The sequence below is a fragment of the Lathyrus oleraceus genome, chromosome 7 (genome assembly GCF_024323335.1).
Source record: "Lathyrus oleraceus cultivar Zhongwan6 chromosome 7, CAAS_Psat_ZW6_1.0, whole genome shotgun sequence".
NCBI lineage: Eukaryota > Viridiplantae > Streptophyta > Magnoliopsida > Fabales > Fabaceae > Lathyrus > Lathyrus oleraceus.
In genome coordinates, this window is record NC_066585.1 from 121224925 (window position 1) to 121297013 (window position 72089).

At 36.9% G+C, this 72089-nt stretch overlaps 2 protein-coding genes, 1 long non-coding RNA gene and 1 pseudogene across 5 annotated transcripts; all 4 read left to right on the top strand.

The window, feature by feature from the left end:
• The first annotated feature begins 18098 nt into the window (after positions 1 to 18098).
• Positions 18099 to 20287, top strand: LOC127105867 (uncharacterized). 3 transcript variants are annotated; one of them, XR_007795155.1, is made up of 3 exons: positions 18190 to 18654; positions 19376 to 19429; positions 19922 to 20287. It is a non-coding gene; the product is annotated as an uncharacterized LOC127105867 (long non-coding RNA). The 3 variants fall into 3 exon arrangements; XR_007795154.1 differs by lacking the exon at positions 19376 to 19429 and having other exon boundaries at positions 18099 to 18654; XR_007795156.1 differs by lacking the exon at positions 18190 to 18654 and having other exon boundaries at positions 18661 to 19429.
• A 5462-nt stretch (positions 20288 to 25749) lies between these two features.
• Positions 25750 to 27281, top strand: LOC127102357 (ATP-dependent helicase hrq1-like; annotated as a pseudogene).
• A 738-nt stretch (positions 27282 to 28019) lies between these two features.
• On the top strand, positions 28020 to 28379 carry LOC127102358 (sm-like protein LSM1B). The gene has a single exon (XM_051039736.1). The coding sequence runs from the start codon at positions 28020 to 28022 to the stop codon at positions 28377 to 28379; it is 360 nt and encodes a 119-aa protein (XP_050895693.1).
• Positions 28380 to 33123: 4744 nt separating this feature from the next.
• Positions 33124 to 34764, top strand: LOC127102359 (beta-glucosidase 24-like). The gene has a single exon (XM_051039737.1). It carries the CDS (start codon positions 33124 to 33126, stop codon positions 34762 to 34764), a length of 1641 nt encoding a protein of 546 aa, XP_050895694.1.
• Positions 34765 to 72089: the final 37325 nt, after the last annotated feature.

Sequence of the window (72089 nt, forward strand, 5' to 3'; positions counted from 1 at the left end):
CGCGTATTGAGTGTTTTCTTCTCAATATCTTCCTTCTTCTTTTTATTTTCTTTATAAGCTTGCAACGACCCAAAAAGTTTCTCCATTATCATGGCCTCCAAAGCCTTTGTCTTTTCAGTGAATGTGACAATAAGCTCAAACTTTGGATCTATCAATCTAATAACTTTCTCTGTGATTCTTACATCATTATACTTCTATCCATTTATTTTTAGGTTATTATTAAATGTTAAAACTCTTGAGAAGTAATTGTAGATAAGTTCACCCTATTTCATACAAAAAGCTTCAAACTCTCCTCATAGTGTTTCAAGACGTACTTTCTTCACTTGATCGACTCCTTTGTAAGATATTTGAAGCTTCTCCCATGCTTCTTTGGCCATATTTACTCCCGAGACCTTCCTGAACGTGTCTTCATCTAATCCTTGATAGGTTAGATAGAGATCATTCTTGTCTTTTTTCCTTGAGTCTCTCAAACTATCTTTTAAAGTTTGAGATGGAGTGCATTCATTCTCCTGGTCGACAACACCTTTCTCGACTATCTCCCATACATCATGTGCGCCAAGGAGAGCCACAATTCTTAGACTCTAAATGTCGTAATTTCTCTTTGTAAGCATCAGGACTTGGAAAGGAACACTGTTATTCACCATCTTTAGGAGGATCTTCAAGCTCTGGTACCACTTTATTGGAAGAAAGTTTCGGGCAGGTGAAAAAAGTGTTTGTATTTGGGAGAGGATGGGAAACTTTTGGGAAAGGGAATACTACTTGTATTATTGAGTGTTTATATTTTTGGCTTGATACAAACTCAAGTACATTAGCTTTATTTATACTAGTGGTATTCCTAAATCAATGATTAGTATTTTTCCATAACAAACTTAATCTAATGAATATAAATCACCCTCTAAAATTCTAACTTATCTTTATCTTCTAGCGAGCTCAATGGGTCTCTCTAAAATAGGCTTCTAGAAGTTAGACCTACTACAACACAAATTTGAGCTTAAAATTTCTAAGGCCTAAAAACAAAAACAGAAAACCCAAAATCAATTTAATTATTCCATATAACTATATATAAATTACACTTTAGTTATTCTTATGTTAAAAATCGAGTTATTCATGCATACCCGATCCTTTGTTTTGATTCTAAAAATCTTGAGGTTGACGTACATGCCAATTCTCTATGAATTTTTTGTATGTTATGGTTTCCTTTTTTAAGTTTATCTTGTCGTTTTTTTCCACTTATCCACATAATTTTGTAAAGGTCTTTTCTGGCTAAGAGACACCTTTACTTTACCCTCTTAGCTTAGTTGATAACTAGGGAGAATGTAGATCGCCTAGGGAGCCTTTTATCTCGGTGGTGGTAAGGCATTTAGTTATATACTTGTACAATCATATATGACTTCAAGTTTCACATTCCCTCTATGGGGAGGATGATGATACCTTTTTAATTTCTTGTGGGACGTCTTTGTAAAGTAATTTGGTATTCTTGGAGATTGAAGAAAAACACTGTAAGTTCAAAGTGCTATCTAAGAAAGAGAGGGTGGTTTGAATTAGATTTTAACAATTTTTTGGTTATTTTAGAGATCTTATATTTTTATTTTCCTAGAAACATGTTGATGAACTTATGAAGTAAAGTGCAGAATTTAAACGCAAAGAAATAAACACATAAGAACTTCTCTAAAATAATTGAAAAAAACTTAAAATCTAACTCACCCCCTCTTATATGGAGCTCTGAACTTACAATTGGCATCAGAGCAGGTTAAGTTATCTTTCTCCTAGATCCGAAAAAAATATCTTTCCATAATCCGACTTTTTAAGAGATAGTGGCAGTAGAAACAAACCTCCTTGTTTCATTGGTGAACATTATGACTTCTGGAAAATTCGCATGCAAGCATATTTAGAAGCACAAGGAGAAGATATATGTGATGTTGTTGAAAATGGTTCATTCATTCCTACAACGGTCATTAATAATGTTGAGCAAGTCAAAGTAAAAGGTTCATGGAAAGATGATGATAGGAAGAAAATGCTATTTGAGGAAAAGGCAAATAACATGCTTCAATCAGTCCTAGTTATAAATGAATTATTTCATATATCTCATTGTAAAAAAAAAGAGATTTGAGACACTTTAGAAGTAACTCATGAAGGAACTGTAGAGGTAAAAAGATCTACATTAAATACTCTTATGCAAGAATATAAATTATTAGAATGCATCCCCATGAATCTATTCTTGATTTGCAAAAGACATTTAGGCATTTAACAAATAATTTGATGGCTTATGGTAAAACTTTTTAAAATGATGAATTAATTCTAAAAGTTCTTAGATTGTTTACAAAAGCTTGGCAACCAAAGGTAACAGCTATTTCGAAAAAGAAAAGTATTTAAAAAATTGTCTTCTGCAATATTGTTCGATAAACTTCAAGAACACGAGATAGAACTTGAAAAACTAGAAAGACATGAAGATGAAAGAAAAAATTCAAAAAGTCTTACCTTAAATGCTAGAGTTAAAAATCATGATATCAATCAAGCGGGCGAGTCCACTAATGACTAAGATTGTTGTTCCTTTTGGATTGGTTGAATTATGCAAAACAACTGGGAGTATCTTCAAACTGTTTCTGGTGTAGAAGGAACACACGTGGAACACAATGTTCTAACATTTGTGCTGCAACATCTGGTATCTGGAAATATACAAATGTTATTGCAGTTTTGGTTCAAATTTATTTAATCCAAGATACACTTTAGAAATATGATTTATAATTCATGAAAAGGGCTAATTTGGATGTTCTAGTGCAACATTTGGAACATGATGTTCAAGAATGTGTACAGTGCAACATCTAGCCCTTGTCAGTAGGCCATGATGGATGTTGTTAGGTGTGAAAATTCTTATTGAGATTCAATAAAATTTGTTTCATATTGTTTTGAAATGTTTGTGTGATTTGTTTGATAGTTGTTGAAGATCAAATCAGATTAAATGGAGATTTAAATTTGAATTTGAAATATAACAAATAATTTCTTTTGTTGGAGAATACACTTCAACTTCTAAACACTTGTTTCATGATATAATGAAACATTGTCCATTTGAGCAGAGGTGACATCCACATGAAGTCTCTTTTCTCCAACTTTTCTTCTTAAGGTGAACACAATATTCTGGACCGTTGCTTCAGCATTTGTCTTAGAATCCCTTATTTGAACAAGCTTTCTATCCATTTGATACTTAACAAGGGTAACTTGTTCATCCTTCCTCTGAGTTTGAAACTCAACATGCCACACATGTTATCTAGTACATCTTGGTTGATATATTCATTACCTTTTTTATGACATTATTGATCATTTGGTTGCTACACAACAATTGAGTGCAACTTCTTTCAGCATATGTACCTTAAGAACCATATGATTGGTTCTTCACTTGAAAAACAGGAAGGCAACTTACATATTCTATCATGATCAACTCAAACCCAGGCTGCACTTGATGAACAACATGTTCCACCATGTTGTTTGACAAGTCATCAACAAACACGAGAGCTATCTCAAGATTCTGATTATCTTTCACAAAGACTTCCTCCGGTAGTTGAGCCTCCTCTACAAATTTCAAAGCTTATTTTGGAAGCATCCTATCAAGGTCTAAATACTTTCGCTTCAACATAATATCCTCATAAAGGAGAGATACATTACAAAGATCATCATCCTTTGTAACACTTTCATTAACTGGTTCAAACCCCTCATGAACTTCATTGTTCATAGATATAGAACCCTCATAAGCCCTGACAGAGTCACTAACAACATTATCAATATTGTTAATCACATTACTCTTCATGAACCTCCTCGTGATGTTGGTAAAAGGAATGTCTTATACTTCCTCATTCAGGTACCTATTGAGAGAGGCACTATGCATATCCATCAGATAGAGATTGAACAATGGTCTTAGTATTTATATGATGGCTCCAAGAGTATTAGCATCACATACACTCCCATCTTCTCTAGCATGTAGCATATGGTTACCTAATTTGTTAGTACCAACTTACTTCATAGAAAGACCACTGATATCAAAATCTTCATCATTATGGGGAATAATATCATCTATAGATTATTGTCATTGGTAACCAATCCATACAACTTGATATCCATAGCACAAATTACAAGTAAGCTTTAATCCTTAATTATCATATCTTCACACAATGTCTCCATATAATCATGATTATTAACAACACAACCACCCCCCTTAGCCGAATTAACCTCAACATCTTCATGGATAAGATCACCATTCATCTTAAGCCTTTGAGACTCTGCTAGCATGTAAGACAAGATATCTAGCACATATTTATCAACATCTTGATTTTCCAAATGGGATTCCTGGTATTCTTCACCAATACACATGAGAAGATGATTTCTCAATGGCTCATACATGAGTGAGACATCAATCACAATTCCGCCAGCATTCAGATTCGACTTATCAACACGTGGAATTTCGTGTAGAACAATATCTGGAACATATTTCTTGACATACAACCTATAGTTGAACTTTAAGACATTAAGAGTAATACCAATTCCCGCTTCACCAAACACATTATCATGTTTTTGGTTGATAAAAACTCCAAACATATGAGAAGGAATGCCATAATCCTTATTCTTCTTGTGAACCACTCTTAGTTATTCAATGTTGGGAGGATCTCCAGCCCGACCATCAGTCATCCCTTCAATGATAGCTCCTTGCTTGAGTCCCATAAAATCCATATGAGAAAGATGTTGAACCAAATGGAAATACATCTTGGTTTGCTTCTCAAGATGGAAAACTTCATAACTACTTCCTTCTTCAGCATTGAGATCAGTACACATATGATAGCTCTTTCTGCAACAATCCCCAAGGTTTTTGTGCCAAGGCTTAGTTTCAATTTCTAACATGTCTTTCTTAATGTTTGAAACACAGTCTTAAACATTCCTCTCTTTAGTGGCATCCACCGTCTTCATATTTATAAACTTCTTTCTCTTATGACCATCACAAGGTGAAGCAAAGTTTCTTTCCTCTTCCAACTATCTAATGCATCTAATTTTGAAATATCAATCTTCACAAGAGAACTCCTTATAGGAGAAACAAGCAATAGTGATATTTGGATTACCAAGCCAAACTTGTTGTCATTTCCTTTGAAGCTTCTCATTCCACTGAGGATACAACTATTGATGGTGTGGTAGTCTATCATACATCTTACATAGGTACATGGGAGTGGAGTTGACATACTTAAGAAATTGGTAATCATTTTTGACTCAATGTTGAGACATGATACCTGACATTTTACATTTTGGTTTATGAATAAGAGCAATACACATTTTCTTTGAAGGTTATAACATTGTTTCCTAGATTAAATTCACCTTCTTCATCAATAGAGACATTGGAGGTTCTTCTTTGTCCCATTGGAACACTTGAGCATTCAGCTTGAATATGACCAAAGTCTTTGCAGTTAAGACATTAGATCCTTTTCCACCTTTAGGAACAATTGAACTTTTTCCTTTCACCATCCTTTCCTTTATGTTGAATGTTATTGACAATGGTAGGTACAATCTTCTTAGGTCTCTCGTCAAGTTTACTTATGACTTTTCTAAATATCTTAACAAGCTCGAGATTTTCTTCAGAATTACCTTCATAGTAATCTTCATAACTGTCAACAGTCTTTAGAGAAAGCTTAGCACCATGACAAATCTTTGGTTGATAAGCAGTTTCTCATTCATTGAAATTCTCCATCTTGAACATAATATATCCTCCCTTGAGCTTACCCAAACAGAATAGGGTGCCTGCTCGGATACCAAATGAAAATTGTATTCCATAAGAGACAGATGTTGGACCAAATGCTTGGGACAACAAGAAATACTAGTTTATAACAGACTAAAGCTTTTGGGGACAAATATCATACACAATATTTGGGACATTGTAAACTAGAAACAAAAACCAGGTTGCAAACAAAGATATGATAGATTAACTTATACAATATGTTGAAGCATAAAAGCAATAAATAACACAAGAGATTGGTAACCTAGTTCATTGAAACCACACCTCCGTCTAGGGGTGATCAATGTATTTTAATACACCACATTTTACTTTGTGCCAATACACCAAACCAGTCTATGCCTCGATTCTGAAAGATAAGTTAGTCGAACCATCTTAGTTGACATGGTTAGCATGTCGAAGCCTTTTATTGAAGCTCTTGACATTTAGCAATTTCTAACGTAATTATTACCATTCTTTGTTGACTTTCTTAGGCTAGAATTTTAGGGCTAACAGTAAGCCACTTAAGTAAAAGCTCTCTTTCAGGGTGCTTGACGATAACTAGTGAAAAATATTCTTATTAGTTCTTGAGCCCAGCCTAATGTAAAAGCTCAACTTGGTTCAATATCAGCCTGATGTAAAATCCAAATTCGGTTTGTGGTCATCCTATTTAAAATTCCAATTCGGTTTGGAGGATAAAAAATTTAAAACTCTGCATTAGTTCAAGATAAGTACGTATAAAATATTGGTTTAGCTTATGGACTAACCGCTTGAAGATTTGTTTGTATTTGGAAGGAAGACTATCCGCTTCAGTCCATTGTTTGTTGTTTTGTTGGAAGTTAACCTAAAACTTCATTTATCCTTGTATAAGGGGGTTCATGGGCTTAATGTTCACGAGATTATGAGTCTATCGGAATAACTAACTACAAGTATATAGTCTATCACGTAGTTTTAAAATATATTAATCCCACACAGACCTAACTATCAATCTATCGTTTCTAATTATTATTGTGTTTATCTAACGCGAATCAATTAAGAATGGGTGAGACAAAATTAAATAACTTTAATAAATTCAGGCAAATAATACCGGGATGTGGCTCTCATCAAAGACCAGTACTCTTGATTGCTTCTAAATAGAATCGTTATACGGGACAATATTTTCTACTTTGAAAAGAATGTGATTGAATAGGAACTATCACTTTCGCGTATTCAGAACCAGATTTGACTCTCTAATCTATATTGTCCATTCTCACTTGTGACCGACGCTTAATGCATTAAAGTAGTAAATCCTATTTTAAGAAATCAGACTCTTTGCTCTGTTGAAAAGTAATTTTGATTGGAGAATTTAACTTTAAAGGGTTCAAGGCTTTCGCTCTGATACCCGGATCCTAAACCTACAAACGCGTTCGCAAATAGTTTCAAAACCTCATTCTAGAAATATTAGACCTTCCTAGTTAATTAACAAAGTGCTTTCGCAGTATTCGTTAATAAAATACAAACCAATCTTATTCTGTAATGTCAGACGACTTTCGATCTTACCCAACATTTTCACGTCTCCACTTTTGTAGTGACCGATTAAATTAAGCTCAAAAAAATTGTATTAAAATTAAAACAGCCCACAATCAAAATCCTAAAGAAGCAATAGGTATAGTACCGTCAAGTGACGGTCCTCACATCCCAGCATTAATAAATTAGCTGGACATGCTTATGACAAACATGAAAGCATAAGTTTGAAGCTTAGAAGTAGACATTGCGGAAAAATGGTTTAAAGTAATACGGTGTGATAAATAAGACTTGTAAATAAAAGTAGTGTGAGGCAAGATAAATAAAGAGCGAGTAAATAAATAAAGCGGTAAATAAAATGCGTGAAATATGATAAAAACCTGCTCCAAACGGAGGCTTAAATCTGATACAAAGTAAATTTGCTGAAGCCTGGTAAAGGAATATAAATGGCGGCAAGATTAAAATACGGGAAAATAAAGTGATCTAAACTTCATACAAACTCAATACTCTCTGGTGTTATAACCCCTCGATGAGACGAGTTATAACTTTGATCGGTGATTTTCGTGCTCAAGATTGTGCTAAGCTTGAATGGTTTGGAAAATGAAGTTTAAAGCATACTTATAATGTTCCAAAAACCTAAAATGTTATGTGAAGTTTTCTCATTTTGTGGGAGGAAAAATAGGAGAACATGGGAAGAGTGGAAGACCAAGTGAATCCATTTTCTAACCGCCTGCATTTCACAAAGTATGGCGAACGCCATCTCAAGGTGACGAATGCCATCTTCCCAACGTGTGGAAGAATGGGTCAATCCACCCGTTGGTGAGTGGGACACATCATATCTAATATGGCATTCCCTATGGTGAATGCCATGTAGGTCGCCTTGTGTGCAATTTCTATTTTTTTTTCATTATTTTGCATCTGAATTGTTTCCTTTCTTTGCATAAGGTCCCAATATGGTTAAATACCTAAAATATCGACAAAGTACCCATGTAACACTCGAAATAAAGATGAAACGATAGCAAAAGATGTACAAAATGAGTCGAAATAACGGTGTAATTTGGTGTTATCACTTAACCTTCTAAAAGCTTAAAAGCATTATTAGATACTCTCAAAATCAATTCTTGTAGATAGGAGTAGATCACTTCATTTATATCTAACCTCTATAAATCCTTGTGTCATCTCCTTTACCTTATCTTTTACTTTCCGCAAATTTTCTTTACTCTGATTTCCCGCTGCAATATTCAAACATTTTCTTGAAAATGTTTTTGAATTTTGATTTAGAATTTTTTTTTCTTAATTTTTTTTCATTTTTTAATCCCTATAATTCACCTCCTCTTATCTGTGGAGTTACATGTTCAACATCTTCTGTTCTTATTCTTGATCCATTTTGTTCCATAACATTCTCTTTGTTGACCATAGTATTAGCACAGTCACGTAACAGTAGCAGTTCCTTGATCCCTACCTCAACTCCTTAATTATAGAAGCAGCTGTAACAATTTGAAATTATTGTATAGTTATTATATATTTAAAATAGCCATTATGTGTGTTGATTTCTTGCCTTAGTTTTAGCTGATTTGTTATGCTATTGTGGACAATAAATTAATTTCAATAACTTGTATATCCTATTTATTCCATTCATTATTCACGTAAATGATATAACAAAAATATACACATTTTGTATATTCTATATGGTATAAGAATAGCCATTGCTTCACAACCTTTTTTTTTCATTCAGATCCTTATCATGGCGGCACCAAACAACAACTCTAACATTAAAGAACTTATGGAATTAGACACAAATTTGTTAGGAAGTTTATTATTATTAAAATATTAGCTGTAATTTGTTTGTTTAGCAATTCCTAGTTTTTAGGAAAGACCTATTCTTTAGGAAGAATAGGGTTTGTTTCTTTTTTGATTATTACCACGTTTCAAGTTTGTTAGCAGTAGATTCTGTTTTGCTTGTAAGGCTATTTATAAGCCCTATTCTCTTAATGAATAATTATCCTTTCCAACTATTTGTTATTCTAAAACTAACAAAATTCTCACCTTCCAATTAAGTTAAACGGAACCAATTATACTTCCTGGTACCAACAGTGCAACACCCTCCTCATTGCTCGTGACCTTGAAGGTTTTGTTACAGGCACAAAGAAGTGTCCTCCTGCTACTAATTTTACAGGTGAAACTACATCACCAAATCCTGATCATTCCTTATGGATCAGACAGGATAAACAAATTTATCTTGTTCTTCTTGGCCTGTGTGATTCTGAAGAACGATCTGTCATGGCGGCTTCAGATACATCTTATGACGCCTGGACTGCTCTTGCTCGTGCCTTCTTAAATCGATTGGAGTCCAGAGTTATGTCACTTTGAGAACATATCAGTTCAACCACCAAGGGGAATTCCTATGTCTCAACCTATTTGCATTCAATCTGCAATATTGCTAATGAGTTGACCCTAATTGGTCATCCTATACACAATCTTGAAATGGTTATCCATGCCTTGAATGGTCTCGGACCGACCTTCATGGACTTTACTACTGCTATTCACACTCGTGACTCATCAATCGCCTTCAACATCGGCTCCCACCACTGCCAACCTTGCACAATGTTATTACAACGGCTACAATCGAGGACGCCATCACACTGGTTGTAACAATCATCACCATAACCATGATTCAGAAAGTCGCAATAACTATAATGGTCATGACCAAACTTTTCCCAACACTAAGAAGCCAACATCACACAATGTTGTCATATATCAATATTGTGAAAATTCTGGCCACACAACAAAATAATACTACAAGATTCATGGATACCCAAACAAACCTCACCATCCTACTGCACATGTTACACAAACAGTGGCCTCTCACTCATCTCCACCTTCACGACTCTTTGATTCTGGCGCATCTCATCATATTACCAATGACATGAAAAATTAATCCATCAAAGAAGACTATCATCGAACTGACAATCTCCAAGTTGCAAATGGTAATCAACTTCCCATCACTCATATTGGTTCCATAAATATTTTCACAAATAATTCTTCTTTAAAGTTGTCAGATATTCTCTATGATCCAAATGTTACTCAAGTTTTGATATTTGTCTCTCAACTGTGCCAAACTAAAAAAGTTTTTATTGAAAATTTCCCTTGGCATTTCAAGGTAAAAGACTTGCATACGAAGGAGATTCTTCTGCGAGTATTGAATGAAGATAATGTGTACATGTTTCAACCAAATGCATCAGCCTTACAAATTTCCTATGCAATCTCCAACCCCTCACTCAAACTATGGCATCACAGACTCGGTCATCCTTCACGCTGTAAAGTTAAACAATATTTCCTATTCTGGTTCTTTTTAATAAATGTCTAGATTGTCTTTTTAATAAGAGTCATAAACTACCATTTTCAAGGTCTTCTATTTCTAGTTCTAGTCCTTTGGAAATTTTGTACTCATATTTATGGGGACCGGCTCCAGGAAATTCAATCGATGGTTTTCGTTATTATGTAATTTTTGTGGACCATTTTTCCAAGTATGTTTGGCTATACCCTCTAAAACTCAAATATGATGTTCCAACAATATTTCCAATTTTCAAAAACTTGGTAGAAAGACAATTTAACTCTAGAATTAAAACCCTTTACTCTGGTGGAGAATTTATAAAAATCCAACCATTCTTACAAGTCAATGGTATATCTTACTTAACCACCCCACCCCATACCCTTGAACACAATGGTCTCTCTGAACGAAAGCATTGTCACCTTATTGAAACTTCTTGCTGCCTCCTAAACCACGCCTCCCTACCTTCCAATTTTTGGTCATATGCCTTTCAAACATCAGCCTATCAAATTAATCGGTTACCCACTCATGATCTTAACACGAGCACATCACACCATGTACTATTTAAAACATCCCCAAACTACAAAAAAAAACTAAAAATATTTGGGTGTCTATGCTTCCCTTGGCTTAAACCATTCACAAATAATAAGTTAGAACCAAGATCTGAACCATGCTTGTTCCCTGGATATAGCCTCACACAAAGTGCATACATTTGCTTCCATTTCAAAATAACAAAATCCATCATTCAAGACATGTTTAATTTCTGTAAGACATTTTCCCATACTCACCAAACAAAAATAAACCATCACATATATCTCACCTTGATCCAGACTCTAAACAACCTTCTACAAATATAGATTATGGTGTTAAACCTTTAACCTCTATAATACCAATCCCAAAATCTAACCCCGTTAACCTTACTCAAATCTCCCGCTCAGCCACCCCCACCTCATCCAGATCACCAAAAAACTCCTTAACCTAAAGTGACACCTCACCATCCAATCAACCCATCAATCCTCCTTCCCCTCCTCAAACCACAATACATTCCCCACCTCAATCACCACCTGTACATGTTTCATCTTCATCTCAATCACTTGCAGCAGGTTCTCTTTCTCAAGCTTCAACTTTGGTAATGCCAAATCACTCCATGATCACTCGTAGAAAAGCAGGAATATTCAAATCAAAGAAACTTTTTTTTTGTGTCTAAACATCCACTACCACCAGCTGAAGAACCAACGTGTGTATCCAAAGCAATACAGTGCCACGAGTCGAAACAAACAATGTCTGGAGAATTTATAGCTCTCATGACCAATGGTACATGGTCTTTAGTTCCTCCCAAACCTCATTTTAATGTCATTGGAAACAAATGAGTGTTTCACCTAAAAAGAAATTCGGATGGATCCATCGCTCGTTACAAAGCGCGACTTGTTGCAAAAGGTTTTCATCAACGACCAGGTATTGATTATAAAGACACCTTTAGTCCTGTTATTAAGTCGCAAACGATCAAATGGTATTGTGTATTGCACTTTCAAAAGACTGGAATTTAATCCAAATGGATGTTAACAATGCCTTTTTGCATGGTACCATATCTGAAGATGTCTACATGGGTCAACCATATGGCCTTGTTCATCCTACATTATCTGATCATGTATGCAAGCTCCACAAAGCATTATATGGTCTAAAACAAGCTCCTCGAGCCTGTACAATGAATTAAAATCCTTTGTGGTTGCTTCTAGATTTCTCAATGGCAAATCAGATTCATTTTTCTTCATCTACAATCACGATGATATCACTGCCTATTTTCAAGTATATGTTGATGAACTACTTCTTACGGAAAACAATATCAACTTCTTAAACAAATTCAAGGCTGATCTTGCTACAAAGTTTTCTCTAAAAGATCTTGGAAGCAAGTCATTTCCTTAGTGTCGAACTCATTCCTACAATCATCGGAATTTCCATGTCTCAACATCATTATATTCGAGACATACTGCAAAAAGGAAATATGATTGATGTTAAGCCCGTAGGAACCCTAATGTCTACTACTTGTTCCCTTGGCACCCATGATAATACACCTCCATGTGACGCTACTTCTTTTTGCGGCATTATTGGATATTTGCATTATTTATCCATCACTAGACCAGATGTGGCATTTGGTGTCAATAAGTTGTCATAGTTCATGCAAGTACCCTCGGCAACTCACATGCAAGCTCTCAAACGCATTCTCTGGTATCTCAAGCACACTATCATACATGGTCTCCATCTATCTTCGGTATCTCAAGCACACTATCTCACATGGTCTCCGAAATCTTGAACTCACTGCCTTTTGTGATGCAGATTGGGGCGGTGACACTGTTGATCAAAAGTCCACGGGTGCCTACATAGTTTATCTCGGACCCAATGCCATTTCTTGGTCCTGTAAGAAACAACCTATAGTTGCGAGATCCTCCACAAAGGCTTAATATCGCACAATTGAAACTACTACATCTTAACTTTTGTGGGTATAGCAGCTTCTATTTAAAATCCAGTGTTCCACTCACGAATGAAGCACTTAGATATCGAATATCACTTCGTTCATGACATCATTGCAAAATGTGAACTCAAAATGTCTCATGTACCTTCCAGTCATCAAGTAGCAGATTTAATAATGAAACCACTCTCTCGACCTCATCATGAGTTTCTTCTCTCCAAGATTGGCGTCGTTGACAACTTCTCCATCTTGCGGGGGCGTATTAGGACAGTCACGTAACTGTAGCAGTTCCTTGATCCTTGCCTCAACTCCTTAATTATAGCTGTTAACAATTTAAAATTATTGTCTAGTTATTATATATTTAAATTAACCATTATGTGTGTTGATTTGTTGCCTTAGTTTTAGCTGATATGTTATGCTATTGTTGGCAACAAATTGATTTCCATAACTTGTATCTCCTATTTATTCGATTCATTATTCATGTAAATGATATAATAAAAATATACACGTTCGGAATATTCTATACATAGCTTTATAAGAAATGTCCACCCCTTTCCCATTCTTACTTAATGGATATGTGGTGTTTTTTCATGCACTAGAGGTTGTGTTGTCTCCTCGTGAATGCTCTTTTCACCACATTTTATCCTTTTTGTGCTTCGGATCTCCTGATTATCTTCCTAAGTTTGGTTCAACCGTTTTTTTCTCTCAAGCCCTAGAGGAGTGTTCATCATTCTTACACATATGTTGTTAAATGGCCTATATTAAACTGGCTTCATACCAGGCAGGAGCATAGATGAAAATATAGTTGTGGCACCGGAAATGTTACATAGTATGAATCTTGTGAAAGGTAAGAAATGTTTTTTTGTCAAAGTAGACGTAGGCAAGGCCTATGATAATATGATTTGGAGTTTTATGAATTTCATCTTGCATGATGTTGATCTTCTTGATAAGTTAATCAGAATGATTATGGCTTCAATTACTTATGTTGATATGAATATCCAAATAGGTTTTAAATGGGGTGACTCTGAGGAGGGTAAACATATTCATTCTATGAAGTGTAAAACTATAACCAAGCCAAAGCATATGGGAGGTTTAGGTTTGAGGAACCTTGATGAGATGGATAACGCTTATTTTCTTAAACTAATCTTGAAGCTAAAGATTGGGGATAACTTTGTATAGTGCCATGTTATGAGAGGATGGGAGAGGAGTATGATAAAAGCAATAATAGCTTTTCTGATGTAGATTTAAAAACTCATGATTCTAGTTTATGGATCAAAGATTTTATCTGGATGGTTAAACACGAAAGTCTTATCACAAATATTTGGATGAATAGAATGCAACTTCGAGATCCATAATGCACAGATTATCCTGACACAGTAGATACAATTATACATGTGCTTTTTATGATATGAAGTGTATGCACTATTGCATGTGGTGCATACTTTGAATATATTTTTTTAAAATTTTATATGTTATATTTATATAAAATAGAAATAAATAAAATAAATAAAATAAAATAGGTAAAGAAAAATAATTATTAATATTATGATATAAAATTAAAATACATAAAAATTGACAAGAAAGTCAATGACACGTCCGATTGAAACGCCCCTCTGTTCCACATTCTGGTGTATTAGTTTACCTTCGAGGTCTGTCACGATTTCTCTGAGGTGTTTGGGGTCTTTGAGTGCTGACATGGTGCAATGGTGGCTGGTTTGAAGGACTGGTGGAAGGTCCAACGGTATTTGACAAATTTGTCATCATTTGTCATCATTTTGGAAACGAAGATATGGTTCCCATGGTGTAATAAAGTCAAACAATGGTTGGGTGTTATGGCGATGTGATGTCCGGGTGTTCATATGCGGGGGGCTATGATGGGATGAGGTTGAATCGTATGAATCATTTGGGCTATAGAAAAATGTAGTGGTTGCGTATGGTTATTGGTGAAGCTAACAAAAATATACTCGAACGCATCACACACCCGAACATACAACATAGTCTCTATCGAACTTTATCTATTCCCGAAGGAAAGGGAAAACATCGATAAAACTTGGGGAAAGAGAAACTGGGTAAGGAAGTCGGTTATGAAAGGGGAAGGTATTAGCACCCCTAACATCCATGGTACTCCATGAGACCGTTTTGATTGTTGTTTCTCGAATGAGTGTTATATCTAAGGATTACTCGTGAAAGAATAAGGGAAAAGGAAAATAATAGATAAAATGCTCGGAGAGGATTGTGGCCCACATGCGTACGTATCCTTATAGTGCAATAAGGAATTCAGAGCTTCGTAGTTCATTGAACTAATGATGGGAGATGAAAAGAGATGGTGATCAAAGTATGGTCTGAACCAAATGATAACATGATTTAAACTCCAACAAAGGGTGAAATCTGAACCTAAGAGTAAAACTGGTGTTGACTAAGATGTGGAGGAAACTAGGCATACCAACTGTATTGTCATGATCGAAAAGAATGAATTACGTGTTTGGTTTTACAACACAAACATCTTTTGATTCACAAGCTGACACAAGATGGAGCTCAAAGAGATAATGTATTTGGCTCAAAGATCACAGTATATCACATGAAGTGAATGAAGGTAGAATATGAATGTATCACGGGGATGAATAGAATGAATAGAGAAAAGTGATCAAAATCAAAGAATTGAAGGTTTTAGTAATAGTGATTGAAAATGTATAATTTGGAACCAAAGGTAAGCATATATTGGAATCCATAGGGGTAAGGGTATTTGAAACCCAAGAGTAAAGGTGGCACGACTAAGATGTGGAGGAAACTAGGCATATCCACTGTGTTGTCATGACCGAAAAGAATGAATTAAGTGTTTTGTTCCAAAGCAAACATCTCTTGGAACAAAGTGGAAAAGTGTCCTAAAAGGGTATATATGGAATTCCAAATAAAATTGTATTTGGTTTCAAAGAAAGCAATATATCACTATGTTGAATGGTTATGATTGAAAGTAGATAATGGATCATGAGAGATATGGATGGGGCCCTAAGACGGAAGAAGAAATAATTAGGATTGTGCTCGCCAAGATTTTGAGGCCTTGTGCCTACATATTCTCATCGTGCAATGAGAAAGTCAGAGCACTCTTAGTTCGTGGAACCACAAAAACAAATAATGAGATAATTGCTTATGCAACTAGTACTAACAAGACAAACACAATTTCAAGGGTATAATTGTGTTGATGAATAGTGTAACTTGTACCAAAAGAACATGGTGGCTTGGGGTACCATGAAGGCAAATGCTTTTAACCATAGAGTAAAGAGGTACAAAATAAGATGTGGAGGGGAACACACATACCCACTGTATTGTCGTAACCAAAGGCAAGGAATTAAGTGTTTGGCATCAAGGTAAACATCTACTGATTCACAAGATGGACAAATATCCTAAAATGGTAGGTATGAGACCCATAAGAAAGTGTTCTTGGGTACAATGAACAATATATCACTGTAGGAAACAAAGAAGTATGGTATTGCTTGATGAATAATGAAGAATGAAGAATATGGTAGAAATAAATAAGCTAAGCTTAATAAATAGGGTAGCTCGCGGAGAATCTAAATTCTCGTGCCTCCATATTATCACCGTGCAATGAGAAAGTCAGAGCTTTCGTAGTTCAGCCTACTACGACTGATAGTAAATGAATGAGGCAAGAGAAATAATATATTGATAATGGAAGATGAAGAAGACTTGGCAGTTATTTGATATGAACCACACTAAAGATATTCAGAATGAGTTAATAGAATTCTCCGCTCTCATTCATTATTTACTACTTAAGGCTCGTGGCGTATGATTCTCATCATAACTTTCAAGTTGTTAGAGATGAGTCGTTGCTACTCCTTATGATAATGAAGACCTTATCAATCATTCGATTCGAATTACACTAAAGTCTATGAACAAAGGCGAATACCTTGAGCAATTGGGTCACTTGTCCCGTATCCAAGGATACTCTAGACAAGGATAAAAATTCCCCACTTTCATCATTCTTTATTACTTAAGGCTCATGTCATACAAATTGAATCATGATTGATAAGTTGTTGATGGAGACCTCTGATTATTGCACGGTTGCTTTGGAAGGAGACACTTGACAATCATATGATTTGAATTGTGATAAAGTTTATGAATAGAGGTGAATACAATGAGCAACTGGGTCATTCGTCCCGTACTCAAAGATATTCAAAATGAGTTAATAGGATTCTCCACTCTCATTCATTCCTTATTTATTAAGGATCATGTCACCAATTTGATATTGATTGACAAGATCTTAAAAAAAACACCTTTGATATGCCTTGTAGAATCCACAACTTGATTTGCCTGGGATGCCTTGTATGAAAGTCTGAACTTGAGGCCTTGAGATCCCCAACTTTACAGAAATAGTCTTATCAAGTGATCAATGGACTTTTTATCACTTGAATGGACTGTGAGATTGTACATGAATCAAAGGATTTAGTTAATCAAATTTTCTTTTGATCAACTTAAATCAAAGGGATGAATTAATGGTTAATTATGGTTAATCTAATCTAAAGGTTAAAATATGTACAAGTTTTTAAGGGATAATGCAAAGATTAAAGTCAAATTAATCAAATATCTCATGAAAATTAACTTGACTAAAATGGTTGATTAATCTAAATTTAGTCCTAATCCTAACGGAAGATGAATTTTACTATTAAAATCCTAGGGTTAGAATGGTCAAATTCATAGAAACAATTAAGGAATTAAATCTAGAATTTAATATAACTAAAACTAATTATTCTAATTATTTCTAATTAGAACAATTAATTTTAATTAAAATACTACCAAAATCTAATTAAATTCTACAAGATTATGAACATGTTAATTCTAATTGAGTTCCTAATTAATCTAATTATTAAGAATTAATATGGAAAAACAATTGATCAAAACAACCTAACAAATAATAAAAACAAAAAAAACATGGGCCTGTAGAGGGGGGTAAGGCCCTGAATAGAGTTCCAAGAAGCAAAAAATGTGTGGGCCTGGAGGCAAGGCCCACCGAGGTCCCACTTCAATCCAACTCAGTGCAAGGGGTGCAGGGAGTAATATGGAAGGATAACCAGTAATTCAAGCCAGGCCCAAACCATGGAGGCTCATTCATAAGCCAAAGGAGAATTCAGCACATGGATAATTCAAAAACTGAATTTGAAAATGAATTACAAATGCGCACCATGTCACTGAGTCCATCAGCTCAAGCCACCTCCGATGGACCACCGTAGGCCACCGCGCCAGAAATCACTTCCGCCGGCGGTGGCCGCCTGAAATTCCAATTAAACACCTCACTAAAACCGTCTCATCCTCCCCGATCCGAATCTCCAATCAATTTCAACCTAAACCACGTGTAGAACACTAACCGAATCCAAACACTCATGAACCCTAGGTCTGGAGATGGAAATTAAACAAAGATCCGAAGGAATTGAAGCTCCTCGTGTGAGGGCTTCAATTCTTGACCCTCATCACTACATGATTGCAACGGAAATCGAGATGAAACAAGGAGTAAAGCCTACCTCTGGAATGGAGGAATGTCTCGGATTTTGTTGTAATCAAAGGTGACGATATTGAACAAGAAAACCAGAGATTCTTCAGGTATGCAATTCTTGGATCCTCGATCTTGCCTTCTTCTTCTTCTTGGTGACTTTAGTCTGTAGGAAGTGATGAGGGATTTCAATTAAACCCTTGCGTGAGAGTAAGGAGAGGGATCTGTTGAATAAGGTTCAAGCTTAACCGATTGAAACTTCTACGTGAAGCTTCACTGGCCTAGTAATGGAGCTTTGGTGAGGGTGAGTTCAGAGAGGGAGAGAATTAGAGACTGATGTTGAGAGGTTTCTGAGAATGAACAAAATGGATTGTGCCCCTCGAATGGAGATGATGGTAAGAGTTTATAGGGACGGTGGTCATTAACAGAGTTAGCTCTGTTAACTCTTATGCATTGCAAATTCAGTTTGGGGTTAGTTAAACTCTGTTAGACTTAGGATAGCATGAGAGTTAGTTGGAGTTGATTTAGAAATTCTGTTATTAGTTAGTTATGAACTTCTGTTAGGTTAGTTAGATGATTGAAAAGTTAGTTAGGTTGAATGTTAGTTAATGTTGATTTTGTAATTAGTGATGCTTGGTAATTGCATTAAGCTTTTGTTAGTGTGGTGTTAGTTTTACTTATTGAAAATGTTGGATTAGTTAGTTAGTGAATCAAATGGTAACTGGCTATTGCAGGTTATTGATTAAATGAGATTAGTGAAATGGCTTATGACCTGCTGAAAATAAGTGATTTCATCTTAAGTCATAGGCCGTGTTCAATTGCAATTTGCAGGTTTTACAGGTGGTTTGATTAGTGCAGGTATAGGTCAAGTTGTGGTTGATGCAGGTGTGTATTGACTGCCTTGACTTGTTAAATGTTGCATTTTTGTTATTGTTTTTCTACTAGTTCTGCATTGCCCAGTTATGGTGCTATGATATATCCTGCCATGGTTTTCTTTGTTATGTTATGTGATGCTAATTATTTGATGAATTGTCGTGATACTTGGTTGCAATTCGTGTTGCTGAACTGTTATTGTATGCTAGGTATTATATGCTTGAAATGTTCATGTTGCTAACTGTGTGTCATGTGCATATTGTCTTATATGATCATGGATGATTGGCTACTTGGCATGCTTTTATGATGGAATGTTTAATATGATAGGTAATGCATTAGTTTCCACGAGAATGCATAAGATGCTAGGGCTACTACATGATATGTCATGGATGGTTGTTATGGAATATTGCAGCCTTGTTCATGCTTGCTAAAGCAATGTTGTAACCATGTGGATGTCTTGAATAATTGGTTACTTTTTTATGTATTGTATGTTAAATGGTGCAGGACTGATTGGAAATTGGACATGGTTACAAGGCAAGGAAAAAGGTTTGGCAAGAGCATCCAAGGCATGACCAAAACCAAACTTGACACAAACGTGAGGTTTCTTGTTCATGAAAAAAAAATGACGATGGAATCACATTGAAGGGCAAGAAGAAATATACAAGGAGTACTAGGGTTTAGGTCATGAAAAAATATGTTGGTTGACTTTGGTCAAATGGTTGACCAAAAAGACAATAGTTGACCAAAAGTCAATTTTTGTAAAAATTGTATTTTTTTGTGTTTTCTTTTGTATGAATGATGTAAATGATAATGTAATGAATGGATGGACATTTATTTTGAATAGAAATGATATTTATGATTTAGTTCAAATGGAATTTTGCTTATAACAATTTGTATAATATATATCTAGAATAATATCATACAAGTGTTATTATTCTACATACTTGACCAAGATAATAATAATATCATACAAGTGTTATTATTTGGTACTGATACAACATAAGAGCCTAAAGACATCATTTACATACTTGACCAAGATAAAATATACAACATATGGTACAAGATATGAAAAGTAACTAAATAAAAATCTAAGATCTATGTATAATATTTATTATTGTACAAAATCCACAACGGAAGATCACAACATCACAACAATGTCGAAACATCATCAAGCAGCTCCTCTTAATCAAACCTGCAAAAACACCTGAAAAGCAACAACATTGATGGGGTGAGATAATAATCTTAGTGAGTTCCTCTATCCTATGGGTCCACTCGGCTCTACAGGATTGCTACCTGACTTTGAACTCAAGTATTCACCCTTCGTTACTTGTGTATCACTGTTAGATAAGGGTTGGAGTTAGTTAATGTTGACTCACTGAGTTAACTGATAACTCAGTTAGTTATGGAAATAGAAACTCAGCTAATTTAGGTAGCTTATGTTAGTTAGTGCATGTCTGATTTTGAAACTTGAAACTGGCTACTGCAAGTTGTCACTTAAGTGGATTTGGCCTTGTACCTAGATTCACGACCTGCTGAATAGGTACCTCTAAATGGCCATGGTCAATGACTTTGCATTATGGTGAGTGTTATGTTTTGGCTTATGGTTTGATAATTGCTTTACAATCTCACACCTGTTTATTTTTCCACTGCTTATACACATCTCTTGCTTCCTTTTGCACTGACCTGGATTGATGTTTTGATGCAGGTTTGGAACAAGGGCATGGACTGAGATGGGTTATCTTCTTTGTGCAGGGTATGTGAACCAATGTAATGCTCATGAATTTATCCTTGAGGTGCTTGATCATGTGGTAATCATGTTTGTGGTTTGCAGGTTAAATTTTGTTTCTACTGCCATGACCAGTTGCCTTGCTAGCAAGATTTAGGAACTCACTCAGGTGGTAGCAAATTTTATGTTGTATTTGGTTCATGTTTCATGGCATTACATCCAGTGTGTTACAGGTCCACTCAATGCCTCAATTCTGACTTTGCAGCTTAGCATTTAACATTGATATACATTGCCTGTTATTACTGCAAGTTGCAGGGTCTTGATGCCTTGGTCATGTTGGATGGTTTGTGATGTTGTTGTCTTGAATGTTGCAGGACTGGTGCATAGCCAATTGCAGTTTGCAGGGTAACAAGTATTAAATGCAAGGACATGGTGTTCTGAGTTTGGAAAATATTCAGCAGGTTCTGACTTCATTGTTAGAAATAGGTTAAAGCCTCATGATTCTCATGTTCACTGCAGGTTACCAGGTTCCAATCTTGAGCACTTTGGTGTGTAGCTATGGGGTTGGGAAAATTCTCAATCTTAAAGTGGGATTTCGGTGAAACCAGGTGTACATTCTATGTAGAATCTTCATAAGTCACTTCCAAATTTCTGCATCATTGTCTTGTAACCTTGTTATGGTTTTGACTTGGAAATATGCAGGACTTTCAACAGGACCAAGTTGCTTGTCCATTTGGCTTGGTGCAGCAGGGCCTTAATGCAAGACCAATAAGGATGTGTTTCTTGTTGCAAGCTGCAATGTTTCACCCTGCTGTTTGATGTAGATGCAGGTCTTGTGACAGGGTTGCACCTTTGCTGCGATGGAAAAGATGGAGTGTGCTTGCACACCAGCTATTGCTACTCTGATGTGCAGGTTGGTATAACAAGGTATTTGCAAGGCAAGGTTGAGTGCTGGTAAGCTACTTGTCATTAGGTCTTGTTGGCTTGGCCTTTGACACACTTGTGGTTTTGATTCAAGACTTATTAGCAACATGTTGGTTCAAGACCTATTAGCAACATGTTGGTTCAATACCTATTGGCAACATGTTGGTTCAAGATCTATTGGCAACATGTTGGTTGAGACTTGGCAAATGCAGCAGGACAAAGTAATAAACTCCAAAGTTCAAGACATGACCAAGTTAGCATTAAAGTGAAGAAAACAAATCCACATGGAAAAAACAAGGTCAACATGGACATGGAGCATGGAATAAGGGTTAGGGTCAGTCCTTTGGTGATTAGGGATGACTAAGGACCTAGGGTTGACTTTGGTCAAAGTTGACCAAGAAGTCAACTGTTGACCAAAGTTAACAATTTGCAAAAATTAATTTTGTGTTTTTATTGTAAATGGATAATGGATTGATGATTAGGGTGAAAATTTAGGGCATTAGGGCCTTGGGTTGACTTTGGTCAAAGTTGACCAAAAGGTCAACTATTGACCAAAAGGTCAACTATTGACCAAAGTCAACAATTGGTCAAAAATGTCAAACTTTGTATTTTCTTGTGTAGAATCACATATAATGGTTTTAAATGACACGAAATGGAGTGAAATGGTTTGAAGAATGATTGGGAATTGGTTTCACAATTGGTTTATTTATGACTTGGATGTTTGACTTTTGAAAAGAAAATAACTTGATTGATAATGCTTATGAATAAGGTCAGGAAATGAGACCATAAGGTTAGGGTTTTGATATAGTATCCATGAACCAATGGCATGACCAGCAAATGGCTTGAAACACAAGAAGTTTGGTTGTTCAGATGACCAGGACCACAGATATATCCATAACCATATGAATAACACCAATGACTTTGGACCAAGACCAATGCTCCCAGAAAGGTTAGGTCAAGTAACTTGACGAAGGATGAAGATTGAGGGGTCATGAACGCACAGTGAAGCCACCAAGTTCGTCTGATTCACCATCTTCTGATTAGAGCTTTGGTAGTCATGCCTTGAGGAATTAGGGCTTGGAAGTCCCTAGATTGTCTGGTCACACCTTTGTTGAAATCAAACCTTCAGCACCATCATTAGGGTTTCACATCCCCCATGCTGGTGATATGGTTAGCCCATGTCTTTGGGCTTTGATATCCACACAAACCCTAGATTTATAAGCCCAAGTTTCTTCTGAATCCATAAGGAATGATGCATTTGGATGGATTATGAATGTATGCAAGTGATCTCCTGATCAAGTGATTGGATGAATAGGTGAGAAAAGGGGAGGGAATATTTTGGGGTACAACACTATCTAAATCATTTCATGACTTAAGTTATCTTTATAAGTCATTTACCTAACATTCTCCTAGGTTTACCTTACTCATAAGTTTTAGTCATATTATAGTGTAACCAATACAATCAACCAATCATAGCATAATCAATGCAACAACAATTCACGCACACACACAAGTACCAAAGCCAACAACATATATAGCATACATTAACATATAGGTCATAACATATATTAAAGTGTACAAGATAACATAACTTGCTACAAGGTCTATAGGAAAGGTTATCAATAAACCTGTATCAATCTAACTTATTCCACTTTCAAGTTATCAACAACATTTGTCTGATGATCCTAAGATGGGGTTAATCATACTAAAAGGGAAAGATTGAGCGGAAGAAGTCACATAGACATCTCTCTATATCATAGGCATTTATGTTAGCTTCCTAACGCATCCATTTGTTCATCAATACGAGTTATCAAACTCATTAACCGATAATTCTAGCCTAGTCAGGATTCTAGGTTAAAACACACACAAACTCATATAAATCGATCAACTAATGTTAATCTAATGCATACATATCAAGGTACAAGTTATAATACATCCAAGGTGGTTTAGAAACATGGAAAAAGTGGTTTTCGATAAAACAAGACTAAACTAATCGATTGCATTAGGAGTCAATCGATTGTATGAAGTTACTGACTTCTATTTTTGTGAAATTGGACAGGACCAATAGATTGGGGTACTGTAGCCAATCGATTGACATCATCAAAATTCAGATTTTTCTTCACAATTCATGAACCAATCGATTGGTTATGCAATTTTTCTGCAACTAATCGATTGACACCAGCATAATCTCCAAAAATACCTCTTCTAAATACTCTTTGTTCCAACTTTAATCACACCCAACCATTCTAAAACATATATTATCATGAATTCATGTGATTAACCTCCATAACTTCAAAAACAAAACACATAAGCATCAAGCAGTCAAAGACAATAACTTCAACAACAACATGGCCCCAACATATAGCATCAATGAGAAGTATGAACAACAACAATTTCATCATAGATTCAAACAAATCCTAACTCCTAAAACATAGATTATATTCCACAAAAAGCTAATTATTATCTAGAAATCACCTCATATGGAGAGGATCATTAAGTTAGTGAAGACTATGGTGGATAATGATGAAGATGAGATGATGGTGGTGATGATGAAGATGATATTAATATTCTTGTTCCTCCATGTTTCTCCTACTTATTTGCACAAGCTTTTTCTTCTTTCCCCACTCCAACTTTTTCCTCTGTGTTAAAGTTCTACTGAAGAAACAAAATGATACATAAAAACATGTATCACTATGTGTGGTGGTGAAATGGCCAAAAGGTGAGAATCAAGTGGTCACAAATAATTGGTAGGATTGTGTGGATAAAAATGAATAAGAGTGGTAGGAAAAAATCTTAAGTGATACCACACTTATAATTTGTTCTACAAGAGTAAGTGGCCCAATAATAATGTTATCAAAATGACCCTTCATGTACCAATTAATAAAAGGCCAGTCTAAAAAATATTAATTAAGTCAAATTGAGTTTAATAGTTATTATATTGGTCTCAACTAACAATTTTTAGAGCACTTAAGGGTATATGGGATATTACATGTTGGAAATAAGCATAATTCAGATATTACATTACATGAAATTTTCATGTCATTTGTCATACCCCGATTTTGACCCTGAATTTTTTATTTTTATTTGACACTTGGCCTAAAAATTCATTTGCATATATTCATTCCCAACTCCATATTTTTGTTACACATTGGTCGTTGTCTAGGCCTTTTTGATCTTGGTGCTTTTGATTATAAAATGGATTTTAATATTGACTTTTTTTTAATTTTTAATTTGATTTTAATTTCGAATTAAGTTTAATTCCAATTTTCAATTTAATCGTAATTGTTTATTTTACTAATGATTCAAACTCTAATCGATTTTAATTTCCAAATGAATGTTAGAGTTGGTATCCAAGTAATTTTAAATGAATTATAGATTAATTTGTTTTTAATTTGGTTTTTGCTGATTTGTTATTATTAATTAAATTGATATTTAAATTAGTCTTGGATTATTCCTAAAAATCCACATCCATTTTTATAATCAAATATCCAATAACCCAACCCTATTTTTAAATCCATTTTTTGTTTTAAACTATACCAAAAATCCACATCCATTTTCATTATCCATTTGGAACCAAAATCCATTTCATATCCATTTCACATCCAAATCCATTCAATCATAAAAATTAACCAATTAACCCAAAGTTCATTAATCCAAAACAATTATCCAACAAAAAACAAACCCCAATTTCCATCTCTTTTTCAAGGGTAATAAATTGCAATTACATGATGAAGTTGTTTCTTATCTCATACAAGCCAGTGAGTTTCTCGTTTTGATTCCATTCGTCAAGAAGGAACCGACTTCAACAGAGAAACCAAATTCAGCTTTCTCTTCTCCAAATGTTGCTTGCGATGCTAAAACATCGAATCTTGCGGATACGGCATGGTCCAATATAATGGGAGATTTGTCAGAATTGCGTGAAACTACTTGAGAAATTGACCATAATAATGTATCCAATTTTGAAAGGAGTAAAGAGAAAACTGTGGAGGCTGAAAAGGGGATAGAGCTTCCTTATCATCACATATTGAATACATTGGATTGTACTAACCAGAGTGCTCTTGGAAAACATAGTTGTGAGGTTTTTTTTCCGAAGCTTTTGGACTCGGTGAACTGTTTATCTGATTTGGCCCTTGGACATTGCAAGTTGTTCAAGAGGGCATGTTTGAAGGGATTTCGTGGCAATGATGGTGGTGGGGTCACATGCTTGTGTCCACCGTGGTTGAAGATAGTTGTGAAGTCGTTTGCTTTCATGAATATTTTTTCTGCCTTTCTTCATTTGCAGGGTAGGAAGATAACCACGGGTCTACTGGAAGAAGCACTTGATCAGCTTGCCAAGTTTGGAGTCAAACTTGGCCTCCATGACATGAAGCCTCTCTCCCTTCTTTGTCCCCATCTTGTTTGTTTTGTAAGATGACATAGAGAAGGCAAGTTTTGGTGATGTCATTGTTGTAGTAAATCATTCAAGTAACAATGAAGATCAAATTGAGGATAATCTGAAAAGAGTTCGCAAGTCGCTCTATGTTTCAAAGATTGTCAGTACATTAAAGAGTAGGGACTGTTCTTTCCGAAAATGTCTTGGGTGGGGTTTTGAACAGCTTCAGTTTGAAATTAGAGATGAGATGAACGTGAGAGTTTCCTTTGAAGAACTGCTTGCAGCAGTCAAGGACCGTGATTTTACCAGGAAAGAAAACAAATCAAAACATGTAAAGAGAAGCTCAACTTCCTCAAGACCTGACATGGACCGCACTGGGTGTCATGACACAAGGTCATTAATGGCTGCGGACATGGTTGAACATCTTAAGAAAGGAATTGGATCTGAAGGACAAATTGTGCATGTTGAAGATATATGTGCCAGAAAAGCCATTTACAGTGAGATCCCCGTTGAATTATCTGAAAAAAACGAGATCTGCACTAGATTGTATTGGAGTTTCCAAATTGTATAGTCATCAGGCAGAGTCTATTCAAGCCTCCATTGCCGGGAAGAATGTTGTTGTGGCTACAATGACATCAAGTGGCAAATCTGTTTGCTACAACCTGCCTGTTCTAGAAGAGTTGCTTAAGAATTCATCCTCATGTGCGTTGTACATATTTCCAACAAAGGCATTAGCTCAAGATCAACTAAGGTCTTTGTTACACATGACAAAAGAATTTGATGCCGACTTAAATATTGGTATATATGATGGTGACACTTCTCATAGCAAAAGGACATGCTAGCAGGTGCTTCCAACCTTTATGCTCACAAACCAAACTCAGTATGTCCTCCTGCAACATCAAAACACAACGAGTTTCTGCATAAATTTACCAAAATTTACCAGGTTTCGATGCATTGGATTGGCATGGGCAAAGAGGAAGTCTACCGTAAGTAAATGTCGGCATGGTGTAACTTACAAGGCAGGATTTTTGTTACTTTGGCTTCAAGTCCATCTGACCGCCCCTTTTGAGCCTAGAAGCAGAAGAAAAGAACATCATTTTAATGCCGAAATTGTGACAGGGCGAACCTACCAATTCACAATGCAAGGGTCAGTTAAATGTCGCACCAACAACAGGTTGTAGCAAGAAATTATTGCAATCCTGTACCAGTTACATTTCCTACCTTTTCACTCGAATCACCACCATTTTTCCAAGTGCTAAAGCGACACCAGAGCCAAGGCAAGGATAAACAACATCCAAGGTCAGTCCGGCCATTCACTTCAACCTGTGATAGTAATAGATCATTAACTGAAGAAAATTCTCGGTCAAAATAAGCTAGTGATCAAGGTCCTTACCAAAGCAGGGAGTCCATTGGTGTGCCTAAAGACCATCTCTGTACCATCCAGGAGTTGCAGCTGCATTTGGATGACTGATATCACATTGATGGTTCTGGGCGTGAGAAAGGGCCTTCATCATTTTCAGAACTACAATATATAGCAGATCAAGGAATTGTAAAAAGGTGTAGCAGTGTGTTTAGGAAACATGATAAACTCTTGGTTCCTATTACCTCTGCCGCAGAAACTTCTTATATTGCTAAGAGATGGTAGAAAGCTCATGGGGACACTTCGCTCTTTTGATCAATTCGCCAATGCTGTTCTTGAGGGTGCCTGTGAGAGGGTTATTGTTGCGTTTGAGAATCCTCAGGATATTATTGTCCAATCTGCTAGGCCTTATGGACAGAGAGTTGTTCTCAAGTTCGAGTTCATGTTATTTCTGGAAGGCACACTCCTGGAACCTTCACCGACCAGTTTCAAACTTCCTTCAGGGAGCCCCGTCTTCTCATCCTCACCGATCCAGAACTCCTGTGACAACCGAAGCTACAAAATAATTACTAAGCAGTAAAATTTCAAAGAATTTCCTAAATTGAGCATAAGGACAAATTCAAAGAGAAAGAAGGAGTTCATGGTACCAGTTCCGGATTATAGCGTAAAACAGGCTAAATTTGTTTCTGAGCACACAAAAGCACTTCTGGAATTTGCTTCTTTGAGCTGTTGAGCATCAAACCAAAGCCCTAGCTGTGAATATAAATAGATTCGAAAAATCCTAATCAGGGGGGGACTGAGAGAGAGAGGCGCGGCTACTATTCAAAAAAAATTCTACGAGATAACAAAAGTTAAAAGAAAACCCTAAAAAAAATCTTTGACGAGGGGAGGGGGAGAACATCAAAGCTTTAATCAAAGAAAGGGACGAAGGAGATAAGCCAGAACCTCTACCTTTCCGCAGATCAGACACGAAGGATCCAAAAATCGTTCTTCACATCTCCGTCGAACCTGTCGCAAGCGGTTAGTGTTGGCTTCCGATTTCTGTTTAATTTTGTGGTGTCCATTCATAGCCATAACTTTGAGAGAAGGTGGAAAGCTCTTCACCTTGATGAAGATCTCGTTCGGACTTCTCTTGGAAGAGAAGAACCGAGTCTTAAATGCCAATATTTGATTTCTTCAAGTTTGCCTTTGATGTGTGTCTTTAAAGTTTTTCTTTTTTGGAACTTGATATCTGTGTTATATTTCTATTATCCGTTGGCTTTTGGGTTTTCCCATTAAAACCCACCGTTTTCCCATTAAATACTGCCGACTAGCCATTAATGGAGATTTATTCTCCTCTGCTCATCATCAAATATCCCGTGGCTAGAGAGTTGCTTTCGTACCCCCGGTGACACCTCACCTCGGGCCAAACCGGAGTGGGTTTCCTTCGACCCAGACCCAGTCAGTCTAAGGGACTGTTGGGCACTTGGTTTTGTCTTAGCCCAAATGCTTGGCCCATGCTGGCCTTTTGTTATTTATTTTTTATTTTATCTATTTATTTTATTTTGTTGTTTATACATTTGGGCCACTGCAAGTCTAACAGTAAGTTAGTCATGGCCTGGCGGAAATGGAGCTAGCTTAGCTACCCTTTGGTCCTGGGTTCGATACCCAGTTGTGTTGTGTGGGGTTTCTTCAATATTTTTTACTGTCCCCTCTTTTCCCTCAATTCTCACATATATAATTACTTTCTTTCAATTCTCACATTTAATTAAATAATCTTACTACTAACATGTTCCTATTGTTTAATCATCTTTATTATTTTATTTTTAATATAACTTAAATGATTATACTTTCTTTGGGATTTATGTAAAATATAATTTTATTTTTTTTAGGTGTGAGGTATGTTTAGATCATGATAAATCATCTCAATTTCATTGATAAAAAGAAAAACCATTCAAAAAATAATAATGGTAAATATCACATAATAACGCAAATTTGGTATCCTTTAATTGCATCCTTCATTCAAAAACCATTTTTAAACTATAAAAATTATTTTTCTCGATTCAATATCGAGCCCATTTTCATACCCTTGTAAGTCGATTGCTTTTAAGCATCGCCATCAACCTCACGTGGCTTATTCTTGGGCCTTCTTACAATGAGCTCTTAAGCAACATCAACTTAACTTTCAATAATTTCAAACTCCTATACTTTGATTATTTTAATTTATTATTCAAGACATTTTCCAATTAAAACGTGAAGAAAAAGGTTACTTGGATGGAATGTCCAGTCGTAATCCCGAATATTAGGCTCAAGCTGTAAGAGCTTGCAAGCCGTTAATATTCGCCTTCTCTTTAATATTCAAATCATTTTCCAATTAAAACGTGAAGAAAAAGGTTACCTGGATGGAATGTCCAGTCGTAATCCCGAATATTAGGCTCAAGCTGTAAGAGCTTGCAAGCCGTTAATATTCGTCTTCTCTTTAATATTCAGAATCATTTTCTTAATAAAGTTGGAAGAAAAAGGTTACCTGGATGGAATGTCCAGTCGTAATCCCGAATATTAGGCTCAAGCTGTAAGAGCTTGCAAGCCATAAATATTCGTCTTCTCTCCAAAACACCTGTAAACATCTCAAACCATCTTCTTAATAAAGTTGGAAGAAAAAGATTACCTGGAGGGAATATCCAGTTGTAATCCCGAATATTAGGCTCAAGCTGTAAGAGCTTGCAAGCCATAAATATTCGTCTTCCCTCCAAAACATTCATAAATATCCGAATCATTTTCTTAGCAATATTGGAAAGAAACAGACTGCCTGGGTGGAATGTCCAGACATAGTCCCGAGTATTAGACCCAAGCTGTAAGAGCTTGTAAGTCATAAGTACTCGTCTTTCAAACTTCAAAATACCTAATTCCTACCTTAATACTTTTTCAATAAAGATGGAAATGGAACATGGTGTATACCATGCACTCCTGAGGCTAGGATTCGAGATGTATATCTCGCTCATCCAAGTTCTCGCCATCACTCAAAATACATCCAACCAATCAAACTCTTTCTCACCGCAGTGCGATTAATCAAAAACCTTTTTCATAAATGAAAGATATATTGTCTTAAGTGATACAAAACAATGTTTCGGCCACGATTGTTGAGTAGAGATAAGCAACGCTTTTCCGAATGTAGATCTATAAATCCGTTCGATGTGTGGTATGCGTCCACTCCTCATCTGTTTTGGGTAAAACAATGTTTTCGTCGATTAATACAATATAGCTTTCGCTAAAATCGACCAACAAACAAACATTTTTCTACCCAGAACTACATAAGCCTTGATTTCTCTTTTGAGATACGTAGGAGCAGGATTTGTAAATCTTGTCAGGCCCACTAATAAAAAACTTAGGTTTAGTCCTTCGTTAAAAAATCCAAAAACATTTTCCTCTCTTTTACTCTTTCTTTACCACCTAATAATTCAAAAAGCCTAACATTTCAACTAACATTAATGCACACAACTGACCTAATGGTTCCCGTTGAGTACAACGGACGTGAGGGGTGCTAATACCTTCCCCTTGCGTAATCGACTCCCGAACCCTGATATTGGTTGCGATGACCATATCTTATCCTTTCTTTTGTCTTGGGTTTTATCGATATTTTCCCTTTCCTTTTTAGGAATAAATAAAGTTCGGTGGCGACTCTGTTCAGTCCATCATTGCGAGCGTGCGATCGCGCTTCGCTTTGAAGTCGTATCCCCATTTTTCGAGGTGCGACATCATTCATCCATGTCGATATATGCCATCAAGTACATTGATGTGGTGGTTGTCAGAGTCTTGTCACATTATATGTCAGTGACGAAAGTTGCGGTGGTCACATTATTGATGTATGAGTTGGACTAGATTGTAAAGTTGAAATCTAAAGATAAATATCATTTGGATACATGCCTAAAGAACTCCGATATAATTATTAAGATTTATTTCCCAAGTGGGAGATTGTTGAAATATTTTTTATATAAATATTATTTAATTATTATATTCCAATAATCATTGTGTGACCATATATATTTATATTAATTATTATCAAATTAAGAGACTTAATTGATTAAATGGTTAAGTAAAGTTAAAAGGACTAATTACATTTTTATTTAGTAATGAATTAATTTGTTGGATATGAGTTCAAATATGATTAACTGTCAAGATAACTCATTTCAAAATAATGGACATCCTAATCGTCCATCACTCTCTATATAGGTTATGGTCCTTAATATAGGGTATAACATGCATATTATATCTTCTCTCAATCAAAAGAGTATTCAAAGTATTATGAATATCAGTTGAGGATAATTCATAAACCATCAAGTGTTAGTCACTTGTCTATCACTACTAAGGAAAACACTTATCACAACAGTTGAAAAAAGAATACCACCACGCTGAGTTTAATGAACTGAATTTAATGACACTTAATAGGTCCTAGGTTATAAATAAACGGTTTAGGATCCAAAGAGGTCTAGTAAAAATATATTAATAATTTTGATGAGTTATTTGCCATTGTTTTTCCTATAAAAAAATATTTACTTGCATTTGTATAATATTTAATACTAATTATTTTCTAAATAATAAATACTATCAATAAATTAATTTTTAATTTATTTTCAAATATTAAATTTAAAATTTCAATATGTTTCTTGTATATGTACATAAATTTATAAAAATGTTTTATTTTATAGGTTAAAAATTTGTTTATTTATATATAAAAAATTAGATACCGATGTTAAAAATTGCAAAATAAAGTAAATATGTTTGGCGAACTAGACCCAGATTCAAAGAAAATAGAAAAATGACATCTACAAATATAATTCATAATATACGAGAATTTTAACTATATATTGGATTTTGGTAACAAAGGCCAAGAAAATAAAAAAAAATTGTAAATTTAATTTGTCTTTCCTATGTAAGGATGTACTTTGACAATGTATGTTTAATGTGACAAAATTAAATTTGTATGTGTTCTACAATATGGTAACGTGTTAATGCGCGTGGTACAAAGTCGTTATTAATGAAGATGTAACATAAACGTACTTGCAATAAATTTATTATATTAAAAATATCACAATGATCATGAAACTAGTGACAACTTTATCTAATTGGAAAGTCTATAAATAATATGATTTGTATTCGTATGAGTTAAAGAACTCTAAAAAGAATACAATCATAGATTTTCGCTGTAACATTTTTAATTTCTTCTAAAAAACATCTGTTACCAACTTACAAGTTGTCACGCACATAAAAATCTAGTATAAATTTGTTTTCCTCTTCCTACTGAGTAATTGTGATTTATCATTAAACTCCAAAAAAAATATCTTTGGATGCAGAAGTTATACATTATGTCATCTTTGAGAATTTCTAAAATTGTTCTTGCAATCTTGTCGTTTGTTTGGATATCCAACATTTCTACCCATGCACAAGTTATATTTCCCTTGAAGAAAACAGTTGAACTTCGCCAATCACTTTCTTCACAGATTGGAGAATGGGCTACAAATAATACATATGACTCTATATTAAAATTCATAAACTCACCAAGTTTTCCGAGTCGAGGATCATTTCCAAATGGCTTTTTGTTTGGTGCTGGATCTTCTGCCCTTCAGATTGAAGGAGCGGAACATGAAGGAGGAAGAGGACTAGGTATATGGGATGATATAGTTGAGCATAAAAAAGGTGTATATTTAGATGTCGATAAGTTTTCCAAAAAGATTGAACATTATAAGCGCTATAAGGAGGATGTGCAACTTTTAAAGAAGCTTGGAGTAAACTCTTATAGAATGTCCATCTCTTGGAATAGAATAATGCCAAATGGAACCTTGAAAGGAGGTATAAATCAAGAAGGTATCAACTTCTACAATAATTTGATCAACGAGTTGCTAAAAAATGGTATTGAACCTTTTGTGACTATCATGCACTTTGACTATCCATTAGCTCTTCAACAAAAATTTGGTGGCTTCTTAAATCACTCTATTGTGACGCATTTCAAGGATTTTAGTAAACTCTTATTCAAAACATATGGAGATCGGGTAAAACATTGGACTACAATCAATGAGGGAGAGGTCACAGCTGTATTTCAATACATGTATAATATTGATAATATGTCTGTTGAGGCATGCCCAACTAAAGGTAGAATATGTACAGAAGCATACATTATACTTCATAATTTCCTCATTGCCCATGCTACCTCATCAAATTTATACAAAAAAAAATTTCAAGCAATACAAGGGGGAGAAATTGGAATTGCCCTTTCATCGGGAAGTTATGTTCCCTACAGCTCTAATCCGGAGGATGTGGCTGCTGCTAAAAGACTAATGGATTTCTATTGGGGATGGGTTTTGGAGCCAATTTTCCATGGAGATTATCCACAAATAATGAGAAAGCTAGTGGGGAACAGGCTACCCACATTTACAAAAAAGGATAAGAAAATGTTAAATGGAAGCACAGACTTTATCGGGATCAATTATTATACTTCTCACTTTGCTAGACATGAATCAAATAGAACAAAAGTTTTTGGTGATAATTTTGATGCCTTAGCTATGTCAGAAGTTTCTAACATCGAAGGAAAAACTCTTGGTTACATGGATCAATACGGTTTAAACTTTGTCTACCCTGAAGGATTATATGACTTCTTGCTTTATATTAAGAAAAATTACCAAAATCCAAAAATCTACATAACGGAAAATGGTATTGCTTCTTTCAAAACCCCAAATCCATTGAAGGACGAACATCGAGTTGCTTACATTGCTTCACATATTAACGCAACCAAAGCAGCTATAGATGCTGGTGTAAATGTTCGTGGTTACTTTGCATGGGCAGCTTTTGATACATTTGAATTTCAAGCAGGCTATTCTAGAAATTGGGGGCTTTATTATGTTGATTTTAATGATAGTCTCAAGCGAATACCAACAGACGCAGCTAATTGGTATAGCAACTATTTGACAAATTATTTTAATGATCTAAACTAAAAAAATAAAGTATATCAATACAAATGGTTAACATTGAAAACAATCCCACTTGAAAAATTATTATTTATAACATGATGACTATTTAATTTGTTTGTTTGAAAATTATTTTAAATATTCATATTTGTAATTTAGATTAGTGTAGATACTAGTACGATGCACGTGTTAATGTTCACTCATGTAAAAATTCAAAGAATGTGTAAGGAATTTTCCTCTAGAATATACTATAAACTCGTTGTTTACCAAAGTTTAACAAAAAATTATTTATTTTAAGTGATTTCATGTGTGTGAAGAATTTATTACCCATTCTACGTAGCTATTAGAGTGAATTGTCAAATACTTCAAAATTCAAAATTGTAAGCTTAGCTATCTAGCACACGCGTTATATGCATTAGACATCTTTATAGCTCCTGACAATAAAAACAACCATGCGTATCTTTTTGTTCATATAAGTTACTTTTAAATGAAATATTATGAAGTCATTGTGGTAAATAACCATTCATAACATTATTCTCTTTCACATTTTGTCGTATTGGTCATCTAAATGTTATATTCATCCTAATTATCTAAATTGAGTTTTTAATCATATGAAAATTCTATAGATATTAAACATCCAAAATTAGAACTCACGTCATTTTTGTATTTTTAATAATATATTTAAGTGGTCATTGATTTGAATTAATTTTGCATTATCGGTACTTATATCCAACCTTTTTAATGGGTAACAAAGAATATTCCTACTAATTACTATTTATTACTCATTTTTATTGCTGTTTTTCACATTTGTAGACAATTTTAAATCTAATTAATTTTATTTTCTAAATTGAAATTAATATTAACAAATTTTCTTTCAAAGAGATGTGAAAGACTAAGAAGAAATAGAAATGCAAAAATATATCTCCATAATACTCTTCCTTTAATGTCCATTGAGGAAATTTCTCAATAAAATCTTACCAAAATAAATAAATAAATAAATAAATAAGTAGGACAAAAATCAGAGTGAACATAAAAGAAAAATACAACATCATTTTATAGGAAATTTGGATTGTTAAAAAATCTTATAAGAAATAAAAATGATACAAAACTATTGTGAAGATAAAATGATGCATAATCTATTTATATCACTTCTTCACGAACACTATAATTTCTCATACATGGAGCTAATATTCTTAATTTTTTTTAATTATGTGGTGACTTTGTAAAATTACGGTTACATATCCTTTAATATATTATATTTCAGGTTAACAACACAATCAATATCATACTCATAGAATTGTTGAATAACCATTTATGTTGAAGGGAGATCGTTAGTTTCGTATAAGTATCAAATCATAGATCTCAACCAAAACAAATTCATGACTTATTTCATATTATGCTAAAATATCTCCATGTCCATGATAACAACCTATATTCTTGACTGGTCGAATATAATTTTGAAAAAAAAACCCTAATATAGCTTTGATAGAGTTTCCTTTTTCATAATGGACAACCATCTGTTCTAGAGAGCATGGAAGTTCATGACTAGGGCATCATGTGTCAAAAATATTAACTATAAAGAAAAATTATATTTGGGTTTTTTGGAAACTCTTTGTATGGTTAGTGATGAGGCACTTTGTTCATTATATCTTTTGGAATTACATGATATGAATGATAAAATTGTACTTCGTACTAAAAATATTAATGAAATAATATGGTATAACCTTGAGAAACTTTGTGCCAATAGAAAAAAGGTAGATGGTTTTCAAATTAACAAAATTATTTTATACGTTAATAAAGTTATCTCTTTATTGATACCACGTAGTCATGCAACTTAATTGTCTCACTTGATTTTGAGATGAATATAATGGTGTTAATTTTCTTATTTAGTTTTAAGATGAGTATTTTAAAGTTAGTTGTCTCATTCGGTTTTGAGATGAATAAGAGGGAAAATTATGTGTATTATAAAGTATGTGGAAGTAAGTTTATGTTTCTTATATAACCTATTGATTTTATTGTATTAAGTGGAGTTTTTTTCACGTGAAACCAAGAAGTCTCTAATTAAAATTTAGCGTGAAAGATCTTGGGGACACCTCGGTGATTTTGATATTTAGATATTATTTTCATGGTATCCTTTGAATATTGCAAAAGAGTTTAAATCATTAAGATTGAAAGTAATTTCGACATGGAATAAAATAAACCTTAGTACATGTCAATTATAAACAGATACTATTAGGTCTCAGTTATATCTACCTTAAAGTAACTTTGAAAATTTAAAAATTTGAGTATTTTCCTATGCTTAGGTTGTGAAAATTTTACATATGATTTTATTTAAATGTATATGGAAAATATGTATATTTGAACAAATCAATATTGAATTGCTTAAAACAAAACAACCATGAGGATGGTTATAGGGAAGAAAAGAGTGTGTGCTCGTAAATTGAAGATCTAACAACGGGGAGATCATTAGTATATTTGACTCAAATCTTTTAACTGTCAAGTAGATATTCTAATACGATAAAAATAAAGGTAAGTATTTATGTGACACAGTTACAATTCAATATAAAGTTTTTAAAGACCACTCAAGTTAGGTTGTGTTGTAAGACAATCATATAGTTTTTCAAAAATAGATTTTAAAATTTTCAATGACTAATAAGTTATTATTCTTGAAATAGAATATATATATATATATATATATATATATATATATATATATATATATATATATATATATATATATAATTTATGTTAAAAGACTTGACATATATGATATTTTATATGATTGTTGTCACTAAGAATGTCTTAGATTAGTGAGAGTCACTCCTTATTTATGTTTTATATTATTGTTTTTATATAAATATAGACTTTATGCTAAGATTATCTGCAAAAATAAAGTTTATGAGTTTATTATTGTTATAATCATTTCTGTGTAGTTTGTGTAAATATTGAATTTGCAACCTTCAGTTTGATCTCAATAAAGATTTTAGTTGGAACACTTGGAAATAAGCATAATTCAGAGATTATATTACATGAAATTTTCATGTCATTCATCCATGTCGATATATGTCATCAAGTACATTGATGTGGTGGTTGTCAGAGTCCTATCATATTATATATCAGCGAAGAAAGTTGCGGTGGTCCCATTATTGATGTATGAGTTGCACTAGATTATAAAGTTGAAATCTAAAGATAAATATCATTTGGATGTGTGCCTAAAGAACTCTGATATAATTATTAAGATATATTACCCAAGTGGGAGATTGATGTAAGATCATGAACTTAATCAACAACACAAGCATAGTATTCATCATAATCAATAATTAAATATCCCCCCCCCCCCCCCCCCCCCCCCCCCCAAAAAAAAACTAATGCTATTTATGGAACTCACATGTTCAAGAATAAGATGATGGAATGAAGTTCTTAATGATGATAACTTCTCCATGGCTTTCTTCTTCTCCCAAGTTCTTCTCTTCCTCTTTCTCTTCTTTTCTCTTTTCCTCTTCCACGTTTTTCTTTTCCTCTGTTACTGACTTTTCCTTTTTCTCTTTCTTTTCCTTGTTCTTATCTTCTTTATTCTTATCCAAATATTCTTCTTTCTTTCTCACCACATAAATACATATACCATATATAATATAATATTAAGTAGTAATATAAAATATTTCAATTGATATTTTGTCTTCTAGTACCAATTGACCAATTATTAATGTTATCAAAATGTCCCCTCTTGTACTTATTAATAAAGGTCAGTCACTTTTAATAATAATTCATCTCTTATGAGTTCATTAATTACTCTATTGACCTTAACGGACAAAAAATGACAACTAATAGAGCACTTAGGAACTCAGTTTGTCCCAATTGACAACTTCTGACATCCAACTGAGCATTTAAGGGAATCTGAGATATTATATTCTCCCCCCTTAATTTGAAATTCTTCCCCGAATTTCGTCTAAATAAAGAAAAGAAAGTTCCAAACATCACCGTCTTAGGTCAAAACATGACTTCTCTTCTTGTCTAATCCTCTAACATACTCGAATCTTTCAATTTTATTCACTAGCAAGCTTCATTCTTCCAAGATTTATCCAACTTCTTGATATGATAATACCTCTATTTCAAATCCTTTTCCACTTAATTATTCTGATATGTCATTGTAAACTGCTTGTTCACAAATCCTTCCATAATCCACAACTTCCCCTTCCTTGCACCGAGTTAATCAGAATCATAACCACGATACATTATTCTGATAGGATATCTAACATTCACAAATATTTGTGGTGTCAACCAATGATCCCTTACCTACAACAGTATTGATGAATCTTTACTTATAAGTCTTTCAACACTTGCAACAAATCTTACAATCCATATATTGATTTTCTTATTAACTTTACTAGACCTGGTACCATATACTACAATCATTTACATTTATTGCTTCACTTCCCTCGTGCCATTCCAGTAAGATAACACACTTGGCACGCGATTGTCTCACTTTCATTTCTATAAGTAGTTACCTTTTTTATCCTTTACGGTATTTCACCATTTCCTTCCATCGAAAACTCTTTGCTACACAATTTCTAATTGAACACCATGGAACTCCTGGGTTTCAAAGATACTACAGACTAGTTTATACAAATTCTTAGAAAATCCATACTTCCTCTGAGCACCTACTTCCCATTAACGAACTAGAACCTTCTCAATCATTCATAGGAAGAATAACCTTATTGCCAACACAAATATGAAGAATTAGGACCAACACTTGTCAATATATAGATATGCAGAAGTCACACAACTATGACCAAGAATGCGAAATCTTCCAAAACCTTCTACACTAGTTACGATTAATCCAACTTAGTTTGAAAATATTTTGACCTTAATGTCATAATATATTTTAAGTCCTTTGTAGGGTTCTTACCCAACAAAAATGTAAGTTTGAGTTTCTAATGTTGCTCACAGAGCTACGCAATTGGTCACACATCTGGGGATACATACACTTCCTATCCAAAACCATTCATCTTAGTCGACTTGCTTCATCTCCCAAAAGATAATTCTAACTCGGTTCATACTCATAAGTAGTCTGAGTTATGTACTTAATTTCCAAAATTCTTTAATAAGCCACTCCTAGTCTTGCAACTCAAACAAGATGCATTTAAGATGAACCATAACATTACCACAAACTTATGAATGGAATTTTCTTCCAAACTAAGGTCCATTACACACTTCATCATACAGGGGTTACTTATCCAGATAACCTGCTACTGACAATCCTTATCACCTCCTTATGAGGTCATGCAAGATAGCTTGTTTCACATGCTAAACTTAGTCCCCGTACTTAAGATTGGCTTTTCTTTCCTTTGTTACCATAGATTCAACTTCTCGGAATACAAGATTCACTAATCAACAAAGAGTGCGTTACTTCGCATCCACCTCAAGACAAAGAATCAATTACACATATTTGTGACCATAATACTACTATCACATACTTATCTTAATACCAAGGTATAACTTCCTGCACTCCACTTCATACTCTACAAATCTTCGTATGTGACTAATAATCAACTACAAGCCCATGACTTTTCCTTAATGAATCTTGATGGTCCCATTGTGCCTTTATCTGAAATGTACCCCATTAAAACAGTTTTGTTGCAACATTCACACTTACTCCACACTCTGGATTCACTCCTCTTCCTATGGCAATTCTCTCAACACCAGTTACAGAACCATTATACTAGAATTCCTTAAATCCAAATTACTTGTTCTTTCCTAAACACATATCTCCTTCAACCAATCCCTCTAGAGCTTCTATTGTTATATAATGCTTGTTCTCTCTTAGACACAAATCCATTTCAACTGATCCTTGGGAAATGTAACATTTCCATAATGGTCACTCACTGAATATTGAATCTCAACAAACCATCTTGAATTTTATTTCCCTTCTAAGACTGGGTATACTTGGTTTATCTCTTATACTTCACCTGACGCATACATGTCCCACTTGGAATAGGCAATCAGGTCCTCGAGCCTCATCTTACAATTCACCATTGCCTTAGACCTTTACAAATACGTTGAACGTCCCTATCTCTCAAGCTCTTAACCACTTGGAAGGTACCATTCTGAACATACTCTCTAAAGTGCTCATGTTCATCCATGATGCTCTAGTGACCTTGAAAGTTAAACATTGATGCACTACTTAAATTCCAGACCTCATGTCATACATTCAAAAAAACCATCCTCTTTCCTTCACTGTATGGTATTAATTACAACACTTATTCCATACTTGTGAGTCAATCTTGTTCTACTATCAGATTCACTTATTCCTTAAAATTATGTCATAAGGAATAATACACTACTCTTGTTCTACTGCAAAATTGGTTGAATGATACACTACTCTTCAATTCCATATTACCCAAATCATAACTCCTCTTGAAACATCAACTGAGCTATCAGTTCTCCTTACTAGCTAACTATTATCTTGAGCCTACCCTTAAAGCACAAGTTCCACCAACACTTCAGATTCATCGTGGTTGCTCAACCATGATCCTTTCTACAACACACATAGAACTAGGTTGATTAGGCTCAATACTACATAAATTTATATTAAGAATCATGTTGGCAAAACACACATATGAGGTAGGAATAAATATACTTAACATGCTTTAAGGCTAGGTCGAGAATCAACCTGCTCTGATACCAACTGTAACAATCCATATAATATATATCTAGAATAATATCATACAAGTGTTATTATTTGGTAATGATACAACATAAGAGCCTAAAGGCATCATTTACATACTTGACCAAGATAAAAGATACAACCTATGGTATAAGATTGAAAAGTGCCTAAATAAAAATCTAAGTTCTATGTATAATATCTACCATTGTACAAAATATACAACGGAAGATCACAACATCACAACAATGTCGAAACATCATTAAGCAACTTCTCTTAACCAAACATGCAAAAACACCTAAAACACAACAAAATTGATGGGGTGAAATAATAATATCAGTGAGTTCCCATATCCTATGGATCCACTCGGCTCTATAGGGTGGCTACCTGATTTCAAACTCAAGTATTCACCTTATGTTACTTGTGTATCACTCACACAATGTAACTAGGACTTGAGCAACTGAGGGATATTCGTAATGTATGGAAACATGTCACTTGAGTTCACATAACTCAATAAATGACTATTAGGATTCACGAAACATCAATCCCCAAATAGAATTACATCTAATCCAGACTCGGTTCACGTATGCTCGTATATTTTGACTTCCATGGTGGATATCGGGTCCTCTATGGGGGTTAATCCTTAGTTCAAGGGACTGTCACTTATATGGGCCTCTAACCCACTTAGGGTATCTTTCACCGTATGGGCCTCTAACCCACTTAGGTGTTCACCTTTCCCCCATGTTCACCATGGTTGGGGCTCAAACCCAATTAAGGCACAGATCATTGGTCTCACATTCCTACTTACTACTTTGCCTAACCCTTTTAAGTGGTATGTGGATAATCACAAATAACTCTGAATACGTGATTAGTTCTCAACAATAAATAGGACTTTCGGAGCAAGTCACCTCACCAAAATAGGACTTTTGGAACAAATGTTCCTCACCAAATATCAAACAAATTCTAATGATATCATATCAATTCTCATGGCATCATAATATGATTCATACTCATTACATAAATTACATATGTTCCATACAAGGTATGTCAATGTATCATTCATGTGACTACTTGTTCGTTGTGTACACCGTGATGTAGCGGTAAATTCATGACCATCAAGCTATAGATAAGCTTAACGTCAATAAAACCAGAGTCACCATTGCACTTTTATTGTTTCCAAAGGAAAAGGGAAAAGTACGAACAAAACCAAAAGATAAGAAGTTTTCAAATCAAAACTAATAAAATGGCAGAGATTGCATGTAAGAGGGTTGGTTACACAGAGGGAAGATGTTAGCACCCAAAGTGTCCTAGGTACTCCTAGGGTGCCCTTTTTTATATGCGTATGTGTGTTTGGTATAAATGATGTTTTAGAAAAATGGGGTGTAGGGATGAGAAAAGAATTCAAACAAATCCCAAGGCTTGTATCAGATGAAGGCTCAGTTCAAGATAGCTCAGTCTCAGAATGTTGGCATTGGCCAAGTCCTTTTTGGACAGGAAATGTTGCCTAATCCTGAGTTCAAAAGTTCAGATCAAGTTCAACAGTCCACCAGATGTTTTCTAGGTTTTTTTTTGCTATTAAGTATTTTAAGGTCCTAAGACCACAAACAAAATCAAAGCACACAAACAAATATATACAATCACAAGATATGGCTCAAATGAGCAAAGTGAAAATGACATAAACATAAACAAGTTATATGAAATGTAAATGGAAATGAATGATAAATTACTGAAATTTAAATTGCATAACGTAAATGACTTGAAAGTAAAGCAATATTAACAAGAGTTAGTCAAATGTTAGTTACAAGTTAGTCAATTGTTAGTGGTGATTTTTAATTGATTAAGTCATTCTTTGGATAACACTCAACCATTCATTCATAAGTATGAATCCTTGAACCAAGACATCTTCCATGAGAAGGGCTCCAACTTGGATAATTCAACAAGTATGCCACTAGCTCTCATGAAAGGAAAAAAGGACAAGTCTCCACACAATGCCATGAAGAATGGGAGACTTACATTTTCACTTACTACAATGTTATGCCTTGAGGGTCAAATTTAGCTCTATGTTAAGCAATCGTAATTGGACTAATGTAGAAGTCACAATTATCTGAGGTCGGGCAATAAAAAACTAGGTGTTAATGCATGTTAGAGGTTTGGTATGAAGAACCGAACTCCTAAAACATACCACACACTAAAAGAAGAGATCAAGAGGGAGGGACCTATCTCAGTCATACTTGTATTGATTCATCTGACACAAGGTCATTGATGAATCAATTAGCCTTTAGACATTAGAGATTTCATTGGTCAAATGAGGGAATGAGAAAGAATAGGGATGAAGATGAAGAGGGAGGGGAAGATAGAAACACAAATTGATCATGGGAGGAATTTCACCAAATCAAAACCATACATTCATTTTGGGAGATGAAATGTATATTTTATCAATCCCCTAAATCCAATGGTTTTGATCCAACAAAAGTCAAATCAACCTTGACCAAGGCCCAAACAGAAAGTCAAACCTCACAAGACCATAAAAATGGCTCAACAACATTTTTAAACATTTAATCAATTTAAAATGAATTAAAATACATTTTAATTTGGTCAAAACCTAAAGTTCGTTCAAAACACCAAATAAATGGCCAAGAGATTTATTCTAGGTCAAACAAGGTCAAAGGACCTTAGACATAAAATTTCACTAGTTTTGAAAAGTCAGAAGTATTTTTGAACAATTAAAAATATGCACAAAAACATTTAATTCATGAAAAATATCAAAATTAATCCAAAAAATAATTTTAATTCAGAATATGGAAGAGAAAAATATTTAAAGATTTTTGGTGAAAGTCCCATATTTTTTGGATTAAAAATGAAATTTCTATGAATTAAACAAAATAAAAGGATTAAATGAAAAATCAGAAAATAAAAAGAAATTGGAAAAAAATGAGGGCCATCAGATCTCCCTGATTAATTGATGTGGCAGATTTGATGACCAAGCAGGTGTTATCCACGATGTACTTCAGTCAACGTGCCAAATGCATGGTATTTAAAAGAAATGACTCAGATTAAAACAAAATAACATGATCAGATGGTCAGGAGGCGTGCCAACACATCACCAGAGCTAGGGCTTAGTCTTCTTCTTGGTGGACCTCACCGGACCGGGCCACCGTCAACCTCCACTAAAATGAAAAACAAGGACATGGATCCATAGGAAAAATGCTCAGGAGCTCGAATATGGACTCAATTTTCTCCAATTCCAAGTATATTGAAAGATACAGGAATTTGAATTTTGAGGATCATGAATTGAGTTGCTTTGATTTAACCTCAAAGCAACTCAATCTTGTTACCTATATTGGTAGGTCTTCAGCCAACCAAAAATCAAGGAGAATGGTGAAGAATTGAGAGAGAATCGAAGAGAGAAAGTTTTTGAAAAATCACCTTGAAGGGAGCTTGAATCTTGCTTGATCTTGCTTCCAATTGGCCTTGGCTTGACTTGAGAAGCTTGTAGGAAGTGAATTGGAACAAAGAATGACTTGGATTCTTAGAGTTTCAACTTCAAAACAGAAGTGAAATTGAAACTCGATTTTTAATTGAAAATCTTCAAGTTTATCCTCTAATGGTGAAGGGTAGGGTTGTAGGATCAATGCTTGGGAAAGAGGTCAAGAATTCTGAGCATGAGGCAATGTATTTATAGTCTAGGTAATTGATTTCCACACACTTCCATTCAAATGCCAAAAATAGCAATTCTCACTTGCATGGATGCATGGGCGTGTGATAGGCCCATGAAGTGATGTCAAAAATAGCAAAGTTGATCATGAGTGATGTTGAAAGTGTGACATGAATCCATGCATTTGGAAATGAGAAATGGTAATGAGATTCATCCAAATGGAACCTTGAAGAAAAGCCATGCGTAAGTCATTCAATCCTTGGCCAAATAAAGTGATTTTAGACTCTTTGGAAAGGTGAGATCAAAGGGAACAACTTTCATGTTTAACACCTTTCCATTTGAAGCTTGGATCATGATGAATTTTGAGGTGGAAGTTTGGAAAATCAAACATAAATGAAAATTTTCTAAGTACCAAGTAAAATGTTCACTTATTCCACCTTGAATAACTTTTGCTATGAGCTTCAAATGGAAAACGTTCCTTCATAAAAGTTGTATCTCTTTCAAACCTCTTCAATTTGGTTAAAAATTGACCTCATTTAGATTTGGAATAGAGCAGTTATGCATTTTAGAATTTGAGGAAAAGTGCTTGTTCAATGGTAATGACCCAAAATGACCTATAATGTTTCCTCTTGGCACATGCCACTTCACGTTGAATTTTAAGTTTCTCAAAGAATAAAAGTTGGAGAATACATCTTGAAATTTAACATGAAACTTGTATGACCTTCATATCATAAAAATTGAGCAAGTTATGGTCCTTGGAAGTTGACCTTCTAACTAGGGCACAGACAAAATGACCTATAATCTTTCACCATGAAAAATGACTTTCCAAGAAAAAATATCTCTTGACCTCGACATGAAAGTTGTTTGAAATGTCATAAAGAGTAACTTTTATCTTTGAATAATTTTTATATAACAAAAGTTATAGGAGATAGGGTCTAGTGAACCTCGGTTTTGACCAATTGACTTTCTCTGATCAACCACCTTGAACCAACTTGCAAACTTGAAGTTCTCTTGATCTTTTGGACTCATGGAGGATCATATATTCTTATTATGATGTATAATGAAGTATATCTTGAAATATTTTATCAATTGTTGAAGAAACCTGTTGAGGAAGTTACACAAGATATGCATATGAATTAGGGCTTCCAAGGCAAACAAGATTCAAACTCTTGATGAATTTTTAATAAAAATGATAAATGAAGATCATGGGGATCCATATATGATATATAGAATCAATGTGAACCATCCCTTGATTGATCTCCTTGCATTAAGGGTCTCAAACCCTAGAGATGAGCTTGATGAGGCATTGGTGGATGCACACACTACCTACAAAAGAAGTAAAGTTATACATAGACATATTTTTGGCATTTTGGTTAGTAAATAATGAAAATAAAGTATGATACAATCAAATGTGCTTGGTGACCTCTCTCAATGCAAACCCAATGGATGAGGGGTAAGAAGAATACCAAGGTGTGATCCCAAAGCCAAGGCAAATGATGAAATAACATGAGGTATCTTAGGGTCAAAATTGGATCTTACAGCTGCCCCTATTTAAGGACATTCTAACCGAGGATGTGAAGGTTAAAATATTTGTATCAACTCACTAGAATTGACTTAAATAATAACATATAGATACAAATTTTGGTCCCTGAGAGACCTCATGATGCATATGATGTTCATGTTAAAACAATCTTCGTGGGGGATATATTTCCACAAAGGAAAAGAATCTGGAGAGACTGAAAGTCCACAGGAGCATAATGTATTCCGTAAGGAAAACTCACTGGGGAAACAAAAACTCTGGGGGATAAAACGGTGTGCGTAGGCCAGGCTACGACTTAAAAACTGCTGGAGACACAAGGGGAATTTACATGAAAATAAATCAATGGAAGGACCCGGTCTGGGGATAAGGGAAAATCTGCAAGGGAAATGGGTAGATCATAAAAAAGCTGAAATACTCGGATCAAACAGGAAAAGGTGATTCCACTGAGGAAATACGCACTCAAACTCAACTGGGGAAGAATGAACTTCAACACAGGAGTAAAAGGAAATATATTATCTCTTACCAGTTACTGGGTAGAAAGATAATACTCTCTGACAGAGGGACATCCGTTACCGGTTAGGGTAAAATATCAAGGATGACTCACTGAGGAGAAAGAGGTGTATTCATTACCTGTTACTCGGTAAGAATAACCTACTGGGGAGAGAAATCAAAATAGGATTTGCAATTATCGGTTACTAGGCAGAAGACCAAAGATAGAGTATCCGTCACCTAATTAAAGTGAACATATCAAGGATAAACTCAAAGGAAGAATATCCGTCATCGGTTAGGATGAACGTATCAAGGATAGACCGCCTGGGGAGCGGGAAAGAATATTCGTTATTGGTTAGGGTAAACATATCAAGGATAAACTCCCCGGGGAAAAGTAGGAATCATATCTATCAGTTATTGGTTAAAATATAAAAAAAGAGGAGAGAAAATCCGTCACCGATCAAAGTGAACATATCAAGGATAAACTCAGCAGAGGAAAGTAGGAATTATAACTACTAGTTACTGGGTAGAATACCAAAAAGAGAATATTCGTCACCGGTTAGGATGAACATATCAAGGATAGACTCAGAGAGGAAAGATAAAATAGGAATTACAACTACCGGTTACAGGGTAGAATACCGAAAAGAGGAGAGAAAATTCATCATCGATCAAGGTGAACATATCAAGGATAAACTCTCTGGGGAATAAAAATAGGGATTATAACTACCTTTTTATTGGGTAGAAAACCACAAAATGAAGAATATTTGTCACCGGTTAGGATGAACATATCAAGGATAGACTATCTGGACAAACGTGAAAATGAATCAGTTGGGGAAACAAAGGAAGTAGATTACATTTTACCGGGTATTGGGCAAAAGTAAAGTACTCAGAAATCGAGAAGAATATTACCAGTTACTGGGTAATAGACTCTCAGGGAACCAAGATATCTATCTAGGTAATAATTAGAAAGAAACAGTCAAACAAGGACTCACCCCAATGAGGATATAACTCAAGGGGAGTGGTTGCATCCAAACAATTAACTGGGGAGGAAACTGAAATAATAGTCATCCACGAGGAAATAACTCAATGGGGAATGAGAAAGGTTAAACTATTTCTTCTTAAGGGGCTGACACTTCGACAATTGAAGGAGGACATACGCATAAAATCTTCATAGGTAAATGATATCACTGAAGTAGAGGATCAGAATAAAGAATCAAATGCGATAAGATACATAATAAAATATTTGATGCTGTGTTTTATGCATTAGTATGCATGTATATGATTATGATTATGTTGAAGGAACAACACAAAGGATACAAATAACAAAGATTTGAATCACTACTGCAAAACTCGGCTAATCTCAACACGATGGAAACACCAACTAGAGAAGATGCAAGGGATGAAAATAAATCATCTAGCCATGAATAAATAAACTCTAGCTGAGAAAGTCTTAGAGAACATGCTTCCAATCAATCACGACAAACTCTAGGGGGAGAGAGAGCACTGTTGAAGGATGACAAACCAAACATGCCGAGGACAAAGAAAAGATCTGTTGAGGATCCAAGTTGTGAACACTGTCGGGGTTTTTAGTCCAACACCTTATCAAATGGGAGACAACCTTGTAAGGGACAAAAATCAAATACTTCTCAAAATCCAATACTGTCGGGAGCAATGGGTCTTTATATCGGAAGATGAATTCCGCCGGGGAACAAGAAGAGGTAAAACTCTGCATGGGGGATCTAAGCAAAATGTTGGGGATTTTATGGCTAATAATCATTGAATTCTTCTTGGAAATTGCGAAGTAAACCGATTCCAAGGCAAAGATAACCGGATCTGATTCACACAAAGGAGAAACTTTCTAGGTTATGTAACATAATTATCCAAAAATGGAAACCAAATAAAGGTTCTGGATCTCCAGAGTCCAATCACAAGACTAGAGGAGATCAAACAGGAGCACAACAGTTGGGGAATATGAATTTACAAAAGGGATCGATCATCAGCTTAACCGCAGATGAGGCTCACTAGCTCTATTGGGGATGACGAAATATTCTAGAAGAAACCCATCAACCAAGATGGGGATAAATGACGAACTATTGGGGAGGAAAATGATTACCAAACCAACTGCTTTGGGAAGACCATAAATGCCTCACACTCCAAGACTTACCTGTTCTCAGATTGTTGTTGATATTCCTTGCTGAAATCGATTATTCTTAAAGTGGTTATTTTTATTACTTCAAGAAAAATAATTATTGCTCATTAATTTATTTTAAAATTATCATCATAAAAATTCAATTTTATTTAGTAGAACTAAATAAGAATAAAAACAATGGGATAAAAGCTTAACTTTATTTAATAGAATGGTAGTCTGTAAATGACGAGACTCCATAGATCTTTACAAGGTTTGAAAATGGTAATTTACATGGATAAGGGCTACATTGAATAAAATGATCACTACTCTCCCTACCAACTTTAAAATCCATTGTGTTGTTGTAAGACCCTAATTTTGACCCTAAGACCCCTCATGCTATCTCATCATATGCACTAGCATTGGGATCATATCTTGGCATCCTCCTTACCCCCCCATTCATTGGGTTTGTTTGGGGAGAGATCACCAATCACCATGTGATTGTATCATACTTTGTATTTTATCATTTACTAACCAAAATACCCAAAAAAATTATGTCTTTGCATTTGCCTAACTCTTTTGTAGGTAGGGCACTTGATCGCCTTTGATCTATCAAGTTCACATCTAGGGTTTAAGACCCTCATTGCTAAGAGCTCAACAAAGGAATGATCCACAATGTCTCTAGACATCATATATGAGTCCTCATGATCTTTACATGCTATTTTGAACAAGAATTCTTCAAGAGTTTGGAATTGGTTTGCCTTGGAAACCCTAGTTCATCTAGGTATCTTGAGTAACTTCTTCAACAAGCTTCTTCACCAATTGATCAAATATTTCAAGGGAGACTTCAAATTTCATAATATTATGCTTATATGATATCCCATGAGTCCAAAAAGTCAAGAGAATTGCAAGTTATCAAGGTGGTGGATGGTGGTTGACCAGAGGAATTCATCTAATCAAAATTGGGCTCCCCTAGACCCTATCTCCTATAATTTTCATCATAAGAAAATGATTCCAAGAGAAAAGTTATTCTAAATGACATTCTAAACAACTTTCGTGTTGAGGTCTAGAGCTAGTATTGCTTGGAAAGTCATTTTTTATGTTGAAAGATTATAGGTCATTTTGTCTAAACCCTAATTTAGAAGTCAACTCCCCAAGGCCATAACTTGCTCAATTTTTATGATATGAAAGATTTACAAGTTTCAAAATCAAATTAAAGGTGTCTAATTCAACTTTGATGTTTTTAGGAAGATCTAAATCAACATTTATGAGCATGTGATATGAGGATACGTTATAGGTCATTTTGGACCAATACCATTGAACAAGTGATTTTCCTCAACTTCAAAAATGCATAACTCATTCACCCCAAATCCAAATGAGGTCAAATATGTGACAATTTTAAAGGTTTTTGAAATATCTACAACTTTGATGAAGACTCATTTCTTATTTGAAGCTCACATAAAAAGTTAGCCAAGGTGGAATAATTGAACATATGGTTCAACACTTAGAAACATTCTTGACATGTTGAAATTTCCAAACTTCCACCTCAAAATTCATCATGATACAAGCTTAAAATGGAAAAGTGTTCAACATAAGATTTGTTCCTCTTGATCTAACCTTTCCAAAGAGTCCAATTTCTTTCATTTTGGACAAGGTTTAAGGGGTCTGCACATGGTCTGAACATGGATGCATCAATTAGCAAGGATCAATCTTCAAACATCTATACACTTTTGCCTTGCAATCCAATCCACATTCAGACTCGATTTCATGCAATTGTGGACTTAATTGAGTAGCTTCATGGGCTTGTACACGCCCATGCAACCATGCATCATGAATTTCCAAAATTGGAAACATTTTGAAAGGTGCAAATAACACTTGCTTGAGCAATAAATAAGAGGCCCTCAACATCAAAAATTGAACCCTTGCGCGCCAGCTTTGCCTCCCACACTTGAAACCCTCACATTTGAAAGGAAAACTTGAGAAATTTCATTTGAAATTTGAGTTTGAATCTCACTATTTGGAGATTCAAAAACTCCAGGATCCAAAGCCTTGTGCCAATCCTAAGCCACTCCTGCAAGCTACCTGAGCAAGATCAAACACGAATTGAAGCAAGAGAGATCAATTTCTGCACAACATTGAAGGTATTTTTCCAAATTTTTATTCTCTTCGATTTTCTCTCAATTCTCATCAATTCTCTTGGATCCTTGGTTGTCTGAAGTCCTACCAATGTAGGAAAGAAGATTGAGTTGCTTTGAGGCCAAATCGAAGCAACTCAGTCCATGTACCTCAAATTTCAATCCCATGTATCTCTCAATATACTTGGAGTTAGATTGAATTAAGGTCAGATTCCTGATCAGTGCCATTTTCTATTTAAAATGATGTCCTTGCTTTTCATTTTTGTGATGGTGATGAAAGAACCAGTCCGGCCAAGGTCACCTGAGAAGATGACCAGTGGTTTGCTCCGACGATGTGCTAGACACGTTCTGAGCCACATGATCAATTCAAATCGTTTTAATCTTGAGAGTTCTTTGTGATTACCGTTGGTGTGGCGCGCTGACTCTTGTGTTTGGTGGAACGCGCATTTTCATCCACTTGACCTGCCACCTCAATTAATGAGGGAGATCAAGTGGTCCACGTTTTTTCTGATTAATTGATTTTCATTTTTTTTCTTTTATTCTCATTAATTCATATTAAATTTAATATTGATCCAAAAAATATGACAGTTTAACCAAAAATATTTAAATAAAATCCTCTTTCATTTTATGAATTAAAATTATTTTTGGGATCATTATTAATATTTTTCATGATTTTTTGAATATTTTTAATTATTTGAAAATACTTTTAATTTCCAAAAATTCTGATTTTTTTTCTCCAAAGTCCTTTGACCTTGTTTGACCTATGATAAATCTCATGTCCATTTCTTTGGTGTTTTGATGAGGTTTTAGGAAATTGACCAACCATAATTTAATTTAATGCATATTTTCATTAATTTTAATTGTTTAAATGCCAAATAAATTGTGTAGAGCCATTTTAATTGACTTTGTGATGTTTGACTTGTGTTGTTGGGCCTCTGTCAAGGTTGATTTGACTTTCTTAGGTTAAGATCATTGGATTTATGGGATTGATGGAATGTACATTCCATCTCCCAAAATGAATGAATGATCTTAATTTGGTAAAAGTCCTCCTTTGACCAATTTATGTTGAATCCATTCCCCCTCCCTCTTCATCGCATTCCCCTTCTTTATGCACTCATGTCATGGACCTATGATATCTCTATATCCTAAGGCTAGTTGATTGCAAAATCAACATAAGTATGGATGAGATTAGGTCCCCTACTTTGCATATTCTTTTTGTGTGTGGTATGTTTCATGGGTATAGTCCATTATACTATGTCTCTAACATGCATTAACACCAAAATTGTATTGCCCGACCTCAAATAGTTGTGACTTCTACATAAGTCCAATTACGATTGCTTAACATAACGCTAAATTTGTGACATAAAAGGTATAGCATTCTAGTTAGTGAGATTGTAAGTCTCCTCTCTTTCATGGTATTATGTGGAAACTTGGCCTTTTTTCTTTCCTTTGGAAGATGTCTTGGTTCAAGGATCCATGTTTGTGATAAGTGGGTTGAGTGTTCTCCAAAGAATGACTTAAACAAAAGCAAAAGAAATACTAACTTCTAATCAACTAACAACTAACATTTAATTCCAAGTCATTTATTTTTAAAGCACTTCAATTTTTAAGCCTTATTCATTTGCCATTATTCATACAATTCAAATTGTTTATGTTAATGTCATTTTCACGTTGTCCACTTGGACCATATTTTGTGATATATTGTGTTTGTATATACTTGTTTATTTGTGTGGTCTTTTGACCTTAATGTACATAATAAGAACAAAAACCCTTAAAAATATTTTGTGTGGACTATTGGTTTGATCTGAGACTATTGGACTTAGAATTTAGGCAACACTCCCTATGTAAAGGACTTGGCCAATGCTAACCTTCATGAAACCAAGTGCTTGTTAAGTGAACATTCATATGATACAACATTGGAGGTCCATTTGAGTTCATCTGCAACATGATCATTATGAAGCTGTTATTTTGAACCTGTGACTTATGCCATCTTTGAAGTCATCTGATACTTGAGCAAATTTAGAAGAAGATCATGGAGTTGCTAAGCTTGGATGTGGCTATCTTTATTTGATGCCTTGCTCTTCAACTTGCTATTTGTGAATTGTTTGTTGCTTGATTCTAAAGTCCAAGGGAAGTTCGGGTTTCTATATGACATTCTTGTCTATTGGATTGCAGCTCATTGGTTAGATCTTTTCAACTCTCAACTTTTAAGTTTGTGCTTAGGGTTAGTCTCTTCGTCTCCTCCCCACTTCTTTAATTTCAAAATCTCCCCTTCCTTTTTAAAAATCTTCTTTGTTTGTGTCTGTTTTCTAAACTTTGACCAGATTGCAAATTAGAAACTTTGGCCTTATGCCATTGCATTTTCAAACTTTTTCTTAAACAAACCTATAAATAAACTTAACTATACTTGACTAAAAATTTTAAAAGCCAAAAAAAACTAACACTCATTCAAACTATTTTAGGCCCTTATGCCTTTATTAAACTTAAAATTTTATTAAAAGTAATGCACTCACTTTGAAATTGATACCACGAACTACGAGGTTTTGATCCCTCATTTTTATGTTGGTACGTAGGCATAAGTCCGAATGTCTTGTCAAACACAAAAATATAATAATGAATTCTTTTCCCATCCCTCCACTCTATTTATTGCAAACATCATTTGTACAAAAACACATATGCACACAAAAAATGGCTCCCTAGGAGTACCTAGGACACTTTGGGTTCTAACACCTTCCCTCTGTGTAACCAACCCCCTTACCTGTAATCTCTGACATTTTATTGGTTTTGATTTGAAAACTTCTTATCTTTTAGGTTTTGTTCGTACTTTTCCCTTTTCCCTTGGAAACAATAAAAGCGCGGTGGCAACTCTGGTTTTATTGATGTCTAGCTTATCCATAGCTTGATGGTCATGGATTTACCGCGACCGCTGTTTTTAGTTGAGAATGATGAATAAGAACCAAACAACTTGCTCAAAGTTGTTTCCAAGATCAGGACTAACCGAATACAGTTACTTGCCATAATCCCTAATCGTTTAGGGTACTCAATCTACCAGGATGAATTTTCTGTTTTATGTCTCTAATTTTTTCCTGGATCTCCCTTCGGGTTTCAATCCACCGAGACACTCATTTTTGCCTAAGCCACCCTTTCGGGTTTTCAACTTAGCGAGTTGTTATTTTCTTTTAAGGTAAAGTATTTTTTGACTGTATCGGCATTCACAGGACGAGTGAACTCTTCACCATCCATAGTTGTAAGAATCAAAGAACTGCTTGAAAAGGCTCTCTTAACAACATATGGACCTTCGTAATTCGAAATCCATTTGCGTCTAGCATCAGGTTTGAAAGCTAGAATCTTCTTGAGCACGAGGTCACCTTCTCTAAAGACACGAGGCTTGACCTTCTTATCAAATGATTTCTTTATTCTTTGCTGATATAACTGACCATGACACATAGCGGTCAACCTTTTATCTTCAATTAAATTCAGCTGGTCATATCTGTTCTGGAACCATTCAACTTCTGTCAATTTGGTTTCCATTAGCACACACAGTGACGGAATCTCAACCACCACGGGGAGCACAACTTCCATACCATAAACAAGAGAGAAATGGGTTGCCGCTATTGAAGTACAGATGGATGTATGGTACCCATGCAAAGTAAATGAGAGCATCCCATGCCAATCTTTGTATGTCACAACCATCTTTTGAATGATCTTCTTAATGTTGTTATTCGCAGCTTCAACAACCCCGTTCATCTTGGGTCAGTAGGGAGAAGAATTATGATGTGCAATCTTGAAGTCTTTGCAAAGAGCTTCCACCATATTATTGTTCAAGTTAGATCCATTATCAGTAATGATCTTACTTGGTACACCATATCGACATATAATATGATTCTTGATAAACCTTAAAATATCTTGCTTAGTTACATTCGCATACAATGCCGCTTCAACCCACTTTGTGAAGTAGTCAATAGCCACCAGAATGAAACGATGTTCGTTCGAAGCTTTGGGCTCAATCATATCAATTCCCCACATGGAGAAGGGCCATGAGGAGGAAATAATGTTCAACAGTGTCGGAGGAACATGAATCTTATATGCATAAATTTGACACTTGTGGCATTTCTTCACAAACTTGCACCTGACAGATTCCATTGTCAGTCGATAGTAACCTGCTCTTAACATCTTCTTAGCCATATCATGTCCATTGGAATGAGTACCAAAGGAACCTTAATGGACTTTAGTCATCAACATATCTTATTTGTGTCTGTCCATGCATCTGAGCAAAACCATATCAAAATTTCTCTTGTAAAGCACATCACCATTCAGGTAGAAGTTACCAGCTAATCTCCTCAAAGTCTTCTTATCTTTCGACGATGCCCTAGGCGGGTAAATCTGACTTTGGAGGAAACACTTGATATCAAAACACCAAGGCTTTTCATCTTTGACTTCTTCAACAACGAACACATGAGTTGGCCTATCAAGACCCATCACAGTCAAATTGGGAACTTCATTCCAAAATTTCACCATAATCATTGAAGTCAATGTTGCAAGAGCATCTGCCATCCAATTTTCATCTCGAGGGATAAGATGAAACTCAACCTTTGTATAGAAAGTTGATATCCTCCTCGCATAGTATTTATATGGTATCAAACCAGTTTGATTCGTCTCCCATTCACCTTTGATCTGATTCACAACCAAAGTTGAATCTCAATAGACGTCGAGATATTTTATTCTGAGATCAATGACGTCTTTAAGCCCATAATGCAAGCTTCATACTCAGCCATATTATTTGTACATTTGAAGGTTAATCTAGCTGTAAATGGAAAATGAGTGCCTTGAGGAGTAATAATCACTTCCCCGATGCCATTACCATACGAATTAACAGCTCCATCAAGTACCATGTGTCGCATTACGCGAAAATCCGGCGGGAAACAAGAACAACAGATCCGCCACCGTGCGTTATTTATCCCAAAAGAGGGAAAGGAAATGCTCGAAGTAAACCTGGAAAAAGCATGGTCTCGCGACCAAAGAGAATGGGATCGGGAGTCGGTTATGCGAAGGGAAGGTACTAGCACCCCTACGCATCCGTCGTACTCGACGGGATCCACGCACAAAAGGAAGGAAAATGGTTGCTAAAACACTGCTCACAAACATCTACACAGGCTGAAAGAGACACAAGAAAACAAACGAGACTGACTCGGCAGGATACCGCATCCTGGGCCTACTTAGTCTATCAAGCATAGACATCAGAGTCAAAGTAGTTCGGACTGGGGCAACGACACATGCTCGCTAGGATGTCGCATCCTATGCATACGTATCTCCTTTGGACGAAGGAGAATCAGAGCATTCGTAGCTCGGCTAACACGCACGCAAACAAACACAGGCAAAGGCAAACATGGAGCCTGAATGCCAATTACCGGACTTACATCAGCATCCGAACCAAAACACACACAATAAGGCAAACGTGGAGCCTGAATGCCAATCACTGGACTTACATCAGCATCCGAACCAACAAACCCACACTAGAACCCGAATGCCACTCGATGGACTTACATCAGCTTCCAAGCACACGACAACACAAACCAAAGACACAGGCGCCCGGAGAGATCTGCTCATCTCCTGCCTACGTACCTCATCTGGTATGAGGATCAGGGCGACGTAGTTCCCCTACGGAGGGACACAGAACTAGCCTAACCAGGTAACAGAGGGAGACACAACTAGGGAGACTACGACTCGAGCCTAGATGTTATCATGCAAAATCATCCCTAAGTTAAGGTTTCTAGCTAACTTGCACAGGAAGCAAGCCTATCCTAAAGCACAAGCAATAGCAAATGATCACAAACAGCACGCACTATATGCACACAAGTGAGGCTCAAACAAGGGTGGGGCTGCAAGAGCAAGCCATCTGTACAGGGGTGGTGTTAGCTCTTAACCTTGACATTGAGAGTCAAGGTGAAGCCAGATGAAAGGTGAGTGAAGATAAGACTTCACAGCTCTTATCCCTGGCCAGGGAGAGCTATAGACAATGAAGTGTGGGTCCAGGAAGTGGGAACCCTTCTACACTTTAAGACACTGACACAACTGTACACTGTACAAGATCTTGGGTTTGTATCCCAATGCATCAACACATTGGTGTGAGCAGAGGGATGACTCAACAGAAGAGCGGGAGATAGATGGCATATCTCTCTTATCCGCCAATTGCCTCATAGAGGTCTTTACCTGCTTGGGGACAAAAATAAACAAGCACAAACATCGCCTCTTAAGGAGGACTTCAGACAGGTGCCTGGCCAAGTAACAGGCCAGGTCTTCCAGACTACATGGAGACAAGAATGTTATACCTCAGTGCAAATTTCTTATCAAGAAAAGCAAAGCAATCTTAGCAACTAATGTACCTGAAATCAATCAAATACAATCAGTATGCCAATCACAGAATTAAACAGTAAATGGTTCACAATTAGCTATACACAGACAAACACAAGCCAATGCACAAAGGTGCAAGCCATTAAGGCTCAAACTCAAGTATCAAACCCTGCAAAACAAAGTCAAAATTAGCTATACACAAGTCACAAATCAAGTCCAATGGAAGCACACCATCAAGCAAAGGCCATTTGTGCTATTAACCTGAAACACAACTCAAAAGTGAGATCACAAGCCACTAGTCCAAGACTAGGGCCAAAAGGAGATGAAAAACCCAAAACAGCAAGTGAAAAATGATCAAAACCAAGATAAATCAATTAAGAAGAGAATCCAATTGGTCTCATATCAAAGCTATGCACCAAATTCATTTCATGCACAATTTAAGTCAAACTAGGTAAGTGTGAACCACATATGAGTAAACAGAATGATCACAATCAAACAAATACCAAAACAGCTCAATAAATTCCACAAAACTTCAAGTCTAAACAGAACACATTCAATGAGCTTCATGTCAAATTTCATGCTATTTGGACAAAAGGAAGTAGGGAAATTAAATTCAACAAGTCAGGACATGCAAAACTCAATCCAAATTAGGTCACCAATCATGTGTCAACTTCAAGCAAATGTAAAACAGTGAAAACAAATGAGAAATAAATGGGACCAAAGCCAAAATGACATTGAACATGTTAAGAATCACTCCACCAAATTTCATCTTCATATGATAAAGTATGAGAATTTCATAAGCTATGTAAGTTGATCCCTCAAGAAAAACCCTAAAATGACTAAACAGCAAACAAAAATACCAATCAAATAGGAAATTGATCAACAAATCCTACAAAAAATCATGGTTAAACTAGACATATAGATGTAATCACATGCAAAAATCCAGGGCAGATGACATAGCATAGGCATGGAAACAAAATTCATGAAGTTAGCATAACATAGTGTGACACAAATTGTCACACTCAAATTGAGCACATCATATCTCTCTAACCAGAAGCTCAAAATTAGCAAACTATACATCAAAATCACCAGAAAAGAGTCAAGAACATGCCTATAAAATTTCATGCATTTTGGCTAAGGCATCAAGATTTCATGATTAAAATGGTAAAACATACACATGAAGCATACATATCAAAGGCATTAGACAAAGTCAAAAAATTCACCAGGCACAACTTTGACTATCATACCTAAACAAAACTAGAGAAAATTTGGAACTCAACAAAAAAATCCTCACTCAATTTGGATTAGGGATGAATTAATTAGGATTTTTTGAAGTTTGATTAGAAATTGAAATAATTATTTAAGTTTGAAAAATGATTTAACATGGCGCCAGTGACAGAAGCGTAATTAGCTGAACCAGGGGGCAAAACGCCCCGTTTCACTAAATGAAACGGCATCACGTGATTGGTCGGTTTGAGCGGTAAACAGGAAATTCAAACGGAAACGCAGGAAAATGGATCAAACGCGAAACTGGAGAAGTTTTTCGCGTGTTCATCAATGAAAATTCCAGAAAATCCAAATGCACCAATCTTCAACCAAAATCAACAAATCGTATACCGTTGGAACCGTCTAAGCTAGCACAATCACAATATCCACATGAAATTTCCTAATTCCTAACATACTGACCGGATCGAGCCAGAAAAGCTTTCACATCACAAGTTTCAATTCACGATTTCTCTCTCAAATCTTAATGGATTTCAGTTCTACGAATTGCGTTGCACTCTACAAACTAAGATCTATAAGAACCATATCTTAATTTCAAGAATGGCGAAGATCGAAATCCAACCTTTAATGATAGCAGCTGTGGAATTTGTGTGTTTCACGATCCAAAAAGCCAAAACAGAAGTTGAATGATGATGTAGAAGTTGAATGTAAGAGTTCTTGCAGCTCGATTATGCTCCAGGTGGCTGATTCTTCAAACTGCCATGGAAGTGAGATTGCTTGGACAGTTGTGATTTTCGATTCCTTGGCCACGATTGAGCTCAAACAGATGGATGATTTCACCTGCAAATGAAGATGCAAGCAAGAACAATGCCACACAATGATGAGATTCGATGAAATTGGTGAAAAGTGTGTGAATGCTTGAAGAAAATTGGAGAGAATTCTTGATATTTTTCTTTTGGATCTGAGAAAATGATTTTGTGATTAAGCATTCTGTTATGATTAGAACCTTTATACCTCCTGCTAATCCAAAATTTAATCTCAATTAAGCAAATTGGAGTGATTAGTGTAATGTGCCTTTTTCATGATTTTGGCCAAAATGCCCTTTTCCAAACCAGTCAATGTAACAGTCCAAACTTGGTTCAAGCAAGTTCTAAATACCATTTGTGATGTGTATGAAAGGGTCCCATGTGCATATGGCTTGTATTTTTGAAAATCACCATTTCATGCTAAAAAAATGCAAATGAATTCACTTGAAAAATGCCATTTTGCCATGATGATTTTTGATGAAATGTAATGATGCACCATGAAAGTTCATATGAAATGTGGTTTGCTCAAAGAAAAATCAACCAATTTGGCCATTCCATGTGAAAGTTAAGGCACTTTGAATTTAGGCATTTTCTGAAAATGATTGGACCATATCTTGCCAACCTCACATGGGAATTTCAAGTTCTTGGACTTTTTGGACTGGTGAGAACAAGATCTTCAACTTTCATGTTGGACAAAATTCCATTTGAATCTTGTATGATGAAGTAATTTTGAGGAGCAAAACTTTCCATTTTGGGCAGTTGAAATTACAGATCACCTGCCATTTTAAGAAACTTTTGATCTGACTTTATTTTCTTCAACCTTGACCTTTGGTATGTCAAATGAGACTTGTATGGACATGAATGAAGCCTTTCAAACCATCTCCCACCTTCCAATCCATAAAATTAGGCACAGTTGACCACAGTTGACTTTTTATGGTTTCAGCTGAAATTCAGCTTGACTGTTGACTTCTGAGCATCCAATCTTTGGCCAAACCACTTCACAATGATCACATAATCACATGAACTTGATTAACCAACCCTAGGGCCTTGTCTCAATGAAAATGGCACAAGCTTGCTTGATTGACTGATTCTCCTGACCAATTTGACCTAATTTGTCAGCTGAACTTGCACTTGGGCAAATGGCTATGCAATGTTATGCAATGTTATGCTAATGACCTAAAAATGAAAATGTATGCACAAAAGGTAGGGTGCAAATTTGAGGTGCTACAGCTGCCCCTATTCAATCAACTGGGAACCCGAATGGATGAGAGCAACGACTGTCAGACTTTCAGGGTAAATAGAGATTGAATACCAAGAACCGTAGAATTTGCACACTGCTGGGAATCACCAACGGAAACGTCCACCGGGATCTAATATTTATTACTGGGAATTTGATTTTCTGATTCTTTTTCTTCTCAAAGGTACAACCACCTACAGACATCTCAAGACGATGAATGAGAACAGAAATCACCACTAGATGCCAACGGACAACTAGGAAAAAATCGACGTTTACCAAGACCAACGGAGAGGTAACCAGACATCAACGGACGACGGATGAACTGGGAAAGATACAACCACATGTCAGCGGACATAGTGGAAAAAACTCAACGTTTACCAAAACCAACGGAGAGGTAACTCTACTGGAGGACGACCAGGAAAAACTCGACGTTTACCAAGACCAACGGAGAGGTAACTCTACTGGAGGACGACCAGGAAAAACTCGACGTTTACCAAGACCAACGGAGAGGTAACCAGACATCAACGGACGACGGATGAACTGGGAAGGCTCGACCAGACGTCATCGGACGAAAGGGAGAAGCTCGACGTTTATCGACACCAACGGAGAAGGAGAAAGCCACTTCACGAGGGAAAGGCACCACAATCAGAAACCGAATAGGACGTCTACTGGGGATTCTGGCTGGGAATCAACCAAACATTAATGAATGACTGGAGAATAGGATGTACAATCAGACGTCAACGGACGAATGAGAAAAACTCAACGTTTATCGAAACCAACGAAGAGGTAAATCCGCATGGGGAAGGGTACAACTAGACGTCATCAGACGACTAGGAAAAACTCGACGTTCATCGACACCAACGGAGAGGAGGAAACTCTGAGGGGGACCATATGGTATTACCAAATGATCTGTAGGGAATAAGCAACTAGACGTCATCGGGCGACTAGGAAAAACTCGACGTTTATCGACACCAATAGAGAGGAGGTTCAACTGGGGACGACCCTGTGGGGAAAGATATCAACTATACGCCAACGGACGCATAGGAAAACTCGACGTTTATCGACACCAACGGAGAGGAGGAAACTATGGGGAGAGAGAACACAACCAAATCATCAACGAATAATTGGGAAAAACTCGACGTTTATCGACACCAACGGAGAGGAGAAATGCTTCACTAGGGAAGGAGACCGACGTTACGAACATCGAAAGATGATGTTTACCGACACCAAAGAATACCAGACACTTACGCATGACTGGGAAAGCACCGAAAGATGGTGTTTACCGACACCAAAGAAGACCAGACACTTACGCATGACTGGGAAATCACCGAAAGATGGTGTTCACCGACACCAAAGAAGCAACACACGCGGGTGCTGACAGGATAATGACATTTACAAGATGACAGGGCAAGGCTGAACACTTGCAGGGGGTCTCACTCGGGAGAATCAATCTTCCTTTCACCAACGGATGAGGAAATAAACCTCTGTGGGGATTGTGAACATCAACAGTTGACTGGAGCCACTGTAGCAAACGTGCCGTACAGGTTGAACAAATATCCGCTTCTGCCGGGGATACAGTCTAATGGGGTTTCGCACACATGAATGCATATGTTTGAATTTTTCTATGGCGTAATGCTCCATCTTGAATGGAAATGCTACGCATTTTTGAAGATGCAATGATTGCTACATGCTAGATGCAAAATGAACTCCGGCTGGGGAGCCAAACTGATCAGATACTCTAGCTCTGCAGGGAGACTCTGCTTGGAGAATACTCTGCGGGGAGAGCCTTATCGGGGAATGCTTTGCCGAGGAAGCACCGACTTCTCACTCATGCTGGAAAAACAAAACTGTTGCTGGGGAAAGGATAGACTCCGCTGGGGAACATCCTTCATAGGACCCCCTCTGCTCGGGAAGCAAACAAATACTCCGCTGAGGAACAAACTAGGCAACTCTTCGGGGATTAATCAATACTGTTCCACTGGGGAAGCAAACCAGGCAACTCTCTGGTGAAACTACTCGCCGGGGAGTAACAAGACGACTTTACCGGGGAATGATAAAGCGACTTCACTGGGGAAGACTCAACCAAACCTCAGTTAGGATAGCTTTGGGGAATAATTGCTACTCCACTGGGGACGACCCACACAATCCACAGGTAGAATAGACTCGGCTGGGGATGCAAACATCAATCTGCTACGAAAACTCGTCCAATCCGCCGGTAGGATGAACTCTGCTGGAGAAATATTTCGTTGAAACCCGCTCCACTCGGGGACTAGCTGGGGAAAACCTCCGTTGGGGATAAAACACTCCTCTGCTGAGGATGAACCAAAATTCTGGCGGGTAAAAACACACATCAGACCCTGTGTTGGGAAGAAACATTCACAACCCTGCTGAGGATGAGCGTTCACAGCCATGCTGGGGATAGCAATACTATTTCAAACCCGACTGCTGGGGAGAGAATAGACTCTGATAGCTCTCGAACTTGCTTGGAGAGAAAATCTGCTGGGGAATGCTCACAAATAATGACCTGCAAAACAACCACAATCAACATGCCCCAGGGATACATGGACAAGATACGCTCAAGTGTCCTCAACATTCAAAATGATTTTCAAATGTTTTATCTTTCTGCAAGTTATTGTTAAGCCTTCATGTTTTTATATGCAATGTTTATCAAAAATTCGGACGTCTTTGCAAACAAAACAGTAAAATAAAAACAAGAGAGCTATTTATCTGAATAACGACTTTTATTGATTGAAAATGCGCCTGAAAAGGCGATTACAATTGGGAAGCAATTCCTAGAAAGAGGCAATTGCGCACAAAAGGAAAAAATCTATCCTAATGGCAATGTGAACACGGCATCCACTATTTCCCAATCCTGTTATAACTCACAGATCATCAGTTTTCCTCCCAACTCCTTGCTTTCTGAGAAGAATGACTGGACCGATTACATCTTTCGAGATGGCATATGACGAAGCGTGATGAAGTACAGATAACTCAGACTGTAGTCTTCGCTTTAGTCCCTCTTTTGGCTGGATCGCCCTTTCGAGTTTTCAATCCACCGGGATACCCATTTTTGCCTAAACCGCCCTTGCGGGTTTTCGACTTACCGGGTGTACAAATTCTTTTCATTTTTATCCCTAATTTTTGCCCGAACCTTTTCTTTCTGTTTTTTGGTTCGCCGGGATGCCCTTTTTTGCCTGGACTCTTTTATTCTTTTTGTCCAGCGGGTCAATTTATGCGAAGTATTTTTTGACTACGTCTGAGTTAACAGGGGACGGGAAATCTTCACCATCCATAGTTGTAAGCATCAAGGCTCCGCCGGAGAAGACCTTCTTCACAACATATGGACCTTCGTAATTAGGAGTCCACTTGCCCCTGTTATCTGTACCGGGAGGAAGGATCCTCTTCAAAACTAAATCACCAGTCTGAAATGTCTGAGGACGCACTTTCTGATCAAAGGCTCGCTTCATCCTTCTCTGATACAACTGCCCGTGGCACACAGCTGCTAGCCGTCTCTCTTCGATAAGGCTTAACTCGTTAAACCTTGTCCGAATCGACTCGCCCTCGTCCAGCTTGACATCCAATAATACCCTCAGAGAAGGGATCTCCACTTCAACTGGTAGGACCGCTTCCATACCATACACAAGGGAGTACGGGGTTGCCCCGGTCGACGTACGTACTGAGGTACGGTACCCATGCAAAGCGAAAGGCAGCATCTCATGCCAATCCTTGTACGTCACGACCATCTTCTGCACAATCTTCTTGATATTCTTGTTTGCCGCCTCTACAGCACCATTCATCTTTGGTCTGTAAGGAGAAGAATTGTGATGTTCAATCTTGAAATCTCTGCAAAGCTCTTTCATCATCTTGTTATTGAGATTCGAACCATTGTCCGTGATGATTCTCTCAGGAACTCCATAACGACAGATGATTTCTTTCTTGATGAACCGGGAAACCACTTGTTTGGTAACGTTAGCATAGGAAGCTGCTTCCACCCACTTGGTGAAGTAATCAATCGCAACCAAGATGAAGCGATGTCCATTCGAAGCAGTAGGCTCAATCTTCCCAATCATGTCAATGCCCCACATGGCAAACGGCCAAGGCGAGTTCATGACATTCAATGGGCTTGGTGGTACATGCACCTTATCAGCATATATCTGGCACTTATGGCACTTCCGAGGGTGCCTGAAACAATCGGATTCCATAGTCATCCAGTAATAACCGGCTCTCAACAGTTTTTTCGACATTGCATGACCGCCAACATGGGTACCAAACGAACCCTCGTGCACTTCCTGCATCAACATGTCTGCTTCGTGTCTATCCACGCATCTGAGCAAGACCATGTCAAAATTCCTTTTATACAGCACGTCATCCTGATTCAGATAAAAGCTTCCAGCCAGCCTTCTCAGGGTTTTCTTGTCATTCTTTGACGCACCTTCAGGATACTCCTGAGTCTTGAGGAAGTTCTTGATATCATAGTACCACGGCTTCTCATCAATCACAACAGCCTCGGCTGCAAACACATACGCAGGCCTCTCGAGTCGATTCACCGCAACGTGTGGCACATGATTCCACCAATGAACTTTTATCATGGAAGATAAAGTAGCCAAGGCATCAGCCATCTGATTCTCATCCCGCGGGACATGATACAACTTCACCTTCTTGAAGAAAGTCAGTATTCTTCTGGTGTAATCTCTATACGGAATCAAATGCGGCTGGTTCGTATTCCAATCTCCATTGACCTGATTGATCACTAGAGCGGAATCTCCGAAAATGTCAAGCGTTTTGATTCTCAAATCAATGGCTTCTTCTATTCCCATGATACAAGCCTCATACTCAGCTTCGTTGTTGGTGACGTCAAAAGTCAATCTGGCAGAAAAGGGTATATGAGCACCTTTCGGATTGATCAGCACTGCACCAACACCATTACCGTTCACATTTACAGCCCCATCAAACATCAGTGTCCACTTGTCATCAGGATCAGGTCCTTCCTCGACAAGAGGTTCTTCACAATCTTTCATCTTGAGATTCATGATGTCTTCATCAGGGAATTCAAACATCATAGGCTGATAATCGTCGATCGGCTGCTCGGCGAGATAGTCTGACAAAACACTACCTTTGATAGCCTTCTGCGACGTGTACTGAATATCATACTCTGTTAAAATCATCTGCCAACGGGCAACACGTCCGGTGAGAGCCGGCTTCTCAAAGATATATTTCACTGGATCCATCTTAGAAATCAACAAGGTAGTATGGTTCAACATATACTGCCTCAGTCGGCGAGCAGCCCAGGCCAAAGCACAATAAGTTTTCTCAAGCTGTGAATATTTGATTTCACAGTCGGTAAACTTTTTGCTAAGGTAGTATATGGCATGCTCTTTTCGACCAGACTCGTCATGCTGTCCCAATACACACCCCATCGAGTTCTCGTAACTGACAGGTACATTATCAATGGTCTCCCTGGAACTGGAGGGATCAGGATTGGAGGTTTCTGTAAATACTCTTTTATCTTGTCAAATGCTTTCTGACAATCATCATTCCACTTGATTGCCTGATTCTTTCTCAACAATTTGAATATTGGTTCACACGTGGCAGTTAGGTGAGATACAAACCTTGCAATGTAATTCAATCTCCCTAAAAACCCACAAGCCTGCTTCTCTGTTTTTGGTTCAGGCATTTCCTGAATAGCTTTGACTTTTGCTGGATCAACCTCAATCCCTTTCTCACTGACAATGAAGCCTAACAGCTTCCCTGATCTCACCCCAAACGTACACTTGTTCGGATTCAGCCTCAGCTTGAACTTGACCAATCTGTCAAACAACTTCTGCAAGTTAACCAGGTGCTCCTCCTCTGTCTGTGACTTCACAATCATATCATCCACGTACACTTCGATCTCTTTGTGCATCATGTCATGAAAGAGAGTCGTCATTGCCCTCTGATAGGTAGCACCGGCATTCTTCAGCCCAAATGGCATCACCTTATAGCAGAACGTGCCCCAAGGTATGATGAATATTGTCTTTTCCATGTCATCTGGCGCCATCTTAATCTATTTATAGCCCGAGAAACCATCCATGAAAGAGAATACCGAGGATTGAGCCGTATTATCCACCAATACATCAATGTGAGGTAATGGGAAATCATCTTTCGGACTAGCTCTGTTCAGATCCCGGTAATCGACACACATTCTGACTTTGCCATCCTTCTTCGGCACAGGAACGATGTTGGCTACCCACGATGGGTACGTTGTCACTGACAAGAAACCCGCATCGAACTGCTTCTGAACCTCTTCCTTGATTTTCACTGCCATATCAGGACTCGTTCTACGAAGCTTCTGCTTGACCGAAGGACAATCGTCTCTGAGAGGTAGTCTATGAACCACAATATCAGTATTCAGCCCAGGCATATCTTGATAAGACCAGGCGAATATCTCCATGTACTCTCTCAGCATTCCAATCAACCTGCTCTTGATCTCTGGTTTCAAAGCAGCCCCGATCTTGATATCCCTTCTGGCGTCCTCAGTACCCAGATTCACAGTCTCCAACTCCTCCTGATGAGGTTGGATGACCCTTTCCTCTTGCTTCAACAATCTAGCCAATTCTTTCGGGAGTTCATTGTCTTCCTCACTCTCCTCTTCAGCTTGGTAGATGGGATTGTCGAAATCATACTGAGCCATAACAAATTTGTTCATAGTGGATACCATAAGGTCATTTCTGCATGTTAATGCTTTATTTTATAAAAAGAGTTCAAGAAAGTCACAAAAACAAAAACATTGCCATTTTTATTTTTTGGAAAATGAAAAACAAAAATAGAAAGACAGGGATCACAAAATTGTTTGCAAAACGTCCTTTATTAATGATAATCATTGAAAACATGAGGCCCTACAATGAACCACTACGTATTGGGCAGAACGTAGGGTTTTGTGCAGAATGAAAAAAAACAAAAGAAAATTACTCTGTCTGAAGAGTAACTTGGACTATATCCTCTGCAGTCCAGTTGTTGATCACTTCCCCTGGTGCACTCGGGCGAATCCAGCAGTCGAGATCAATGTCACTGTCACCGTCTTCAACATCAGCTGCGAAGACGTCACCGTGGTTCATCAGCCCTGCGTTGGTAAAGGTACCAGGACCTGCTGCCCCCTGCTCTGCTCGGAGAGGCTCATATCCAATGCCAAACTTGTCCTCCTTGACAGGCAAGTCCACCATCTTGCCCCAGCCTTCAGCCTTACCGGAATCAACGACTTCCTTAGCCTGCTTGTAAGAAGTAATTGAAGCACCTGGTTTCCTCTGTTCAGCATACACCACCTTCTCAATAGCCACCGTCTCGAACGGCTGGCATAAAGTCTCGTGGATCTCGCCATCCACCTCGACATATTTGAACGAGGATAAATGACTCACCAAGATATCCTCTTCACCGCATACGGTCACAATCTGACTGTTCCAGACGTACTTGAGCTTCTGATGGAGAGTCGACGAGACCGCCCTGCTGCATGAATCCATGGACGTCCCAGTAGGCAACTGTAAGCAGGCTGGATGTCCATGACATAGAAGACGATGTCAAACTCCTCAGGACCTATCTTTATGGGCAGAGTGACTTCCCCAAACACGGAACGTTTGGATCCGTCAAAAGCACGAACTACGAGGTCACTAGGGGTCAGCACAACCCCCTCAACAGGTATCTTCTTCAAGATTTGCTTCGGCAGCACATTCAACGAAGAACCCGTGTCCACCAGCACGTGGGATAACACAACCCCGTTGCACTCCATAGTGATGTGCAAGGCTTTGTTATGATTGCGACCCTCGGGTGTCAGATCAAGATCAGTGAACCCCACACCATGTCGAGTACTCACGTTAGCAATTACACCCTCAAGCTGGTTGACTGAAATCTCCTGAGGTACATACGCCATATTCAACATTTTCAGCAAGGCGTCTCTATGTGCCTCAGAGCACAACAGCAGGGAAAGGATAGAGATTTTGGAGGGAGTTTGATTGAGTTGATCCACAATCTTGTAATCACTCTTCTTAATGATGCGCATGAACTCCTCCATGTCCTTTTCGAACAAGCCACCAGGCACATTCGTTTGAGCAGGCGCTTCGTCAACCACGGCCTGTTTGCCCTTAGCTCTAGTAGATGCCTCAGCATTGGCATCCCTCAACGATTGAGGCGCAAACAGCCGACCACTACGAGTAAAGCCTCCTGGTCCCCCAACATTGTCCACAGCTGGACTCACAATCACAGGAGCTTTACTGACAGGCACACCAATTGTCACGGGCGCTTGATTCGAAGGTTTGACCCTATTCTCAGCCCTTCGGTTGCTTCGGTAGGCATTGTCATACTTCCACGGCACAACTTTACTGTCCACGACCCTTCTGACCAGAGCAACAATTGTTGTTGGAGTGTTGCCAGAAACTAGTGCCGAAATGGTAACTGGATTACCACTTGTTGTAGGCGTACGTCCCTCAGACGGTTTAAAGAATATCGTGACAGTAGACACTGCCCCACGATTTCTGTTGTCAGCCCGGCCAAACTGCACACAGCCCTCATCAATCAATCTTTGGACACCAGCCCTTAACAGTTCACACCCATTATCAGACTCTGCACAGCCCAAGCAGTCTTCACCACAGCCCAGATGAACACCACCACTCAACAGACGACCTTTGACAACCAGTAGAGAAGTCTGAATCTCTTCAACACGGGCAACCAAATCTTCAGATTCGACCCCTTCAATACAATTCACCCTGTGAGCGCCATGCGCGGGCATAGGATTATTCATAACGTTGGGCACTGGAGAGAAATTGATCGCCTTGGAATCGATCAAATCCTGGACTTTATGCTGAAAAGCCCGACACTTCTCAATATGATGTCCTGGTGCTCCAGAATGGAAATCGCACCGGACATTAGCATCGTACCCAGGTGGCAAAACAGTTGGTGGAGCCATCGTTCTCAATTCAACGAATCCTAATCTGAGCAACTCAGGCAGTAGCTCAGCATAGGTCATGGGCAAGGGATCAAACCGTCTGTCAGGATGCAACCTCTACCTCGGCTGATAAGGACGTTGCTGTTGTTGTTGTTGTTGCTGTTGCCTCGGTTGTTGCAGAGGTTGACGTTGTTGAGGTGCAGGAATGGTCAATGCAGCAACCTGTCTATACTGATTCTGATTTCTATTCGGCCCTCGGCGGTGCTGAACAGCGTTGGTTTCACCTTCTCTACGGAGAGGTGCCCCAGAGAAAGGTTTCTTTGATGAAGAGGAACCCGCATCACTGATCTTCCCAGCCTTGATCAAGCTCTCGGTTCTTTCACCACAGATTACCACATCAGAAAAGCTTCCGAATGGGCAACTTCCCATTCGGTCCATGAACACTCCCTGAAGTGTTCCGATGAACATATCAGTCAACTCCCTTTTCAGCATAGGGGGTTGAACTCTCGCAGCAAGCTCACGCCACCTCTGGGCGTATTCTTTGAAGCTTTCATTATTTTTCTGGCACAGACTCTGCAACTGAGTCCGGCTAGGTGCCATATCCATGTTATGCTTGTATTGTCTGAGAAAAGCTTCTCCCAGATCCCTCCAACATCGGATAGAATCCCTTTTGAGCTCCATGTACCAATCCAAAGATGCCCCAGACAGACTATCTTGGAAAAAGTACATCCATATTTTCTCGTCATCTGTATATGCCGAGATCTTCCGATAATACGCCTGCACATGAGTGCGAGGGCAAGAAGTACCGTTGTACTTGTCAAAGGTGGGCGCTTTGAATTTGTGGGGAATTCTCAGACCTTCCACCAACCCCAGATTTGTGACGTCAAAACCAAGAGAGTTCTGGCATTCCATCGCTCTTATTTTTTCAGCCAGGGCATCAACCTTACGATCCCTATCCTCCCTTCTGACAACATCACCATCCTCTTCACTCAGCATTGTGAACATGTCCTCTTGTCTATCGATAATAGGAGCTGGATGACGCACCAGAACCTGGGTAGCTCTGACATTGACCTCTGCAGCAAGAGGCTGTCCATCCACTCTTATACCCCTGAGTTCATCTCCCGTAGCATAGCCATAAACGGGAGCAGCAGCAACATTAACAGTCTCATGAACAGGTGGAGCAACAGGTGAACCACGGTTAGACGCCTGAATAACCATCTCTTGTCTTTGAACCAAAGCACGGAGCTCCTCCTGACCCTGAGTAACCCCTTGCATCATAGTCATAAATTGGGCCATGTTCGCCCTCATCTCAGCCAATTCGTTCTGAACCTGATCTATGCTCCTGCGTTGATTGAGTCTGGTAGAATACCGGTGTGGTCGCTGATCAGCTATCCTGTCTGACACAGGAACCAAAGTGAGAAGTCGGCACAAGAACACCTGTTATGCAAATGTTATGAGTATGATGCTAATGCATATGATGCAAATGATAATGATCACTTCTCAGACATTCAAAGAGCCTGATCCATCTTCAAAAGATGGCAACCTGCAACAACACGAAAGCAACAGGGAGATACAAAAACAGCATGCAACAGAGCAGTGAGTACAGAGTGACACAACAATCTCCTCTATAAATGAGCAACTGGATCATACAACAAAGATCAAATATCCAAAAAAAGTACAACAAAGAATCCCACCCAACAAGCCTGGGGGTGATTCTCAACATAACATCGTAAAAGTACAAGCTAAGACAAATGACTTCTAGGAATGAGCGTCTTCAAGTAGTGACACTGGTCTATCAACAGTTCACACTCTGAACATTCTGGCAAGGGAGTAATCTTCTCCTTCAACTGTCTTATAAGCTCGACAACTTCTGCCCCAAGCTGGGTCTCTGATGCAAGTCTCTGGTTGACTTCCTTCTTCAACTGGATATCTTTGTCTCTGAGTTGCTTCTCCAAGTCTCTAATCTTCTTCAGATAACTGGCTTCAGCTCTCTGTAATCTCAAACACTCTCTATGCTCTGCATCTAGCAAGGTCTCCATCTCTGAATAAGATCTCTTCTTGCTCCTTACTCCCCCAATATTTGCACTCTGGACATCTCTGAGTTGATGAGTCAAACTCAGCCTATCAGCTTTGGCTTGATACAACTCCATTTGGGCATCTTGCTCTTTCTCCTTCAGGCGACGATTCTCCATCAGGGCTTGCTTGTACTGCTCAGCAG

Excerpts from the sequence above, each read along its gene's own strand:
- LOC127102358 (XM_051039736.1), top strand. The coding sequence starts at position 28,020 with ATGATAAACTCTTGGTTCCTATTACCTCTGCCGCAGAAACTTCTTATA.
- LOC127102359 (XM_051039737.1), top strand. The coding sequence starts at position 33,124 with ATGCAGAAGTTATACATTATGTCATCTTTGAGAATTTCTAAAATTGTT.